The sequence below is a fragment of the Mytilus edulis genome, chromosome 1 (genome assembly GCF_963676685.1).
Source record: "Mytilus edulis chromosome 1, xbMytEdul2.2, whole genome shotgun sequence".
In the NCBI taxonomy this organism is placed as follows: Eukaryota; Metazoa; Mollusca; class Bivalvia; order Mytilida; family Mytilidae; genus Mytilus; species Mytilus edulis.
The window spans coordinates 31,959,613-32,025,560 of record NC_092344.1 but is presented as its reverse complement, the minus strand read 5'-3'; the positions used below and the strand labels follow the sequence as shown (position 1 = coordinate 32,025,560).

At 31.7% G+C, this 65,948-nt stretch overlaps 1 protein-coding gene and 2 long non-coding RNA genes across 4 annotated transcripts; 1 reads left to right on the top strand and 2 right to left on the bottom strand.

Annotated features, from left to right (window-relative positions):
* Positions 1-5,710: 5,710 nt before the first annotated feature.
* LOC139529830 (uncharacterized) lies at positions 5,711-31,608 on the top strand. 2 transcript variants are annotated; one of them, XM_071325744.1, is made up of 10 exons: positions 5,711-5,841; positions 17,335-17,392; positions 18,039-18,185; positions 18,630-18,718; positions 19,578-19,824; positions 24,756-24,913; positions 26,637-26,699; positions 27,029-27,149; positions 28,904-29,029; positions 30,280-31,608. In XM_071325744.1, the coding sequence occupies exons 1-10, from the start codon at positions 5,752-5,754 to the stop codon at positions 31,539-31,541; spliced, it is 2,361 nt and encodes a 786-aa protein (XP_071181845.1). In that variant the 5' UTR covers positions 5,711-5,751; the 3' UTR covers positions 31,542-31,608. The 2 variants fall into 2 exon arrangements, with proteins under 2 accessions (XP_071181845.1, XP_071181854.1); XM_071325753.1 differs by lacking the exon at positions 17,335-17,392 and having other exon boundaries at positions 5,742-5,841.
* A 4,911-nt stretch (positions 31,609-36,519) lies between these two features.
* On the bottom strand, positions 36,520-41,402 carry LOC139529814 (uncharacterized). The gene is made up of 3 exons (XR_011665902.1): positions 41,245-41,402; positions 38,912-39,061; positions 36,520-38,105 (listed from the first exon to the last, which is right to left on the bottom strand). It is a non-coding gene; the product is annotated as an uncharacterized lncRNA (long non-coding RNA).
* Positions 41,403-49,329: 7,927 nt separating this feature from the next.
* LOC139529822 (uncharacterized) lies at positions 49,330-51,523 on the bottom strand. The gene is made up of 3 exons (XR_011665904.1): positions 51,426-51,523; positions 50,469-50,621; positions 49,330-49,543 (listed from the first exon to the last, which is right to left on the bottom strand). It is a non-coding gene; the product is annotated as an uncharacterized lncRNA (long non-coding RNA).
* Between the last annotated feature and the right edge of the window lie 14,425 nt (positions 51,524-65,948).

Sequence of the window (65,948 nt, the reverse complement as noted above, 5' to 3'; positions counted from 1 at the left end):
CACAAACTCGTGATAGCGTGCGTAAAATTTTTCGAAGGAAATAAATGCGACTTCCTGATAGTATAAGGTACTAAATCGCAAAGTAATGTCATCTTTTTACGTTAAATAGTTTTTCAAATAAGAATTTTAAAGTGGGTCAATGATCTGTTTGATTTAATATTTATTTATATAAATAGAGTCTTGTAAATGTTGTGGTTTGTAATTTTGAGGTCACGCTATAGGTGCATGCACTTTTATTTTTTTTAATTATGTCACGGAATTTTAGTTTTTCTGTAATTGGGAGTTTGTTATAACTTTTAGAAAATAAAATCGGAATTTAGAAGGTAACCTTTCTACCCACACATTTTTTTTAATTAACAAGTTAATAATCGCCCCGTTTAAACAAGGAACAATTAGAAAAGAATCAACTTTTCACTGAAATTTTATAGTTAAAAGGAACACGGCACATTTTCAAATTGATTAATATTCATTTATGTATAAAAATTTCTATAGACATAAATAGAGTCTTGAAATAGCGAACATTTCTAAACCTGTCCAAAATAGTTCAGTTTAGTTCAATTTCTTATAAGTTCCTCCATTAATTGTGGAGTACTAGCCATAGGGTATAATTGTATCAACTATACACCTTTAATAAAACATAAGGAAAAGTTAATTATTTACAGATGACTGAATTTAAGCAATAATAATTACTAAATAATTAATATTATATGTAATTCATAGGATTGTCATCATAAAATTTTAAAAATAATATTCAAAATGTGCTGAGGTGTAAGAAAAGGTTAAATACATGTAAGAACTGAATATATTTACAAATAAGAATTTAGAATTTTTAAGTGGTCTTAATTTAAACTATTTGATAATTGTAAGTTACAAGTGCTATTTGTACATTATAATGTAAAATGAAAAGGTTATTTTATAAGACTTATGAAAAAGGGTTGGGGTTTAGAAAAAATTAACATAGTATATCATAATACATATTGAGTTTTCCTTCACAGTTTAAAAGTACCTATTTTGGTATCTGTCATTATTCTGTAAAGGTGCTTGATATCTTTTTTGATACCATTTATTGTAATCCTTTTTGTGCGCATGTCATCTCATAACACATATTAATTCTAGGCAGAGTTTCAATGTTTTCATACACAGTTGAGTAACAGTTTATATCCTTGATAGTACAGTTCATTATGAGATGCAGTAAATTCTCTTGTATGATCTTCTTGTATGTTGAGGTATCAATTTCATCCACGATTCGATTTTTGAGCAATATTTAGATCTTATTTGCTCCAATTCTTTGCAGTGAAGGATACAATGTTCTAGATCTTCATATCGGGTTTACTTTCGGATCGAACTTAGCTCTTTTGGCTTGGAAAATGTACGTTTGAGTACTTGTTCTTGATTTACTTCTCCTGCCTTTACATCTTTACTATTGTTTTTACGCTTTTCCATATATTGTACCATTCTTTCCAGTACCAGTTTACATTTCAATTCTTTTGACCCGTACGACCAACTTTACAGTTTCACTGGATTTATTGAAATCTGTTTTATTACATGACCATTTTCTAATATGTATGAGGATATTCCATATGCATGTTTGCAGCTGTCCTAAGTCAGAAATCTGTTGTTCAGTAGTTGTCGTTTGTTGATGTGGTTCATAAGTGTTGCTCGTTTCTCATTTTTTATATAGATTAGACCGTTGGTTTTCCAGTTTGAATGTTTAACTCTAGTCATATTTGGGCCCCTTTATAGCTTGCAGTTTGGTGTGAATCAAAGCTCCATGGTGAAGACTGTACTTTGATCTATAATGGTTTACTTTTACAATTTTGACTTGGATGAAGAGTTGTCTCATTGGCACTTATACCACATCTTCTCATATCTATAAGCACTTACTTCGTAAGCAATATTTCACAATAGACGTGTAAGATAGTAATTCACAAAAACAATCAATAAATTATTAATTATCAAAACGAAATAGATAATGGTGGTTCCTATTTTGATCTATTCCTCGGAAATATGGGGGTTTGAAAATAAAAATAATACATAAAAATTACATCTAGAGTTTTGTAGTAAGCGCATTTTGGGAGTGCGATCATCTACACCAAATTTTATGGTGTATTGGGAACTGCAGATCAAGTTAAAATGGTATGTTTTTGGCACAAGCTAGCAACAAATGATAAAAAAACTATCGGGTAAATTGTATAAGTTACTTTGGTACATGCATGAGCATGAAGGTTATAATTTCAAGTGGTTTAACTGTGTAAACTCTGTTTTTAATGACTGTGGCTTTTGTGAACTATATAATATTCTGGAGCAAGTTGATTTTAATTATGTTAAAATTAATGTAAGGAAGCGTCTCCAGGACCAGTTTATTCAAAAAGGGTTCTCTGATATAAACAACTCATCAAGGGGGGGGGGATTTATTTACACTTAAAGAAGAGTTTTGCTTAGAACCATATCTGTTAATATTAAGGCGGGGTGATAGAGTAAATATATGTAAATTAAGGATATGTAATACAAAGTTTCCCATCGAAACAGGAAGATGTAGAAATGTACCACGAAATGAGGAACTTGTCCTCTTTGTAAAGCTGGTCTTGGGGATATATACCACTATATTATGTAAATGTACCAATTGTGAAGTTAATGATTTAAGGGGGAAGTTTATACCTCCATATTATTCAAAATATCCAAATGAAAAAAAAAGTACTTGGCATGCTTAAATATTGTGATATTAAAGTGCTGTCGAAGCTGTCAATTTTTATTCAAAAGGTAGAAAAGATGCTTGTCTAATTTAAAACTGTAATAAACACAGACTTATTTCTGAAGATGTATAATTCAAAAATGTATACTGTTTGTATTATGATCTATGTTGTAATTAATATTGTGTATTATGTGCTCCTGTTACGCAGTCTTCTGCGGCTGAGTTTTCTTTAATAAACTATATACATATAAACAAATTGCAGGGAAATAATATATAGTGTTATATAAGCGTTTTAATATGATGACATACATTAAGGATACATTTTGTAGAAGCAAAATTAAACCTTTTCTATAATGTGATGCTAGATTACAAAAAGGAAAACAATGGAACATTTAGAACTCACAAATCAAAAAGAAACTAACAAATCCATGTCAAGATCGGAAAAATAAAGGCAATAGTGGTTATACTGCTGTTCGAAAAAAAAACCGACAAAAAGGCGGAAAAAATCTACTTAACGTTCAATATAAAACTAGACTCGCAGAAATGTATAAGTACCCTGCCACGTACACTCTGTGTTTTTTGTTGTTGTTGTATTCATCTGATGAGTTAATTAAGCCTTTTATAACTGATTTTCATAGTGTGTTCTTCTGTTGTACTGTTACACCACTGTCGCAGGTTAGGGAGATAGTTTGACTTCAGCAAACTTGTTTAACCCTGCAATATTGTGTATGTGCCTGTCTCAAGTCGGGAGCCTGTAATTCAGCGGTTTACCTTTGTGGCTGTGTAACATTTTTACTATTCGTTAATTTTTTGTATAAAAATGCGGTCGTTAGTTTTTTCTTTTGAATCGTTTAACAATCGTCGTTTCGAGACCTTTTAAAGCTGATGATATGCGTTGTGGGCTTTGTTCTTTTTAAAGGCCCTACGGTGACCTATAGTTGTAAATATCTGTGTCATTTGGTCTCTTGTGGAGTGTTGTTTCATTGGCAGTCATACAACAACTTTCTATTTATAAAAGTAACAAACAAAAAAACAACAACCAAAAAGATGTGACCACATGTGCTAAGGAGGGTTTAAACGCCGAAATAAATTCAATAGATATTGGAAGTTGTGTTGTGAGTGCCAATGAGACAACTCTCCATCCAAATAACAATTATAAAAAAGTAAACCATTATAGGTCAATGTACGGCCTTCAACACGGAGCCTTGGCTCACACCGAATAACAAGCTAGTTAACAAATATTTTATAAAAGCTGTAAAGGTATTAATTAAGAGATAAAGACTACAGTTCCATTCGTAAACACCAATATATTTTATGAGAGATTCAGATTAACAAGAAATCGCTAATACATGTTAAATATAATCAAATACACGATGATTAGAATATGTTTTCGTGAATGATGCATAAATCCGTTTCATAGATTGATTGGTTGATTATTGACTTTTGGGCTATTCCATGGGCGCCAGTTTTTATTGGTGGAGGAAACCAGAGTGGCCCGATAACCATCGATCTTCGATAGGAAAACTAAAAACCCTAGTCAATTAAGGTTGGAGTCGAGTGCCCCCACACGAGCGGGGTTCAAACTCGCAACCTCGGTGTTGACTGGTTAGTGATTTCAGTAGAACTACTCAGACCACTGTGGCCATCGATGCTCCCCGTTTCAAAGAAGAATATTTATTTTGGTTGAACTTCTCTCAAAACCCCTTTCACTGCCTTTCAGGAACTGATTTTCAGTGTAACCACATGTACTAAATGTCAGTGGACAAGAGTTTTTACTAGAGTTTTGTCAGATACAAGCAAAATCTGTTTTGCCATTTTTTACTATCCTAGATGTAGTGTTATGAAAGACCGAAAAAATAATTATGGACAAGTACAGTGTACACACATATATTGAAAATAACTTAAAGTGCTTACAATGAATGAATCTAGTGATAAAATTAAAGTTGCAGAGCAAGGCAAATAGTATTGAACAATAATTTCACCATGGATACCATGATTAAAAGGTTGTACGATAGCTATATATATTGTCAGTTTATTTTCAGTCTATGAGTTTGAATGTCCCATTGATATATTTTGCTTATCTACGTAGTCAGAAAGTTCTGAATTTATTACCTCAGAACTGTTGTTTTATATTACTATCATATATACAAATTTGCTGGTTAAATATTTTGCAAATATTGTATGCATATTCAGGATTAGAGCTTATTGAACAATAATTACTCAAATGAAGGTTTTGCAAAGTCGGTTGACCGGGATGGAGAGCAAAACATAAAATTTAATAGGACACAAAGCCACATACGAAATCCTTAAAGTGTTGTTACAGTGTTAATCGGTTGTTTTTGTACAAAACCGTACAAAACTCATATTTAATGTCCGTATTTCGATTAGACGAACATAGATATCTATACATCCCCGAATTGCATGATGCATGTCAACTCATAATAAGTACGGGTACAACAGTTCTATACTCCTATCACACAATTTTAATATGGGGACGAAGTCCCCAATTACGGTAGAAAAATCAATAATAATAAAAAAAAAAAAATCGGGAAAATTTCCCGAAGTTTTCATTCTACTAATGAACTCAAAATCGTTAACTTTTTTTCAGATCTAGTTCCTGTTCCGGTTTTCCCCGCATTTGCGCAGAAATCTGTCTTGTTTGCATGAGACTTTGAAAAGAAAATTATATGTATCAGTCTAGCAAAATATAAGATTGGAACTCAATACAATTTCATTTTTAATAATTGTTTGATTCCTGATGGAAGCGTTTCTTTTGTTTACATTGAATATGACGTCATAACTTAAACAACGTCACAGCTAAATCCCTAACCACAGAACCGAAATCGGGAACGTTACGGTATTTCCGTTTCCTTTATTAACATGTTTGAGGTAAAAAAAAAAAATACATACAGACTTCGTCCCCATTCACAGGTTATGCCTGCCTCATATTAATCATGATTGATCAAACATATAATTATCAAGGAAATAATTGCACTAATAGGGAAATAATTTAGGGTATAAATACAAAATGGAAACCCCCAGAATGGCTATCATTCGACATGTACATCTGTCAGGAACTCTTCATAGTGATAATGTGGACTGCTTCTGTCATTTGCATTCCGTCTGATCTGCCAATTTGCAAAGTTAAAGTAAGATTTTTTAATTTTGTTTAAATCATTTTATCTTTAAATCATGATTTAAATTTTATCAATTTTCACCTGTGCCGGTGTAAAATTGTTTGTTTACAATTGAACCTGGTAGTTATACAGGTGCATTGCAGAGTGAGACCAATATTAGTTTAAAGTGTAAATAGAAATTTTAATCTGCTATGTATACGTGTGCATGTGCGCCAAGGTATTTGTGTTGTTCATCATAGCTTGGTAGAGCTGGGGACATAGTTACATGTATCATTATGTCCGTTTGTCCAACTGTAATGTTATTCAAACTCCTTCTATCTAGTGAATGATATACTATTGAACTTTCATAAAATCTTCAGTACCCAATAATCTATAGATTGCTATTTTGATTTTCTGAGGATTATTTGGTTTTCCAAAGTAAAAACCCGGACTTATCTGTATGAATTGTAGGTGGCGTGCACTTTTGACATGTGGTCTGTGTTATAGTACTTGAACTGGACTTTAATCACAGTAAACTATTGACAACATTGTATATTATTCTTCTGCATGGTGTAACAATCAAGATAATTCTTTTTGTAGAACTTCTAGATGTTGGACTTACAACTTTAGATTGTATCCTTGTTATTTTCCTTCTCATTTCACATTTCACACGCATGTTTTTTGACAATTCATGACAAAATAAATTTATTTGATTTACTGAAATCTTGGGATCTCCTTCAAATTATTGTACATAATTTAGTACTTCGAAGATGATGTTTATATTCCTTTTAATAGATTTTGCTCAAAATCCTAGGCACTTATTTTGCCAAATAAAACGCTGCACACTACAAAGCAAGTGAACTGATGTCTTATTCTTGTAAATTATAATAATGTATGAGGCACAAAAGTTGAGCGAGGGTATAAAATGAAATTTAGGGTAAATGTCAATAAAACAGCAACCTATCGACACCAACATTTATAGGATTTATAATTGTTCACCCATGCTGATGCTATAGACTATCGGCCGCTAAGGTTTACGCGTACAAATAATCTATTATACGATTTTCAATATTGTTGACAACTTGATACGTGAAGTCTATTTATAAAATGAATACAATCTATATGGTTTTCCCCACCGGTTAAAATTTATCTCCCAAACATTTAGACAAGGTCATCATTATGCGAAATTATAGACGCTAACTTTTCAGTTACGATGAGTGTTACTATTATCTTCTTAAAAGCCTCTTTTATCAAAAAGTCGTTTAAAAGATATAGTTAACACTAAAGATCTTATCGGTCTCTATTTTGCATCGTAAAATTTCTATAAAAAAAATTGTAAAACGATGAGATATTTCCTTAAACTCCAATATTTGTTTTTATTAATCAAATTAATCATCCATTTAGCAAGCACAGACACTATTTTAGTTATATCAGTTTGTGCTATTCTAACGATGACACAGAAAGGGAATTATTCTCAAAATTTGCTAAAGCAATCAGTGCTTGAATGCAATAATATAACGACTGGAAACTGATTTAAGAAAAACATTCACATCACAGAGAAACGAGGTAAACATAAGTCTGGATGAAAATGTTAAAGTCCCTGGAAGTGGCGCTTTACCTGAAACAAACGAAACATGTTCAAATATAATACAATTTAATACAAAATGCCAAATACGATAAATTATTATACATCAAAACCCATTATTTTGTAAGCTTTCGATATACATGTATTGCTACAAATAAAGTTTTGGTTGTATTTATTTCTAAATGTTTTTTAATGACTTTAAAAGGTATGGGGGTACTTACAATTCTTTGCATGTTTATTCTGAACATTGAAACGAGTTAAATCTTATAATCTGCATTAATTTTTGCCTGTCCCAAGATTAGGAGCATGATATTCAGTCGTTGTCATTTGATGCTGTTCAACATATTAGATTTTAGTTTATTCTTTTGAACATAAATCAGGCCTTTGGTTTTTCGCGTTTGAATTGTTTTACATTTGTTATTTTGGGGCCTTTTACATCTTGCAATGTGTTATGGGTCTTGTTTCTTTGTTGACGGCCGTATGGTGATTTTTCGTTGGTAAACCTCTAAGTAATTGGCTCTTTGATTAAGGGTTGCCACATTGCCAATCATATCACATCTTCTGGATATGTCATTCTTTTTTTTAGTTTACACGACTTTTGTCTTTATGAGCAATATCCTTTATACTTTAGCTACATGAAAAACGATTCAAGTGTCAAAATGCAGAATTGTTAAAGGTAAATGATTGAAGCATTACTTGTCTCATTAAAAAACAGAAAGCGCATAATTTAATGGAAAATATAACCCAACCTTATATACATAGCAAGCTACCAAATGATAAATATAAAACAATTCAAACGAGAAAACAAGCGGTCTGATATAGGTTTTAGTTCATCTAATTAACGAATGACTCGATCCAATTTATAAAGATAACATGCACTAGTTGACTAAAAATAAATTGCGCATAAACTCTATTTTCGGTTTCGGTAAATATAATAACATTTTGATTTGAAAATATTCGCGTCTGATCACATTCTAAAAGCAATTTATTTAATATTGTGTTCTAACTTTGGTGTTTTCCCTGTGTGTGTCTGTAATACCAATTTTCTCTTTCCGTGTCTGGGAATTTACTTGACAATTTTTGAAATTTTTGTATTATTTATCAAAAGATATCACTAGAATGTAATTTTTATTTGCTTTTCACATTTGATAAAAACTAGACATCGAATGCTGTCTCTAATATCACTAACAGATTCCAAGAATGTATTTACGAAACTGGAAAATACCAAAAAAACAAAAATAATTCTACGCTTTATTTATTGCATGCAAAGTCATAGAACCATTTAACCGTCAAGGAATGCACCTTTAAACACTAGTGATTGTATTACTTTAATAGTTGTCATAAGCCAACAATGAAGATTGTTTTGTTAAAAATATTTTTTATACGATAATAACCGGAAAAGTAATAGCAATTATACGATCATAAACCACAAAATCCTACAGTTAACACGAATGTAAGTTTCAGCATATTTAATTAACCGTTTGGACTTATTTTTCAATGAAATTGTTCCAATGAAAGTTCAACGCGTAAGGACAACATTAACAATGATGGTAGCAGAGGAATGCATTGTCAACACCTCAACATCACCAATAAAAGAAAATTAAGTGTAATAATATAAAGTGCACAACTTTTACAAACGTAGAAAATGCATAACTGTTTGTTCAGTCTGTGTCATTTGCTATTCATAAAAGACCGTTGTTGAATTTAAAGATCATAGCGATAGACAGATTAAATGACTTGCTCATTATCTTAAATGTCAAAAGTACATATATAAGTGAGCTAGATTAACATGAATTCAAATATAGGAATCTTGGTATGACACCTTTAATTCAAAAAGATGCATGAGTAGAACGAAGATTCACCATTATATACAACATTTGCACTTTAATTCGTTAGCGACCAAATATCTGAAAACAGCAACTAAGTTTGGCAACAGATCTTTAATCTGACTAAAGGTGGTATATTCTTAACTACAAACGAAGATTTCAGTTCTAAAGACACTTATTGCATCTTTCGAAGATTAATAAAATATTTTGTCTGCTTTTATAGTTTAGTCTATGTTTCTTGATTCAATTTATTGAATGTCGAGTTTTGTTTGACTAACATAATTTACTATTGTTACCATGTCATTATTAAAATACGAGCCAGTTAAATTCACACAGGAAAGTTCCATTGTTGTACAGCATACAGCATACACCCTTATTACAGTAATTGTGTTTGTTTGACTCGATCACATGTCTTCATTCTGTAGTATCGAAGTATTATGTTAATTTCTGGATGGATCCCTTCGCCTTTTCCGAAGTGGCAGACATTAAAACCAGTAAACCGCATCGGACGCACAAAAATATTAATTTCCTTTGCTTATTCATATATATTCGCTATGTGATTTCTTAATGTTGCAGAATACACACATTTGGTGTTAAAAAAAATACAGACGCATTTACAAAAGAACATGTGCACTATATACTAAATATGATATATATTCCATAAATCCACAAATTGTTTTCTTGGCTTGCGCATTAACTCTGTTGGCTTTCGGTTAGCAAAATAACACATTGATTTTAAAATAAATTATTCTTGTTTTACTGATACTAGCGTCTGATCACAATCAATTAAGTCCAATACTAGTTTTACACCAATATTGTGCGAGTTTTCCCTTTACATGTGTTTGTTTTACCTTTTTTTCTTTTTTCCGCCTATGGAAATTTACTTGACAATTTTGGGAACATTTCTTTGAATGATTTATTAAAAGTTCCATACTTGTGTTTCATAATTGATAACAGCTGCACATCATATCCTGTCGTTATATCACTTAAAGATTCCAAGAATTTATTTACGAAACTGGAAATACAAAAAAATATGTTTTACGCTCTATTTATTGATACATCTAACCGTCAAGGAACGACCTCCAAACACTAGTGCTTGTATAACTTAAATAATTGTCAATAAGTGTAATGCCAAAATTTGAGATTGTTTTGTTAAAAACATTTTTATACGATAATGACCGGTAAACGAAACAACATTTATACTATCACTAAACAAAAAAAAAATGCTACAAATGACACGAATGTACGTTTCATAATTCATAAATAACCGTTTTGACATATAATGTGGTATATTCTTAGCTACAAACGAAGACTTCAGTTCTAAAGACACTGATTGTCTTCCTCAAAGATTCATTATATATTTAAGCCGGTTTCTATAGTTGAGTCGACGTGTCTTGATTTACATTGCTTATCATATTACATCTTCTGGATATGTCATTTCTTTCTTTTTTAAGTTTACACAAATTTTTGTCTTTATGAGCAATATCCTTTAGAATTTAGTAACGAAAAACGATTTCGGTGTCATAATGCAGAATTGTAAATAAAGGCATCTGTAGTATACCGCTGTTCGAAATTCATAAATCGATTGAGAAAGAAAATAAATCCTGGTTACACACTAAAACTGAGGGAAACACATCAAATATAAGCGGTAAATGGTAGAAGCAATATTCGTCTCATTATTATGACAGAAAGCAGATAATTTAATGCAAAATAGAACCGAACTTTATACTGCACAGCAAGCGACGAATATAGAGACAACTCATACGAGAAAATAAATGGTCTGATGAAGGTTTCAGTTTGTCTAATTACATGTAACGAATGACTCGATCAAAAGTATGAAGATAACAGGCATTAATGGACTAAATAAAATAAAGTCTGTTTGCTCATTTTTTTGTGCACCAAGTCGTATTTAATTTTAAAGTATTTATGTGTATTTTTTTTAATATTAGAACTTGCGTCTGATCACAATCAATAAGTCTAATACTGGGTTTATACGAAAACTGTACTCTTACGTTGATGTTTTTCTTCTACATGTGTTTGTATTACCTATTTTCTTTTCCGGGTCTGGGAATTTATTTGACAGTTTCTGAAAGATTTCTATGTCTAGTCTGATTCATAAAAATGTGACCACAATTCCATATTTGCGTTTCATATTTGATTACATTTAGATATCAATTGCTGTCCTTAATATCACGTACAGTTTCGAAGAATGTATTTACGAAACAGGAAATGACATGGTCCTTAATGTATAAGGAATTTTCATTTAAACTATTTAAAACTAGTGCTTGTATTACTTTAATATGTGTCAACTAGTTCAAATAGGAAAAAAAGAGAGATTGTTTTGTTTAAAGCATGTTATTTTGGATAATGACGCTTATTGAATTTATATTCGAATTCTGTTTGACTAACATACTTTACTAGAAGATACCATTACATTATTAAAATACGAGCCATCTGAATTAAAGCATAAAAGTAGCATTTGAATATGATATCACGTTTCCATGTTGTACAGCTTACATCCCTTTTACAGTAATTGTGGTTGTTAAACTCGTTCACATGTCTTAACTCTGTTCCCTTCGCCTTTTCAGAATTGACAGACATTTAAACCAGCAAATCGCATCGGATATACAAAATTACTAATTTCCTTTGATTATTCGCTCTATATTTTTTTGTATTGTTACAGAATACATACTCAATAAGTCCAATACTAGTTGTATACCAATATTATGTTCTTATTTTGATGTTTTCCCTACATGTGTTTGTATAACCCTATTTTCTTTTTCCGTTTGTGGGAATTAACTTGACAGTTTTGGAAAGACTTTTTTGAATGGTTTATTATTAGATCTATAATTGTGTTTCATATTTGATCAATTGTTTTACGCTCGATAGATTGCGGTGGAAACATTCAACCTTCAAGGAATGCACCTTTAAACAATTTAAAACTAGAGCTTGTATTACTTTAAATTTGTTAATTAGTTCAAATAGCTATAAAGAGATATTGTAAATGTACATTTTGTATACGGTAATAACCGGTAAAAGGAACAACATTAAATTTTATACAATCATAAATGAAAACATGATACAGCTAATACGAATGTAAGTTTCATGTGAACACAATTCTTATTAATGTTTAACGCCTAATGACAGTATTAGCGGCAATGGTAGCAGGGGAATGGTCAAAATCTCAACATCATCAATATAAGAAAATAAAGTGTATTAATATCAAGAGCACAATTTTTACAAACGTTAAAAATGCATAACTGTATGTGCAGTCTGTGTCAAATTTGTTATCAGAGAAAACCGTTGTTTGATTTAAAGATAAAAGCGATAGACAGACTTAATGTCTTGCTCATTATTTTGAAAGTCAAAAGTACAAATATAAGTGAGCTAGATTGCCATAAATCCAAATATAGACATCTTGGTATGAAACTAATTTTTCAAAACGATACATGAGTAGCACGAAGATTCACCATTAAATACAACATTTGTACTTTTATTTGTTAGCGACCAAACATCTGAAAGTTGCAACTAAGTTTTGCAACAGATCTTAGATATGACGTAAGGCGATCTATTCTTAGCTACACACAAAGACGTCAGTTCTAAAGACACTTATTGCATCTCTCGAAGATTCATTATATATTTTGCCTGCTTCTATAGTTTAGTCGACGTTTCTTGGTTCATATTCATTCAATCTCGAGTTTTGTTTGCTTTATTAGATGAAAATATGACATTATTACAATATGAGGCAGAGCGAGATAAATTCCACCAGAAAAGAAACATAAATCCATCTTAGATACCAGGATTCAAATTTCATATTTGCGTCAGATGCTCGTTTCGTCTACAAAAGACTCATTAGTGAGGCTAAAATAAAAAAAAATGTTAAAAAGACCAAATAAAGCACGAAGTTGAAGAGCATTTAGGATCAACAAGTCCCAAATTATTTTTTCAAATACAACTAAGGTATTCCTGAGGTAGGAAAGCCTTAGTATGATTTCAAAAATTTAAAAGTTTATAAACAGTTTATTTATAAATATGAACATATCAATGATAACTTACGTCAACACAGAAGTGTTGATTAATAGTATGGTGATACCCTCGTGGAAATAAAACTCCACCAGCAGTGGTATCGACCCAGTATTTGTAAATAAACTCATCATAAATACTAGAATTGAAGTTTTATGTTTGCGTCAGACGCGCGTTTCGTCTACAAAAGACTCGTTAGTGACGCTTGAATAACACAATGTCAAAAAGACCAAATAAAGTACGAAGTTGAAGATCATTCATGACCAAATATTCCTAAAAGTTTGCCAAATACAGCTAAGTTAATCTATCCTCTGCGGTAAAAAAAAACCCAACCTGAGTATTAATTCAAAATCTCAAATTTTCGTAAACAGTTCATTTATAATTATGAACATATCAATGATAACTCTGATGCTGACTACTGGGCTGGTGAAACACACGGTAGTTAAAACTCCACCTGCAGTGGCATCAACCCAGCGGTTATACATAAACTCAAAAACATAGATTCCACCATTTGAATATAATATCATGTTCCAAATGTAATACATAATGCAACACAGTTACGGTGATTGCGTTTGTTTGTTTAACTTGGCCACAGGTCTTCATTTTGTTGATACTGGAACACACTCGTGATATTGCGGGTCCGTGACTGAATTAAAGTATATAACTATGCGTAAGCCTTGCTTTAGTATTGGTATTGTCATCTGATAAAGTCATGCCGACTATAAGATGCACAGTTTTCTCTGCTTTCTGTTTGTATCCCATGACGGCTGACAAAAAAGACCTCGTTATTTTAGTAATATAGATCAGTATTATGTTTATTTCTTGTTGAATCTCTCCACTTTTTAAGAATTGAAAGACCTTCAGCGCAGTACACCGCTTCGGATGTGCATAAGTACGGATTTTCTCTGCTTATTTCACTATGGGGTTTTTCTTTTTCGTACAGATTACATACCTTTAGTGTTCAAAATAAGACACAGATGTAATTTAACAAAAGAACATGTGCACTAAATCTACTTCCTAATATGATATTTAATAAAAAAACAAAAAACATGTTTTCTCGGTAAGGAAGAGGAAAGGCTGAAATATTCTTTTAAAAGTATAATTATAGTAAACAGAAGTGAAACAGAAACATGTGGTCAGTATATGTTCCTTAATTACAAGCAACACGTGTTTAATAATAAGAAGTGTCGTGATAACTATAATTACTCTATCAAACATTTTTTGAATTCTATTTCCGTATTATTTTCATCATTCATTTACAGTTATTGACTTTTATTTCATTAAATACCTCTTTGCGGTTTGACTTTATTTCCCCTTATTATATCATACGACTTTGTTCTCATGAAACTAGAGATTATCAAAAAACTTGAATCTTTTATTAAATGTATTTATAGCTAATATGCTATATAATTATTTAGATTTTGATTATTAAAAGTAATTAAATATACTAAATCAACAAACGATACAATTTTTTAATGCTTTTCCCTATATTTCAATTCTTTATTTTCCCCTTTGAAATGCAGTGCCTTCTTTTGTCATCCTTTTCGCAAAATATTTCCTTAACTTTTCAATATGGTCAGGTTCTTTTAATGATATGCATTTGCTTTGTAAATGAGTGTTTTTATTTGATACTGTAACAGTTTTTCCTAAACATTGAATATTATAATAAATTGGAGTTCAAGCTTTTGTATCGTTTCTTTTGTTGACTAGTATATGTTTGCTTTTTGTCATGTACCCTTTGGTAACATAGGTCCTAAAAGTTTTGAAATATTTATATATTTGTTGATTTTTTTTCTGGTTTGATCGTGCCTGATATCGATTTGAACTTCATTTTAAGCCTGTATATATAAGTACTTTTACTTTCTGATTATTATTTCATGTATAATCCTTACCTTTTCTTAAACCACAGACTGCGATAAGGTAGGGTTGGGGTTAGAATATCAATGTCACTGGCCGTCTCAAGTCAAGAATGTTGTCTGGTTTGTTTCGTTATTATTAATCTGGTTGTATATCAAAATAAGAAGATGTTGCATGATTGCAAATGATACAACTATCCACAGGAGACCAAATGACACAGACATTTTAAAACAACTATAGGTCACCGTTTGGTGCTTTTAGTTGCTTATTCGTTGACGTTTATTAAAGATCTATTTTAAATCATATAATACATTTACCTTAAGATATTCCAAGGAAATAATAATATGCCAATTGTCTATAAATTGCACTTTAAACAGTTGCGTTAGGGCTACAACTTTATTAAGCATGTCTACTACAAAGATGCGCATGTGGATAAAATATCGTTTGACAAGGCCTTGTCTCATCCTTAATTTGGCTTACTGTACTAAAACATACTAATTATATCAATCTATTATTGACATAATTTAAAACAAAATGATGACTTTGCATATTTTTTCAATTGAAAGATTTACATAACGGCAATGATTCTTCTTTGAAAATAATGGTATGAACTTAAAACCAAACGTTTACTGAACTACATTTGATTATACTTAAATGGGTTTTGGTTTCGTATGCCCGCTAACGGCAAATAGTTCATTCATGCTGTTCAGAAAGAGAACAAATATCCATGGACACAAATGAAAATAAAACGGAAAATGAGACAGATAATTTGACTATTACTGGAAAATAATAGCATAGTGGGTAGGGTTTGAAATCTAACCATACAACTGCTTACTTAAGAAACTCACTAAAAGAAGAAGACATGTGTTTTGAATATCAGAGTTACCCTTATAGTTAAAATAACAATAAGCTTATCTGGAAAGTAAAATGTGCTTCCTGTCTACTAAACAGTCCAGCATCAAAGGTCGTTTTTAAAGTTTGATTTGAGAAACTGTCGTAGACTTGGAAATACACTACGACTAATTGTTATCATTGGTAAGACAGCAAGTTATAATAGGGTTCTCCGTGAAATAAACAAAACTAAATTAGACTCAATCTACTTGAAGTCGTAATTACTTGGACCGTACTTTCCTTTTATAAATTTCATACAATCACTTGAGGGAAAAAACCTGCGAATTTTATACCTAAAATGATAAAATGATAGGAATCCATACAAATGAACATAAATCAATTTTATTTTTATTTAAGATCTTCGAAGAATACATCAATAATTGTGTTATTTTTATCTTTAATCTGAAAGGATCAAAAATATAAGTACACATTTTAAGAATGTAGTCGATGCTATTTTTGTATATTTTTTATGCAATAAAACAGAGAAAAGAAAAGCCGTTCCTCATTCCTGTTGTAATAAATATATGAAAAACTCTACATACGGAATATGTTTAGTTTTTCACACAAACATCTTGACATTGATATGCAAATTATTCGATAGGCGATTGTCTTTTGAATTGTTTTGTTATAAACCGCAAATAAACAGATGTCTAAACTGATTTGGTTTGATTGTATACGAGCTTATCGTCCAGCTGCTTATAGTTCATGATAATTCAAGACGATATTGCAATATATAAGGGAAGTAACCTTTTCAAATCAGATACTTGTGATTACATGGGAAACTATTTAAAATCACTTCCCTTGAAAACATTACTTTTTCAGGATGATTTCCTTGTGTATTTGATAGTTCATTGTCCCTTTAATGGGTTTCTTTAAATATATTTGTATGGATTCATATGGATAACAAGAAATAGGGAGCCTTTGGCAAAATACGTACAAAATTTATTTTGGGAATAATTTTCAATGTTTAGAAACCAGTGATAAAAGGAGGTATAATTTATAGCTATGCCAAGCAACTGTTATGATAAAAATGTTGCACCTTAAATTGTTTTTGACCCAATGCAAAATACCTTAGAAAATCTTCTCGAGAATTAATTCACGAAATGACTTCAAACATAATCAAAATTTCATATAAGGCTTTGCTTGCCATCTGCATTCTTTATTTTGTTTTTTTTAAGCAAATTAACTTTTTTTAATGGATAACTAAGATTAAGTTTAGTTATAAAGGTCCTATGAAATGAAAAACAAATATATTTGCTTTCATTGACAACGAGCATTTCAGAATGAGACGCATGTTCATGTTAGAATTCAAGTTTAGGATTTCTCTTGCATTATATATTTTAGGTACTAAAGACTGGTGACAATGCTACTGACGAATGCAAGTGCACAGCAATACATACGAGTAAGACTTATTGTATTGATCTTCTAAAAACTGAAAAAAAAGTATGCTGCTTTTTTCAAATTTCAAATCTGAAATGTTCATTGTCAATGAAAAAAATATATTTGTTTTTCATTTCATATGACTTAATGATACTTTGTCTTAGTCATCAATTCGTATAGGTTAATACGTTTTTGAAAAAAAATCTATAATTGTCCACTGAAGCTAAACTGCAGGTATGATTTACCATAATTCCATCATATGTGAATATAAAAAGTAGATGTGGTATAATTGCTAATGAGACAACCACAAGAGATCAAAATGACACAGAAATTAACAATTTATAGGCCACCGTACAGCCTTCCACAATGGGCAAACTCATACCACATATTCAGCTATAGGAAAGGTCCCTAATGACGAATGCAAATCAGTTCAAACAAAAAGTAACGACCTAATTTATGTACAAAAAATTAACGAAAAACAAATATGTAACACGGGACCACACGGTTATTGATGAATAAATAAATTGATAAATATTTGATTGGTTTAGACTATTTCACTTGACATCGAACCTTAAAAGTATATACATTCTAAAAGTCTTTCACCTTAAAATAGTATTAAAATTAAATGTTTAACTTTTATATACTTTGAAAAATGTTTTTTTTTACAGATTGTTCAAATCGTACAATTATCAAGTACTTGGAGTTTTTGCCAGATAACTTAAATCCACCTAAAGTGAGTTACGTAAAAATAATGAACCACTCAATTACTTCGAGAACTGTAAATCTATCTGTTAGCTGGCGGTACCTAAAACCAGGTAAATATGTTTTTCCAAAAGAATTTCTGCTCTATTCATTACTTTTCTTTCTGCAAAGATACCATTTAATTTCCATTTTTGGCTTTTTGAAGTGTTAACATTAAGAAATCAAAGTTCATTACTATTTTTTCGGAAATGTACAAGGGTTTTAAAGGTGTTTTTTTTATGCATTTCAAAAGTGTAATATATTTTTTCGGCCTGGTGTATTGCAAGAACAGGCATTCTACTGTTTATTTTCACTATTTCTGAAATATCTGCTGGTCAATATGCCAGTATTCAAACAGTTGAAGATCATAAATTAGTATATTAACGACAATAAACAAGTTAGAAAAAAGGAGTTTTAAATAATTGATATCATTTTTCTTTATTAATGCAACTTAAAACAACTTATAATGATTTGTTAGACGAATTGATAACTGATTTTTACATATTCTTTCGTTTAAGCTGATCAACATATCAGACAAAAAGGATTTCTTCTGAAAATAGAAACATGGGAACCATTAATATCAAGATATGTAGTGGTGAAAAGCAGGGTTTGTTTTTATTTACATTTTTTCTGAGAAATACTTCCGACACGTTATTTGTGTCTTATTTATTAGTTCGTATGACGCGAAGAGCCATTGTGAGCTTTTCCAATCACTTAGTGATTGTCGTTGTCGTTGTTCGTTAACTTTTTCTCCTCTGACACCAGTGGTCCAATCGAACCCAACTTGGCTACGATCATCATTTGGGTATTTTGGTTGATAAGGCTTTCCAAATTCTGTATGTTATCATGAAAACACCAGTATAGATAGGTTAAAGGGAAAAAGGGATGGAAAAACATTTCCATAATGTTGAGATCGATCCTCTTTTCATTGCCCTCAGTGGCCGATTTTTTTTGATCTTTTGAAAACTATAGTAGATAGACAATTCAATTTAAAAACATGATCAGCAAGAAAAAGTCCACTTATAAGTAAACATGACTGACACCGTCTGCTACTACTTATTCACGATGATTTTAAAGATTTTTTTGACTATTATTTTGAAAACTATTATAGTATATCTAGAAAGACACTTTAAATAGCAAAATGCAAAAATGATAAATAAGATAAGATCTACAAATAAGTCAACATGGCCGAAATCGTCCAGCCTTCATTTTGGAGTTTTTACTTTTATATTCAAATTATAAAAGTCTGAAATAAACATTTTTCGATGCATGAACTCGTTAATATGTGTCGACATTTCGTGTGTATTTCAGTCTATATGCAATCTAATAACCAATCGAGATAGCCTCTAATGACTGTCTATTACTGCAGATAAATCTCTACTCTGTCAATTCCATGCAGACCCTCAGTTTATAAACTTACATTAAATAATTAAATGTGTTTTAGTTACATGTTTCCTTTTTTACAGAGAAAAAGAAGTAAGCTCAACTACCAACTGTCAAATATAAATCTTCCGGAAGCTACTAACGCATCGTTCGTGGAAGTCACAGTATGGAGTTTGGTACGTTACAAAAACCGGAACTATCGAAGACAGGAAAAATCTTCCAATGTTGATAAGTGTCGATGGTATTCGGAAAAATACGAAAACTATGGAAAGTCAGCGGAATTCGAAAGGTCAAAACGAACGATTCAGAGAACAATCACCACACCAAGAGGTACTAACAAATAATAATGGACTAGTTTATTTACTTTCATTAGAATATGTGTTGCTATATATGTACATGTATATGGAAAAGATAAGAGCTACACTAATCATGGCAATTTTGAACATTACGGTACCTCATCAAATCAAAATCACTAATAAGAGATCAAAATTAGCATACATTACAACTTAAATAACGTAGAGCTACACATAACCAGTGATGTTTTCAATAGCCTGAACTCGGTCGACTCATCAGAAATAATGTTGTGTCATTGGGTTACTGTCGTAAAGTCCACATATTTCACTCATACACATTTAAAAAATAAAAATTGATATTGTATTATCTTTTTATTTTACCAACTTATATTAATTTATTTACTTCTTGGCGTTATTGTCAAAATAAATCATTAGAATTTCCAAAGTTATGGAGGTAATTGATTGATGCTAGATATGATATATAAAAATAAGAAAATGGGGAATGATTGGCGTTTGACCATTGCATTCTAGTTTGTTGATTCATACGACATTCTCGGGCTTGTATTTCCTAATATGATTTCATTGATAGAGAGCTGCTGCTCACTAGGAAGCTTTTAAACCAAGAGTTCCAAATAGTAAAGTTCAAATCACCCCTTCGTAAATTTAACGGACGCCATCACGAGGTGGTTGACCGTTATTGAATAACCGCTTCATAAATGATATCGGATATGTTCCTTACGTCGTAACTACAATCGCCTTCCTTTATCATTTATGTGACCTACCGAATTATACTATTTACCGGATTTTTAATAACATGAGCAGAACGACGGGTGCCACATGTTAAGCAGGATCTGCTAACCCTTCCGGAGCACCTGAAATCACCTCAAGGTTGTTGGTGAGGTTCGCGTTGCTTGGTCTTTAGTTTTCTATGTTGTGTCTTGTGTACTATTATTAATCAGTTTGTGTCTTTTTTAATTGTAGCCATGGCGTTGTCAGTGTATTTTCGATCTATCAGTTTGACTGTTCCTCTGGTTTCTTTCGCCCCTCTTTTGATGTATTCTTTTTAGGTATTCATCACATTCGCACGAAACTTTATTCATTACCCCTTTCAAAACTTCATTCTTTGTTCAATTTATGTTTGGAATCCACTGTTACAAACCCTCATTCAAACCAATACAAACTTGAAGCTATAATTTCGGATATTGCAAGTCACAGACTTTTCAAGCCAGTTCGCATTGGAAAAGATGAAAAAGAGAAAAGATTTTTTCTTAATCTTTCCTTTGCCAACAAAGGTCTCGATGGCGTCAACCTAGGCAATATCCTTCATCATAAATTAGTGCAATCGAAAATACCTCCTTATTTCAAAGACCAGTCTGTACCAATAATTTCTTATACCTATACCAAACCTATTGCAACTAAAATTTTCAATTACAAACGCGTTTTGCAGGATCTCGATATTGACGACTTCAAGTCTAAACCTCCTGATTGCACTTGTGCTAGTTCCAAATTCACATATAATCCTGCTGGCCACGTTATTACCGGTGACCTTAACATTGTTAATAACACTTCTCTACGAAATGTGTTATCGAAAGGTCCCAAATATCGTGAGCCTAAATCCATCAATTGGAAATACAACTTTAAAATTTTGATGGATTCAGTCGAGGATTATGCCAGGCAATGGGCTAAGCGCGAGAAGGAAGACGTAGACACTCTTTCCGAATGGATTAAAGCAGTGAGGTCGTTGATACAAATCAGAATTAAGAAACTGAATGGGTCCATCAATGCCCATGCTACGTCAATCTTTAAAGACCCAAATGTTGCAAAACACCTATCCGACCTCCATGACAAATATGTTGTTGTCCCCGCAGATAAAGCCCCAAATAACATCGTTTTTGTGTGTAAAAGTCACTACATTAACTGCTTGATAAACGAATTAGGTATTGACAATTCACTTGGAAACTCAACATATACCCTCACGACACTTACCAAACAGGAAATCCTGGATAATCATAGGTCTGTTCTATGTTCCTTTGGAATTTCAACAAAAGATGAAGAACTGGATCTTCCATCACTGTATTGGATACCTAAACTACATAAGTGTCCTTACAAACAACGGTATATTGCTGGGTCTTCCAAGTGCTCCACGAAACCTCTTTCTAAATTATTAACATCTATTTTATCAGCAATCAAAGACGGGCTTCAAAGTTATTGTGAAACTGCCTATTCTAGAGGTGGCGTGAATCAGATGTGGATACTTAAAAATTCAAAAGATGTTTTAGAGTACATAAAATCTAACTCTCTTTCATCTTGTAACAGTATTAAAACATTTGACTTTTCTACTCTGTACACAAGTATTCCACATTCCAAACTAAAAGACAAATTGAAAGAGTTGGTATTACTTTGCTTCATAAAAAAGAATGGCCAACGTAGATACAAGTATCTTGTCTTAGGGAGGGATAAATCCTACTTTGTAAAGAATCACTCTGATTCAAACAAAAAATTCTCTGAAACTGATATTATCAAGATGCTTGATTTCTTGATTGACAACATATTTGTAACGTTCGGAGGACGTGTTTTTCAACAGACTGTCGGCATTCCAATGGGAACAAACTGTGCCCCTCTACTCGCCGACTTGTTTCTTTATTATTATGAGGCTGACTTCATGCAGGAACTTTTTAGGAAGAAAGATAAGAAGTTAGCAATATCCTTTAACTCTACTTTCTGCTATATAGATGATGTTCTTTCACTAAACAATTCAAAATTTGGTGACTATGTGGAACGCATCTATCCAATCGAACTAGAGATAAAGGATACTACAGATACAGTTAAGTCGGCTTCATATCTTGACTTACATCTAGAAATTGACAATGAGGGTCGGTTGAAAACAAAACTTTACGACAAAAGAGATGATTTCAGCTTTCCAATTGTGAACTTTCCATTTCTAAGTAGCAACATTCCAGCAGCACCTGCATACGGGGTATATATCTCCCAATTGATACGATATTCCCGTGCTTGCATTTCCTATCATGATTTTCTTGATAGAGGTTTGCTGCTCACAAGGAAGCTATTAAACCAAGAGTTCCAAATAGTGAAGTTGAAATCATCCCTTCGTAAATTTTACGGACGCCATCACGAGTTGGTTGACCGTTATGGAATAACCGTTTCACAAATGATATCGGATATGTTCCTTACGTCGTAACTACAATCCCCTTCCCTTTCATGAATATGACCTACCGAATTAGACTATTTACCGGATTTGTAATCACATAAGCAATACGACGGGTGCCACATGTGGAGCAGGATCTGCTTACCCTTCCGGAGCACCTGAGATCACCCCTAGTTTTTGGTGGGGTTCGTGTTGTTTATTCTTTAGTTTTCTATGTTGTGTCGTGTGTACTATTGTTTTTCTGTTTGTCTTTTTCATTTTTAGCCATGGCGTTGTCAGTTTGTTTTAGATTTATGAGTTTGACTGTCCCTTTGGTATCTTTCGTCCCTCTTTGATGAGTAAATACACGATTTATTTCCATAAATAAATATAACATATAACAAAACGAGGATAACGGTCACTATAAATGTATAACTCATCATGTTACGTGCAATTTCACTTATTTCTTTTAAAAATCTTGTTGGGGCCTCGGTAACCGGGTAGTCTTAGTAGTCGTTCTTTCGTTTCACTAGCCAGACAATAATGGTTTCGTCATTTCGAATCTTGCACGGAGCATGTTAACTCGACTCCAATCTTAATTCACTAGGATTGTAAGTTTTTCTACCGAAGGTCAGTGGTTTCTTTCGACTTCCTCCACAAATGAAAACTGAATGACTAAAACAGAACAATAGTTTTGAAAGTGACGTTAAATACCAAGCAATCAATCAATAATATTGAACGGTTGTAGAATATATACATCTGACAATATAAAATAGTACTATGTGTATTTATATTCTACAATTTCATACACATAACAAAAAAAGTAAACAGAAATCCTACCTTTTATTTCCTTTTAGGTGAACCTTTAAGTGGTCCGTCACCATGCTGCATATTACATATCCAAATTCAAACATGTTTTGCAGGTGTAGATTAGACACAGTGCATTATTTTAAACCAAAAAAAAACTTATTACGATATTCACAAAGACATCAGAGGTTCCTGGTATGGGACAGACATATACACATGCACTTTATTAGCACATTTAATAACCATTCTTTATTAGAACACTTAATTAGCACACTTTACTGGAAAACTTTTAATGGCACGCAGTTTGTATTCACACTTTACTCGAACACTTTAATGGCACGCAGTTTGTATTCACACTTTACTCGAACACTTTAATGCCACACAGTTTGTATTCACACTTTACTCGAACACTTTAATGGCACGCAGTTTGTATTCACACTTTACTCGAACACTTTAATGCCACACAGTTTGTATTCACACTTTACTCGAACACTTAAATGGCACGCAGTTTGTATTCACACTTTACTCGAACACTTTAATTGCACGCAGTTTGTATTCACACTTTACTCGAACACTTTAATGGCACACAGTTTGTATTCACACTTTACTCGAACACTTTAATGCCACGCAGTTTGTATTCACACTTTACTCGAACACTTTAATGGCACGCAGTTTGTATTCACACTTTACTCGAACACTTTAATGGCACGCAGTTTGTATTCACACTTTACTCGAACACTTTAATGGCACACAGTTTGTATTCACACTTTACTCGAACACTTTAATGCCACGCAGTTTGTATTCACACTTTACTCGAACACTTTAATGGCAGGCAGTTTGTATTCACACTTTACTCGAACACTTTAATGCCACGCAGTTTGTATTCACACTTTACTCGAACACTTTAAAGGCACACAGTTTATTAGTATACTTTATAAGCACACCTTATTGGTCAACTTTATTAGCACGCTTTATTTACACACGAAATTTTAAACATATTCAAACTCTCTTAACAGGGCTGCCAGACAGCTGTAAATGTTTGAAAAATGATTTATCAGTAAATTTGACCTCCACAAGCATTGTAGTACGATCCTCTAATATATGCCCTGAAGATACATCAATACGTATTGATAGCATATTTTTATCGGAAATGCCAAAGAATAGCACAAAACAGGTAATATCTTATGCATCTAGTTGAAATAGATATTGAAGACAATTGTATGACTTAAGGGCGATTAAGACGGGGAACAAGCATACTCAACTACAGGAAATACAATCAGCGAAAACTATGACAAATGAATAAAGGCTGCCATGGTTTAAGCTTTTTCTTGAATATTTTAGTTGAACATATTCAAAGGCACTTTACCTCCTACTTAGATGACAGTATGTTCTGGCGTAAACACAAAATTTCAATCCTGGTATCTATATTATGAGTTCATTTGCAAACCACTGGGTCGGTGCCACTGCTGGTGGAGTTTTTATTCTTCGAGGGTATCACCAGGTCAGGAGTCAGCACTTGTGAGTTGACATGACCTATCACTAATATGGTCATAATTTTAAACTAATTGTTTGAATTTTCGATATACTAAAGCTCTTCTACCTCAGGAAAAGATAACCTTAGCTATATTTTTAGTCCCCCATGCTCTTCAACTTCGTACTTTATTTGGCCCTTTTTTAACTTTTGTTTTATTCTAGCGTCACTGATGAGTCTTTTGTAGAAGAAGCGCGCGTAAAGCGTCACTGATGAGTCTTTTGGCGTAAACACAAAATTTCAATCCTGGTATCTATGATAAGTTTTTTTCTAATTATGAGCTCATAATCAAAGAAACTTCATGTTTTAATTTAGTAACTATATCAGGATTTAACAGTTTCAGATTTTTTTTATAATTGTATATTAAATCTTAATAATATGTGAAATTATGGTTGTTTTTTTTTTTTGGTGACGTCGTTGGCAGCCATGTAAGACGGCTATTATTATATGCTCAATACTTCTACCGGTTTATCAATGTTTGGTAGCAATTGATCGTCCTTTATAATATTTTCAGTCAGATTTTCTATTTGTTGTTACAATGGCATCTTTATTGCATTGTCCCTTTAATTCTGAAGGTATTATATTCCAAATTTGGTATTCATCAATATTTTGATTGCAATACTTTTTTTCAGATTTTTTTTTCATTGATGTGTTTCTGTCTTTCTTTCCTGGTTAGAAACGGTTCAGTTAAATGCCAGGAAGGTATTTCTTATCAGCATCCTCATTACACAATGTATATTAACTAAAACTCTGTCTTCAAAGATTGATAGGATTTTTGCAAAAACATGAGAATAAAACGTATTTATATAATTAATTCATAAATTGTTGGTAATTTTAGAGTGAATAATGCTAAATTATGCAAAGATGATATCATAATTCAGATACTTATTTTGATATCTATCCATCCAAAAAATGAAGTATGTTCAAGGAAACCCATCCGTTTTGAGTCATGTCAATTGCATTATTGTTCTAGATAGAACAATGCTGTAGATTAAGGGTTCAATAATTATAAACAGTTCAAGTATTGTGTCGTTGAACTGTTGAAACAGTAATGCAACATACATGTATTAATGTCTAAATGTTTCTATTCTGCAATAATTCTCCCCGTTGTCCAGCAGTTTTTATTGCGGACTTTTTTTTTCATTTTGTGTTGTGTTTAGAAATGCAGTCGCCTCGTTATTGCTCATGTTACAAAAAAAGGCAAATAATAATGTTTGCATTTAGCTATTTACTGGGCCTCTGTAACTTCTTCGTCTATTCATTCAATGAATATAGGTTTTTCAATTCATAATATAACGCTAACAATTTGGCAGAGATTTTATCTGATTGACTATCATTTTTGTTTATTAAATTATTCTTTTTTCAGTATGATAAAGACAATTGCTACTTTAACTTCACTAAAATACCTGCAGGTATTTATACTCTAAAGGTAAGTCTAACTTTATTTCAACTAAAAGCAATTTTCAATTATGTAAAGATTTCAATTTCAATTTAACATATCCTTTATACATAACTAATGTTCTACCATAATAAAACTTACAGGAAGCAAACAATTTTCTAATATGAAAATAATGTGCATATTTTAAACCAATTTAACGAAAAGTTGAAAAGTTTTTATTGAATTCAAACAAATGAACAAAGGAAACTTAGCAATGCAATAAATTCAAATGCGGAAATAATCAAATCGACAAAATGACTCATTTCATTATCTTTATTCTGACAATATTTTCCCTTTTCTATTTTTTTCCTTCCTTGTAGATAATGTTTCATTGTCCAGAGTATAGCGACGAACCACCAACTTGTGTTAAAAGTAAACATATCAACAAAACGAACAGATTGTCTCCTCAGGCTTTATCATTTCATCAGAAAATTACCATTGGTACTTATTTTGGATAATTAAACTGTGTACAAAACTTTGATTTTTTGAAATACTAAGACTTTTCTGCTCCAAGAATAGATATCCTTAGATGTATTTGGCAAAACTTTAAGGAATATTTGGACCTCAAAGCTTTTCAACCTCGTACCTTATTTGGCTGTTTTAACTTTCTTTTTTATTCGAGCTTCACTGATGAATCTTTAGTAGACAAAACGCGTCTGGCACAAATACAAAATTTTAATCCTTGTATCTATGATGAGTTTATATTCGAGCGTATATGAAAATATGTATTTAAAAAAAGCACGGAATTTTATAAATATTTTGTTATAAAAAATTAATACCATATAGCTATAGATTCTGATAATCCGGATACTATTAATTGTTTGTCACTTAGCAGAACTATTTTTGACGATAGTCCTGATAGATGAGTACATATATATGTTGCAAACATAACAAAAGTATAAAAAGAAATATACTTGTGTAATTTAATGGCCGACCTATGTTAAAAAGTTGGTCTACAAAGAAGGAACAAGGAAGGTAATCCTTGTATTTGGTTATGAAAATGCACTATTAAGATGTTCTCATTTCAAATATATTTTCGAAATTATTTCTAGATAAAAAAATATATGAATTCATATTGAAAATATTTTTATAACTTGTTCATGTATTTTAATTCGGAATAATTATCTAAAAAGAGACATCAACGTGAAGGAATTAGTGTTTGAAGTAATTTTAATGTGGTTTCGCTTTATTTGATCAATCAGGAAACTATCAAACCTTCCATTAATAACAAAAACGTGTAACAAATGCAGTTGAACTCTCTGATTTATTTTATACAAAAACGGTCAAGTTACAGTAAATGGGCTATGTCACAGATGTCAGTAAAATTTGGCATACAACTCTGCCTCGATGAACTTCAATTGAATATTGAAAAAATAATGCATTGATTTCATTTGTTATTTGAAATATTACTAATTGAATTCTTACAAAACGGGTGTACATTTGTAAAGAAAGCAAATAAAATCGGCGAAAAAACTTAAAAATTTGTCTGAAAATCAATAAATTTCGGATTCCACTCCACAGATCTTTTTTTTTAAAACTATATGTTTCTGATACATAGATTTCCGAAATAATGATGCAAAATACATATAGGGCAACCGACTTCGTTTTTACGGTACACTTCATTCAAAGTTGTGTTCTTTGTGAAAAAGTGCCAAAAAAACGTCGAAAAAATCGTTTCGTCAACGCGTTTTTGGCCATTAAACGTTGATTTTTGACGATTTTCACTACCAACCAGGTAACAAATTGTTTATTAGACAACAAACGAAGGAGGTGATCATATGATAATTTATATCAATAAAACAGAAATTTATGTGTCAGCAGCATATAGTTTTTTAAGACAAATCTGTGAAGTACAATTAGAGATTTGATGATTTTAAGACGAATTTTTGAAGGTGTTTCGCCGATTTTATGTGCTTTCTATACAAATATATGTACCCTTAAAAAAGAAATCAATCAGCCATATTTCAGAAAATGAAAAAGATTTATGCATTATTTTTTTAAATTTTTAGTTGTAGTCCAACGAGCCAAGGTTGTATGCCAAATTTTAGCAAAATCTGTGACATTGCCCACTTACTGTTCCGTGATTTAACACAATTGATGAAAATATTAAAAAATGCAGCATGGCATTCTTATAACTTTATGAGAATCATTGAAAAATTGAAGTTGAAGATGCAAAATGTATTATACTTTTACAGATGACAGAATAAGATGGTTGCAGTACACTATAGGAATTATAACTGCAACGTTTGTTATGTTTGTTCTAGTAGTAGTTTTCATATTATGGCACCGGAAGAGAAAACATAGTCATAATATACATCATGGTAAATTTTATTTTCTGTAATAAGATGCATGCAGTAGTTGTTCTTACATGCCTTAAAACCCTTATGGAAAATCATCATTTCAGTTATTTTGCAATTTCATATATATATATGTAGTAAATGTATAATATCTTAATAGTTTTATAATCTGGCATTCATTTTACAAAACATTTTCAACTGAAATTGATTGTAAAATTTGAAAAAAGCAGTATGCTTTAACGAGCAATTTTAATCTGTTGTTGAAATTCAAAAAATATAAATCTACAGAGCATAACTATTTATAACAACAGCTTCAACAAATACAAATAATTTGCATACTATAAAATGTTTCAATTTACTAGTACTAGTTTTGTTCTTTTAGCATGTACTATTTTTTTAATAAGTTTGTAAAAATCAGTTTAAATGGCTATGAAAGATGCAGATATAGTCAGAAGCAGATGCAAACGTTTTCTGGCATTTAGATAAGGAACACGTATTTTCTCATAGATATTTCGGCCAAAATTACAAATCTGATAAGTCAACATAACGGTTTTTAAGTTGACTTTTATTTTCCCTGAGCTATTATATTTGTAACAAAAATGATAAGATGCAATTAAATGTAATCAAACCAGGTACGAAAAGATAACACTTGAAATCTTGTGTGGATCTTTAAATATTTGGCTGTCATTAGTAAGTTAACTGTTAATTAGAAGATTCAATATTGCAAGTAGATACAATTCATTTTAGAAGACGTTCTTTTTCCTTTATAAGCTTAAATTAGCACAAATGTGTGAAACTATATAGTGACCGATTTCGAGTAAAGGCCATCTTATTATTAATATCAGATGTAACTTTCAGGTCAAAACATAGCAATACATTTGGCCATGCCCAAACATTTATTCTTTTGTCAGTTATATTTTTCGAATTTAAGCAGTATAGAACCAAGACATAAAACTAAGGAAATATAGCCCCAATAAATATGTAGAACATCATTGTTAGAACCTTCATAGTTATCATCGGTGACATATCAAGGAAACATTTACTTGAACCATCAACAAATTTCTGTTTGTTTTATTTTTTTCATTCTTTAAAGGTGTGAGTTTGTGTAATGGTTTGAAGAGAAAAATTCGCAGCGAAATGTTTCCCAAACTCGTGTTGAAACGATAAAATACTTAGTAATAGAAATTTGAAATACTCATGGTCTCCTTTGAATCTTTCTAAATCTGTAAATGTAAAAAAATTAATCACCACTTAGTATACTTTTTTTCTTTCAGATGATACGGAGAATGCACAGCATGAACCTTTAATTAATAACCAGGTACTACTCATATCATTTGCAAAGTCTTCGGGTGTAGCTACAACAGTTTCTCGGTTTGAAGAGATGATAAATATAACATTTGGAATCAAAACAACAAATACGACCAACCTTTTCAATCAGCTATTATATGAGGAAAGCTTAAGCAAAACGCCTGAAACTATCGAAAGTAACTTAATTGAATTGATTGGAAATTTTAATCACGTGATATTTGTGGCTACAAAAGATTTATGTGAAACGTATCATGTCAAAGCAAACTTATGTGACACTCAAAATTCCATATCTAGAAATAATGAAGAATTACTACACTTCAAACTAGCCAAAATAATCAAAGATCTACAGGCAAAACCTCATCCTTCTATTTGGTGCCACTTTGTTGCATTTGATAAAACACAAAATAGTTACTGTGAAAACATTTTTTCCTACATGAGTCCACCGGAAGGACATGGCAGGAAATATAGATTGGTAAGAAGTGATCACGTAAAGGATTTGAGGAATCTTATAAAAAATTTACCTTCTTCCAAAAGTAATGAAGAATTATTAATAGAAATAACACAGTTTAGCAGGAAAATATTAGTTGAAACTCTTCAACCTAGGAATAATGCAATAGCTATTCCAAATATACCACCAATGCCAGGCCCGTCCTCTCAATTTCACCCAGTTAGAGATGACTCTGATCCTAGCTTAACAGAACCAAAATCTGGAACTGCTCATTCAACTGATGTTAAAGAAAGTCAAGGTGCTACGTGTGGAGAAGTTGAGACACCCGCACCGTATCCAAGATCAATGGAACAAACCGATGTCAAAATTGTTGATGAAGTAGATTCTTCGACAAAAACTAAAACAGTGGAGTCAAATAAACATGATACTGTTGTTAAAACACTGGTTGAGACCGATACATATGTGAAAAGTGTCGTTAAAGAGTATGACCAATACCCCGACACAGTCCTTAAAACACCACAGGGGACGAGTACTACGACTACAACAGTAAATGAGGAGACCAATCAAAAAACAATAGCTAGCACTGTGAGTTCAAATCAGTGTAGTAACTGCACATATCCGAATGTTCATCTAGAACATGCAGTACAATTACCTGTACAATCCAACCAAGCGGTCGAAATCCCTACCTGTTCTTATAACGAAGACAATGATCAAGATACAAGCCAAGAATTACAAGGATTGTCTTACATCAAAACTAGCTCTGACATTAAGGATAATTAGAAAGGAAGTTAGAAAAAACATATTACTAGCACGATACGTAGAGCATTTGATTAAAAGGACAAGGATATGTTTTTAGCTTTTATAATTGTAATGATCGACCGTAAATAGTGAATTTCCCTCCTGTATGGTCACTATACCTTGAAAATGATATCCGTAAAATTGAACATCTTCAACATAGGGCTACACAAAACGTTGAATCAGTTAAAACAAAGAATTATGAGGAACTACCGTAACATTGAACATACTCAACATAGGGCGACACAAAATGTTGAATCAGTTAAAACAAAGAATTATGAGGAACTACCGTAAAATTGAACATACTCAACATAGGGCTACACAAAATGTTGAATCAGTTAAAACAAAGAATTATGAGGAACTATTTGTATTCCTATCCTCGTAAATAGACCAGATATATATGCATATGATAATGTTACAATTTTACTAAGCATTGTATAAGTAATATAAAATGACTGAATATGCTAGCGTTTTAGTACTAAAGGTCACCAATATAAGACATGTTATACAAAACAACGCATTTAAAATACCTTTTTTCATTGCGAGTATATGAAAATGAAACAGTTAATTGGAAAATATTCTAACAGAACATCTTATTAATATGTCATCAACGCGGCGAAAATTGGAACCGATAGAAATGTATCCCTACATAAGTGCAGGAAGTTTTCTAATAAAATATATAATTGATTAGTTATTCAATGCTAAATACTATATTTTTTATATATGTCGTCTTCATAAGAAATTATCCCTACATAATTGAAAGAAGTATTTTCATCTTGAAAAAGTTCTTTCATTTCACTTTAAGGTAGACTAGTGACGGTGTATCACCCAATAACCCACATGTCAGTGAGTGTTTACATTTCACTGAACTTGAGATTAAGGATACTACTGAAATAATAATGTCAGCTTCATATTTTGATCTTCATAACTTTCTGATTGTCAACTACCCATTTCACAGCAGTAACATACATTCGGCTCTCGATTTTATGGCGTTTGCATGTCTGAGTAAACACGCTCATGTATGGTCACACTATACGGGTTTTATTTTATGCTAATTTTCACTGGAGTGTACTCCTTACACATAAGAGAGGGACGACAGATACCAGAGGGACAGTCAAACTCATAAATCGAAAATAAACTGACAACGCCATGGCTAAAAATGAAAAGACAAACAGACAAACAATAGTACACATGACACAACATAGAAAACTAAAGAATAACGAACACGAACACCACAAAAAACTAGGAGTGATCACAGGTGCTCCGAAAGGGTAGGCAGATCCTGCTCCACATGTGGCACCCATAAACTGCTTCAATAGTGTTACGAGGAAGAACGACTGAAATTAACAATAAATAAGTTCTTCGGTCACGAATCATAAGGGATAGGCTAATTACAAAGTATTATGCTTTACTTAATTATACTTGATCAGAAACATAAATACAGTACGATATTAAGTTTTAATATACTGTACGTGCTATCAATTCAAAAAAATGTGTTTGTTGGGGTCATTGTCGGATTACTATGAACTGCTATAACTTTGATGTTGGCGTCTTTTTCTGATTTATTTGACTTTGTTTTGGAATTTTTAAGTCGGTTGTGTCTGATAAATTCGAGAATGCAAATGGGTAATGTGCCAAAGAGACAACAACCCAATCAAAGCAGTAGCCGAAGTCTTTAACACAGCGAGAAAATTCCTCAGCGGAGGTGGGCCTCAACTGGCCATAAACTAGAACATGTACTATCTCACTGAAAATGAACGTCATACTGAACTTCAAAACATATAAATGAACTAAAATTAAAAAAAAAATGAACTAAAATTAAAAGAAAAAACATTTAAGATAAACAAAAGCCAGAGGCTCCTAACTTCGGACATGCGCAAAGATGCGGAGGGCATAAACATGCTTTGTGAGATCTCAACCATCCTTCTATACATATAGCCAATGCAGATGTAAAACAAATAGTTATCAAAGGTACCAGGATTATAATTTAGTACGCCAGACGCGCGTTTCGTCTTCATAAGACTCATCAGTGACGCTCATATCAAAATATTTATAAAGCCAAACAAGTACAAAGTTGAAGGGCATTGAGGATCCAAAATTCCAAAAAGTTGTGCCAAATACGGCTAAGGTAATCTATGCCTGGGATAAGAAATCCTTAGTTTTTTCGAAAAATTCAAACTTTTGTAAACAGTTTTATAAAAATTACCACATTATTGATATTCATGTCAACACCGAATTCGAAGTGTTGACTACTGGGCTGGTGATACCCTCGGGGACGAAACGTCCATCAGCAGTAGCATCGACCCAGTGATGTAAATAGTTATCAAAGGTACCAGGATTATAATTTAGTACGTCAGACGCGCGTTTCGTCTACATAAGACTCAACAGTGACGCTCATATCAAAATATTTATAAAGCCAAACAAGTTCAAAGTTGAAGAGCATTGAGGATCCAAAATTCCAAAAAGTTTTTTTCGAAAAATTCAAATTTTTGTAAACAGTAAATTTATAAAAATTACCACATTATTGATATTCATGTCAACACCGAAGTGTTGACTACTGGGCTGGTGATGCCCTCGGCGACGAAAAGTCCACCAGCAGTGGCACCGACCCAGTTGGTATATCAAAGGTACAAGGATTATAATTTAGTACGCCAGACGCGCGTTTCGTCTACATAAGACTCATCAGTGACGCTCATATATAAATATTTATAAAGCCAAACAGGTACAAAGTTGAAGCAAACACAAAGCAATACGCACAGTAAAACGCAGTTTAAAAGCAGTTTAAGCCCAATGTCAGATTAGGTAACAAAAGAAACTAAGCTAAATATTAATGATATACAAAAAAGCAATGGACTACTAGCAGTTACTGACATACCAGCTCCAGACCTCAATTTAACTGATTAAAAGATTATAATGTATGTTCAAACAATTTTGGGGGCTGAATCCCAATTATTATCAAATTTACCTATTATGTCTGATTGGGTTGCTCGCCCTTTGACAATATAAAGGATCCATATACAACGGTCTAACAAGTGGGAGGTTTGGCTAGCTATAAATCCAGGGTTCCCGCAACATTTTCTTCGGAAAATGGCTGTAGGAAGTCAGAAGTTTATATTGTTTCCAGTTTTTGCGTTGGTTGATTGATTTAGTCCCACGTTTAATTTTGTCAGGTTTTATGGACTTCAGTCATTTAAAAATTACTTTTGCGATCGGATTTTTTGTAGATATATTTTTTAAGTTATTAGATTATAAGATACTCGGTACCAGTATATTCTACCGATTGTCTCCTATTCACGTGAATTTTAAAAAGAGACTCTAACAATTTCGACGCACCTCGTCGAGCTCCTTTTAAAGTTCATGTGAATCCTTCGTTGTTTGTTCCTCCTTAATTTGTATCTTGAACATAGGTAAAGATAAAGAGCATACACCATTTGGCTAATAGGTATGAATGAAATATTTGATTTAAGTGATTTTAGCTTTTGTGCGAATATCTCATCATTTTAAGACAACAGTGTGACATAAGTCTAAAGTTATTGAGAGAGAGAGAGGTAGGGATTACTATGTTTCATCAAAATGCAGCAAACAGTAACATTATTATTAATATCAGAGTAACAAGTTCCTAATGCTATTCAAGGATAGATGGTACAAACAAAATATTTTTTGGTTTATGTCAAATACCACAATTTAATAGATAGCATTAAAATATACGATTGTGGTGTCAAAATAATTATTAATCAGTATGTGATCGATGTTTATAAACGTTCGAGCTCAGGGCTGCTCGCAATATTTTTAAGTTGATTTTTTTCTAGTCCACGTTTTTCCTAAGATACTCTGCGTTAATCCCAATATTTTTTGTGTTGATCTATGCTGCCTCAAATTTTTTTTTTCGAGTTGAACTGATCTGCTCTCACATTATTTGAGCTACTCACCACTTAATACACATTTTTTTCAATATAAAACATGCTAATTTCGGCTGTCAGGGGATATGAGGTGTAAAGGATACCAATTACCTACATAATTTTTTTCCATTTTCTGTGATTGTAACGGAAATAACTGTGTTTTCCCAGACGATAGAAAGTGATAATGACGCGTTATAGTAATTGTTCTTGAAATAAAAAATGACGTCATCAATCATGTGTTAATGACATATCCGTGCATTAAATAGTAGTCGTCGTTATGATACGAAAAAATAAACCAAAATTAAAAGAAAATTTTAAACCATTATTTGGTATTATCACAAGAGACCTGATTGATAACTATTTACACCACTGGGTCGATGCCGCTGTTGGTGCACGTTTCTTCCCTGATGGTATCATCCACCCAGTAGTCAGAACTTCGGTGTTGACATGATATCAATTATGTGGTAGTTTTTATAAATTTCCTGTTTTAAAAAAAACTTTGAATCTTTGAGAAAAACTAAGGATTTTCTTATCCCAGGCATATATTACCTTAGCAGTATTTGGCATAACTTTTTGGAATAATTTTGGATCCTCAATGCTCTTCAACTTTGTACTTGTTTGGCTTTATAACTATTTTGATATGAGCGTCACTGATGAGTCTTATGTAGACGAAACGCTCATCTGATGTACTAAATTATAATTTTGGATCCTCAATGCTCTTCAACTTTGTACTTGTTTGGCTTTATAACTATTTTGATATGAGCGTCACTGATGAGTCTTATGTAGACGAAACGCTCATCTGATGTACTAAATTATAATCCTGGTATCTTTGATAACTATTAAAAGTCATTTCAGGATACAATGTCAACAATCTTCTTGAATAAGAGGATATGAAGCGTGACTTTCTATCATCATGATCATGAATTTGCATACGTACAAAAAACATGATGACATGTTGGCTTCCATAACTCTCCAAGTAATGTGGCTTGTCATGTATGCACAGAACTCCTTTTTGTACATTGATGGGTGGATAGATATATATATAAAAAAAAAAAATACCAAGCAAAAAAATAATATTTTATTTGATTTACAAACACAATAATTAAAACAACACACACTTCTCAGGTAATGTATAAAATGGTAAATTGTCAAAGATAATAAAAATGTGTATACTGTAAAGAAAAATAGATTTGTGTAATAATTTATAAAAATTTAACAGAATGTATTTACTCAACTGGGTATGAAATAATTTAGTCTATAAATCCTGATAAATAAAAAGTACTTATACAATAGGAAGATTGTATGATAGAGAATATGATGGAAACAAATAAAAATATATTAAAACTAATTAATACTCCCTCCGTTATAATATTAAATATGTATTCATTGACAATGGTTTCCGCGGGGAAAAAACGAAGCACATATAAAATCTGAATTATAATACAAAAATAATATAAAATATTGAATAAAATTAAATTCTAAAGAAAAAAAAATTATATAAGGTTTTGCATTTAAATATATATTTTAGTTAAGAGATCACTAAAACGGTTTCATGGTATATTGTTTATTAACATTTCTGATTAGTCTGTTTAGTTCCGGTCTAATAACTGCATGCCGTAGACTTGATCACTTGGAGCAATGCCGTCACTTGCATATTTGTGACCAATTTATATAAGCGAGAACATAACAAGGTAGCTGAATAACTTGGATTAAAAATGGTAATCGAAGTATAATTATAGTAATGTGTTAATATGCGTTGCATTTCAAAAGGAAATAAAAATATTGCTTACTGGAAGAAAGTGGAAAATTTAAGTATTTGTTACAAAAAACAATAACAGTAATTAAATGTTATTAAAATAAATTAATATTTACGCTAATAAAAAGTTACGCAATTTTTTGGATGGTTTGCACATCATTTTTTGATGTCTTACTCTGCAGCGATAGTCCTTTGACCTAGGCAATTGGTTGTATTTTATTTTTGTTTCGTGTTTCTCGAGAAACTTTTTACACCATGAATTCCCAACTTCGTTCAATGCTTCATATTTCAATCTCCAGTGGTTTTACGATTAGCAAATAGTATATTTAAATTTGTATTACAAGACGGCCGAACTGTACTTTACACTTAAATATAAAAAAATATAAATATTGGTCACTAGCTTTTTGCCAAAAAAAAACATAAATAAATCAGCCTTAGAACCAGTTAGAATAAAATTAAACTTAATTGAATTTAAAGTTGTATTCATATTTTCAAGAGGGGTTAGGAACTATTTGAAAAACCAATGCAATGTCTATCATATCAAACAATTGGTCAGTTCTAAAAATATATATCAAAATGAGTTCTTCTGTGGTGATAAATAAAACTGTTTTGTAGACATAAATGGTCAACTTATTTGAAAAATAAAAAGCATGAAGACGCTTGCAATGATAACAAAAAACTCTAACGATTTTGTTGGTGCCATTTGGTTCCTATCCGATGTCTGTGTCATCTGTACTGGTTTAAGAGCTTGTTTGCATCGGAGAAGATTGATGTTTTGTTTGTAACATGTTATCAAATCCTTATTACAAAAGTCTGTTCCACATTGGCATATGGAGCCACTCTCTTTTTTTTCACATCCAGTTATTTTGTTTTGCAGACACTGTCTTAAATGTGCTAAAATAAAGATATAAAAGGGGACTTTGAGATATAACGATAAAAAAAACAGGGTATAAAATTACGGTGAGAGATATTATTAAAAAAAAACAGATTTTTTTTTTAAGATAATACGTTGCCAAAAAGGAAAATATATTTAAATCGTATAACCTCATCAAACTAAAGTTTAATCAAATATAATACAATACTCGTACCCCTGTTTACTTCTTGTTTTGATATGGCTAAAGTACTGACGTTTTTCCCTTTCTCTTTATTCCCTTATCTAGTAGTTTTCAGTTTCTGCAATGTTTTTAGTCCTTATTTTTTTTTATTTGTTATGTGAAATGATACATTGTGTTACCCAAAGAGATGAGATTGAAAGGTTTAACAATAGGAATTCTCAAGGTTAAAACCTACCTTCATTTATAAGTAAGACATTTTTACAATGCCGGACTCGACCCGAGTCAAATGTTTCGTAGAAAAATCTAATGGTCAATTAGAGGTGCATATCTTTTTGAGAACTTAAAAATCAAAAGTAATAAATCACAAAATAATGATATCCGGGTAAAATTCAACACAGGAAGTCCTTAAGACAAAACCTGAATGTTTTGTTAGCTTTTGAATGTGTTTCAATTCCGAGATTAAATTATCAGTTAGTCAGTTTTGGAAATGAAAGTTAACATTGAGCAATAAAAACATTACTGAATTCTCGTTAAGAACATTTAAATGGAATGAAAACCGTATACTCATTTATTGGCTACTTCAATCATTTCAATTTAACTTTCATAACGGCAACATGACGTAATACTCGAGAAGAATAAACTAACCTTCCACATTTCCACCTGTGAGTGTACCCACATAACAATTTCCATTACAGTCTTCAGTGTGTTGTGCATTTTCCTTTGTAAAGTTTCCTTCGCGACCACAAAATCCTGGGTGGTCTTCGGAGTTGCAGACATAGCATTTAGTGCCGTATACTTAAATACAGAAAAAAAACATAAGCAATGATATAAAACATGTTTGTATAGCAATATTTAGGTAACTTGACAAGCGACTGTTTTGGTGAATTTACGTTGAATTTGATATCTTGTGTTCCGAAGGGGCTAAAATAAAACATATGGTTTCTTTCATGGTAGTTGAGGTTTGAAATGACACCAAATATAGATGCAAATAAAATATAGCAATAGATATTATTTTTATGTTTATGCAAAATAGAGCTTGGACACTGTACAGTATTGTTAATGTTTCAGTATTGGTATCTGTATTTTCATCTTAATTGCACAATATTTAAAAAAAAACTGTGATATTGTTTATTACAGTTTACAACAAGTATATGCATTTTTGAAATGATTCCATGGTTGGAATAGCTGATTAGTCAAGTATACAAGGTTTTTTTGTGAACGATTGTGCTTTCACAATGGAAAATGCACCGACAAATATATTACATGTAAAATCAATGGAGTTACTTTAAAAGAGCATGCAAACAAACAGAAGATAACTAGTTGCATTTAATAACATGTGATATCTAGTTCAAGTTTGCAAGTTCATTAAAACTGACTGAAATAAGAACGTAAATTGGGAAAAATCTAATCGAACTATAGTTATAATGTATTCTCACAGTACTTGATATAGATTTTTACAAATTTCATTACTAAAATAACGATTCCTGAACACGGAGAATAGTACCATGATATAGAAGCTTCTTAGTGATACATAAAGGTGAAGGCACTTGCAAATTTTGGAAAGGAATATTATGGCTTCCATTAAATTACAAGTAAATAATCTTGTCTTATTGCATGGCCTCAGTTGTTTAAAATATTTTTGGCTCGCTTTGTTCGCCCAGTTTACAAAGGTGTGCAATAGTTACAGATATATTGTAATGCTATTATATGCTCATGTACAATACAGACACATATATTATTGTATTTCAATATCTACAAGAAGTTTTCAGGTAATATATGGCTTCTATAATGCCAATGTCGGATGTGTACTGCTTGATACTTTAGTCTTTTAGTTAAGTACTCTTATTTCGGTAGTTTCTCTATTGTATTTGTGTTAGTTATTTTGTGTTGCCTCATATAGATCTTTTGACATAAGCTTATTGCAACTGATTTTTACAGTTTGTTCTTATGTTGTGATGTAACACCAATTTCCCAGGATGTTAGGGGAGGGTTTAGAGATCACACATACATTTAAATTGGCCACATTCTGTATGTGCAGGTGCAAAGTCTGTATATCAGTAGTTGTCGTTGGTTCATATCTGTCATATTTGTTTTTCGTTAGTTGTTATCTAATTAATATAGCAGTGATATTTCTAGTTAAAATTGTTTTGCATTTTTTCATACCTTTTATAAACGAATATACGGTATGTTTTTTTCTCATTGTTGTAGGCCGTTATAATCGCTTATAACATGTAATTGCTTGCATCCGCTTCAATTGAAATCCGATGGATTGATGTCTCATTTGCAATCATACCCTACATCCTTAATTTTGTGCTGTAAACGGACATTCGTCGAAAAAAAACTTAAAGAAGGGCAAATATAGTACGAAGTAGTAGAGCATTGCGAATCCAACAATCCAAAAGTTTTTGCTAATATGATCTTTTTCAGGTGTAGAAAATCCTTAGCTTTTCGAAAATTTCAAAGGTTTGTATACACTCAGATAATTTAAAATGATGACCACATCAAAATAATTCATAGTTAAATCACTTTTATTTTGATTCTTGTGGTTTGCGATTCTTTCTGAACAAACCTTCTGTTCTTATTGATAATATATAAGCCTGCCGCCTTTTAGAATGGTAATAAAATTTCTGATCTCATCAAAGTGACAGGCACCGTTCAGAAATAATTGATCGTCCTGTTACTATACATATATATATATATATATATATGTGTGTGTACTGATTGTGTTTTAATGTTTCAAGGCGAACGTTTCAAATGCTGTATGCGTGTGCTTTAACCATTTTTGTTTAGTGCATGTTAAATTGTCTTTTCTATTCGTTTGGTTTAAGAATAGACGAGTCTTTTTCCATAAATCTGGGTAGTTGATAAACTGATATTATAGTCTAACCATTTGAATAAATATCTAGATAACGTTACAAAATTTTACAACAATTAGCAAAATTACATGTAGATGCAAGACAACATTTATTTTTTCTTACCTTGATAAACATTGATCAAACAAATCAAGAGAATTGTGATATCCATTTGTTTAATTAAGTTCACATTCCTAAATAATAAACAAAACAATGTATAAGAGGCGTCTTACTTAACTTTGTCAGGTCACGTGATAACTAGTGACTAAAAGAGAAATACTTGTATCCGAATCTACTTCAGTTGTAATTTTATTATATATTATAGTATACAAATTGTGTGGATTGACAATTATACAATATACATATTAATATCTTACTACACAGGGGGAAGTTGAAAGTTATATAAGTTCAGTGTATTTTACGGAGAATTGGCAGGTCATATCCTTGACAGTTAAAAAACAGTGCCATTTCTTTTAAATTGACATTAACCTCAGCAATATTAAAATTAAGAGTGTTTAAAATGTCCCTGTTTCGAGTTATATCGTATGCATAAACTCATTTAATCGTGCACCGACATAATGTAATTGTATCAGGAATGATCTTTCGAAGAGCTTAACGTGCATTTTGCTTCAATTGGAAATAATAACCATGAAAATTATAATAACGACCTACCTTATTTAAAAGATAATCACATTATTTATAACAGCGAAGAAGGGATTCTCTCATTGTGTTACATGTGTATCAATATGTGTAAATCAATCTAATAGTATATTAGGGAAATTTCAAACATTTTTACAGTGTCACGGTCCTAGCTTTTATCAAAAGCTGTTTCTGTTTTGCAATGCTTTCTTTCGCGTACCTAAATTTTCACCCCAAATGTTTTTTATTCGAGAGCCACTGGTGAATATATATAGACGAAACACTCACCTAGCAAAACATAAACGTAGATTCTTTTGTAAGATTGTAGAGCTACTGAGTCCATGCCACTGCTTGTATATTTTAATTAAGTTCTTTGTCAAATGCAATGATTAACAAAACATTTCTTGTCTTGCAATTAGTTTGAGGTTAATCTTAATATTGACGTTGGTCTTCGAGCTTGTCACAATCTAAGCATACAGTCAGTCTTATGTGTTTGTGTGATATATCATTGACATTTTAGTACATTTTCTGCTCATAAAATTTTAAATTATTAGAAAATGGCTTAAATGTTATGAATTTTGTGTTTTCGAAGCTTTTGAATAAAAAGAGCAACAGTAAAAGTCATAAATCTATTGCGAGAAAACAAATCCGGGTCACAAACCAAAACCGAGAGAGAAGCATATCAACCAGAAAAGGAAACAACGGAACAACAGAAACACTGAAGTGCAACAAACACAAAACCGAAGTGCAACAAACACAAACATAGAAACGAACTATTTGATAACAACTCCATTGAACTTGGCCTTCCAAGTGTTTTGATTCGATCAACAATTATGAGTCTGATATAGTCTAACCATGCGTCTGACGTACCAAATTATAGCCAATAATCTATGATTTCTTTTATTATATAATAAAATTGAATGCCTCAAGTTAAATCATTTCCCGTAATAAACAATTTTAAAGTCAATTGTTTTATTCCATTTGTCCAATAGAGACAATAAAAAGTAAAATCACAAAAATACTGAACTCCGAGGAAAATTCAAAACGGGAAATCCCTAATCACATGGCAAAACAAAAACTGAAGCACATCAAACGAATGGATAACAACTGTCCTATTCCTGACTTGGTAAAGGCATTTTTTATGTAGAAAATGGTGTATTGAACCTGGTTTTTAGCTAGCTAAACCTCTCACATTTGAAAATGCCTGTACCAAAACAGGAATATGACAGTTGTTGTCCATTCGTTTTTGATGTATTTTGTCATTTGTTTTTGCCATGTAATTAGGGACTTTCCGATTTGATTTTCCCCTCAGTTCAGTAGTTTTGTGATTTTACTTTTGTTCTGTATGACAGTCGCATCAAATTCCATTATTATAATATTGAGAACGATGCGTGAACAAAACAAACAGACATAATATGTAAACATGTCAAATATACAGCGGTCAACATTGTGTTATAATCTTAATCACTAACAAAAGTTAACAAATATGTAACAAAGAAGCACAAAGTAGCAATAAGACGCTGTTAGCGTAAACTATATATTCATCATAAAATTAAATATATTTTATACAATATAATTTTACAATATGGAAATTAGGACTTGGAAACTAGCAGTAAGTGCTTGTATTAATCTGTCTCTTTAAACGTACTGTGGATTCATTAATTTTCGTGGGTACCAATTTTCGTGGATTGTAGAAATCTTGCCTTTTCGTGGATATCTGATTTCATGGTTTTGCCACAGTCTGCTTACAACCTAATAGAAAATCTGTAGTTCGTTGAACATTTAAATTCGTGGTTCACTTGTACCCAAGAAAACCACGAAAATTGGTATCCAACGAATAATAATGAATCCACGGTAGTTATAAGTGTCTTGCAAAGTTTGATAACCATATTTTAAAAAGAAATGAATCAGTATGGATTTAAATGACACGATTTTATGGTGTTAAATGTTAAAGAGGTTGGATATGAAACTAAAATGAATGACAAATTTTTCATCTTTTTCCCTTGATATTCGTAAAAGTTCAACTTCTATGTCCCATCACATGTATATAGTGTATATATGTTTGTTTGATATGGCATTGTGTCTGTTTCCTTTGTACATGGTTGTTGCTTACAACAAAGATATTTATCAATACGGATTCCTTATGGCAAAATTGAATTCATCTGTTTTTGAAAATTTAACTGGTACAGTCTTGAATTGTTTATCTATATGGTATAACTGTCTCCGAAAACAATAAATGTCTTCATTTTCTCAATTATGACAAATGCTCACACGCTCCAAACAATGCACCAACAGATTTGAACATACCATGAAAACGTTAGTGATGGACTGGATAAAGAAAGGCAACAGTAGTATACCGCTGTTCGAAACTCATAAATCGATAGAAAAAAACAAATCCACGTTACAAACTAAAACTGAGGGAAACGCATTAAATATAAGAGGAGAACTACGACACAACATTAAAATGTAACACACACAGAAACGAACTAAGCATAAGACCCGAATTTCTTCTTTGTTTTTAGTGGTCGTTTATCTTTCTCTGTATATATTTTGTTTCTTTCTGTGTTGTACTTTTGTGGATGATTCTATTTTTTTTTAAATTGTTTGGACGTTTTATTTTCCTCATTTGGTTTTTATTGCTTTTGTTTGTCTTTTCCATCGTTTGTTTTTAGACCAGTAGTCACTTTTGTCTCAACATTGATTATTATTGTTATGGTCATACTATTTAATTGACTGATTATAAAATTCATTTTACATTACTAAGGATTTTCTACCTCTACAATTGATTTCCTGAGCTGTATTTGATAAAATCCTCGGAATTTTGGGTTTTCACTTCTTTTCAACCTCGTACTTATTGTTGGCGTTTTAGCTTTATTTATTCATGCGTCACTGAATAGTTATTTCGATCGTTTTCTTTTACAAGAACCCTTATAATAGTGTACATTCTTTTATATGCATCAATTAAATGTATATTATCAAGCGATTAGATCATACTCACCCCTTCTCATCCAATGAACAGTCAGTTTTTCCCCTCTAATTTTCATAGTACATGGTTTTCCATGCAATATGAAATGCTATACATGACTGACTCTGCATTGTCAGTTAATTATGAAAGTTAACTCTTAATAACTGCACTAATAAAGTTACAAATTTTCATACATTTTCTAATGGTACACATATGTATAGAATAAAAAAAAATTGGGGTAAGGATATGGTTAAAATAGAATTAATATTCAATTTAATTATCTGACATTTGAGGGGTTTTTTTTTCTTTTAAGTAAACCATACCAGACTGCTGATATATAAAGCTAGGATTTTTTAAGCATTTAATGTTGAATGGTCTGAATTTAAATATTTATTCAGAATCATTTTTATTTACAAAAAAAAAATCAAATTCCAAAAAGGGGATTTATATACCATTGTGTTGCTTTTTAAAACAAAAAATCTCAAGACATATATAAGTATTAAAATTTACCTGAAGCAGAAAAAAACAATTTATCCATTCGGTCCTAACAAACTATATGTCAGTTCTATTTCATTCCATCCATTGAAATGATGATTACCTATGTAAGTGAACTCTTATTTAGGTTTGAATATTACAATGGGAAAGGATAATTTTGTAAGGTCACTCGAAAGTGTGAATATGTTCTAAATTGGTCAGACAATACTTCGCCTTTGGCTTAAATTTTCATGAAACATGACCAAGTATTGTCTAACCTATATTTAATTGAGTGATTTGTGAAAGTTTTCTAACTTAAATGGAAAGTTTTTCTTATCTTTTTATAGGTTAGAAAATACTTGGTCATGTTTTATGAAACATGACCAAGTATTGTCTGACCAATTTAGAACATATTCTCACATTCGAGTGACCTTACAAAATTATCCTTTCCCATTGTAATATTCAAACCTTAATAGGAGTTCACTTTTTATAATAAACTAAATGTAAAATATAGGTTTAAATCATCATTTCAATGGATGGAATGAAAAAGCTCGGACATAGTTTGTGAGGACCGAATTGTGAATAAATTGTTTTTCTGCTGCTTCAGGTAAAATTTGATATTTATATATCTTGAGATTTTTTTTATTTTAAAAAGCAACACAATGTAATATAAATCCCCTTTTTGGAAATTTTACTTTTTTTATAAATATAAAACTCTCTGTATAAATATTTAAATTCAGACCATTCAACATTAAATGCTTACTTTTTATTGATAAATTTACATGTATTGTACTTCTCCGTGAACTATAATGCTTTGCTTTATATAGTAGCAGTCTGACTTGTTTGTTTGAAAGAAAAAAAATCCCTCAAATGTCAGGTATATAAATCAAATATGTATTATTTTACCTACATTCCTACCCAATTTTTTTTTGTTTATTCTATATATGTGTACCTTTAGAAAATGTATGAAAATTTCCTAAATTCAAAATGTTTTGATTTAATCTTTGCTCTTTCATCTTTAATCAGTAGGCTCTTTTCCCATGGAAAATGCCTCAGGGGATTGTTCACTTTGTTAGTGCAGTTATTAAGAGTTCACTTTCATAATTAACTGACAATGAAAAGTCATTCATGTATAGCATTTCATAGTGCATGGAAAAACACAATTTCCATATTTGTCCTATCAGAATCGAAATAAATAATGACAGAAAGACAAACAGAATATTTTATCATAGTGTCACATACCAATACAGAACAAAATCGTAAATCATAATATAAGTATATTAATACAAATAAAAATTTAAATCGAAGTTAAAATATCGGTATCCTGCCATAATTGACTTATGAGACACTTTTGCTTAACAACTTATTATAACATTCATTTACAAATGAATAATTAAACTTTTACAATAAAAGAACACAATATTTTCTGCGATTAAACATAAAATATAAAGATTTTGCTAAAAAGGGTTGTATACAGTCATGTGACATCAGAAAAATAAATTTGTCATCATGATTAAAATCGTAAAAATTTGGGTTAATTGCACTTGCTTTCAAAAATAGACCATATCGCAGATCTGAATAAAATTCACAATGCATTGAGACATGTTTTTCGTCTTCTATCGCTCATGGTAAAATATTTGTCATAAAAGTGCCAGCCCGTGCTGAAATACCGATATGTTCAAGCCCCCATCAATTATCTCTTGATTGATGAAACAACCACATCAAAACTTTTATATTTGAAAAACAATTGATACCTTAGCTTTATTTGGCAAAACTTTTAGAAATATTTGGTCCTATACCCTTCAACTTCGTACATTTAACTTTATTATTAGAGCGTTAATGGTGAGTGTTTTGTAAACGAAACGCGCGTCTGGCGCAAATAAAAAAAATCAATCCTGGTATCTATGATGAGTTTATTTGAATAATTTTGTTAGGGGTATCCCTCTATTTCTCTATGACAGAAGCGCACATGAATGTTAAAGCTGGGTAATAACGGAATATCTTTTCTCATAAATGTACAAATAATTAGGCTACTGTTTAATAAGAACATTTAAGCTCTATTTCATAATTATAAGTATTAAATATCACTCGCTTTTTAAAGTGCCACTCAAGTATAGATTACATGCATCAATATCAAAGGAATAAGTGTGACTAGTCACATGCAAGTAGCAAAGTCCATTCTTCTTAATAATAAAACATGACTTATATAAACCCTTTTAATAAGAAACTGTTTTTTAATTCAGAACATGTAAACAAATACAATGTGTTTGTATCTTTTGTAATTTTTCCCGATTCCAGTATACTTGTAGTGCAAATCTGCATAATAGTTGACTAAAATGAAATTGAACCAAATATTCTTTTTCAGGAAAATTTTGATGTTTTCTGATGTCTGATTTGAATTGTAGCTTATTATAAAGTACGAATTTTTTCCGTTGTTACAGGCCATACGGCCACCATTAGTTCTTCATTTGTACTTAACCTTGTCAGACAACTAATTCCTCTTTTCCGATAATTTGTTTACAAAAGGGGTTTGCTTAACAAGTCAACGTGAATTGCTACAAATATATATATTAATAGCTGCATATGAAGTCATTTGTTATTAATGTGGTAAGTTAAAATTTTGTAGTCGCCTTTATCAGACAATAGAAGTTTCCGTTTGTACTTAATAGTTATCAAAGGTACCAGGATTATAATTTTGTACGCCAGACGCGCGTTTCGTCTACATAAGACTCATCAGTGACGCTCATATCAAAATATTTATAAAGCCAATAACATTAACATAACCTTTTATAATGTATCATAAATTTATAATAGATACCAGGATTAATAATCTGTACACTAGTTGCGCATTTTGTTTGGAAAAGACACACCAGTGACGATCGAATCCAAAAACAAATTAAGAAAAGGCCAATCATTTCAATTTGATAGATATTCGTTAATCTTTAAACAAAAACATGATTTAGTTTGGACTGCTCCAATAGAGAAAAAAAGTTAATGTGTTTTGCCATTTGTTTATAGGGACTTTCCGTTTTGAATTTTCGTCGGAGTTTAACTTGTAATGACTCTGGCTGCTGTGTTTGATAAAATTGGACGAACCAACCAAAGCGACCTGGAATTTCTCTCTCGCTGAATCGATATATGACTTTTGAACAGCAGAGTGCTACTGTTGTCTAATTTTGTAAAATGGCAAATGTACTTTCACCCAGAAACAAAAAACAAAAACAATTTTTTGTCTTACAAAGTATGAAGGAATAGAGCTCATAAATAGTTTATGCAAAAATCATCAAAATAGAAATTTACCCGACTTGTATGGTTATTGACACTGTATTCGAATTTTAGACGATTGTGTTAAGTGGTAATCGAATTGTCGTCTTGACACTGTGTTCAAATTTGAGACGATTGTGTTAAGTGGTAATCTAATTGTCGTCTTGACACTGTGTTAAAATTTTAGACGATTGTGTTAAATGGTAATCGAATTGTCGTCTTGACAATGTGTTCAAATTTTAGACGATTGTGTTAAGTTGTAATCGAATTGTCGTCTTGACACTGTGTTCCAATTTTAGAGGATTGTGTTAAGTGGTAATCGAATTGTTGTCTTGACACTGTGTTCAAATTTAAGACGATTGTGTTAAATGGTTATCGAATTGTCTTCTTGACACTGTGTTCAAATTTTAAACGATAGTGTTAAGGGGTAATCGAATTGTCGTCTTGACACTGTGTTCAAATTTTAAACGATTGTTTTAAGTGGTAATGGAATTGTCGTCTTGACACTGTGTTCAAATTTTAGACGATTGTGTTAAATTGTATTCGAATTGTCGTCTTCACACTGTATTCAAATTTTAGACGATTGTGTTAAGTGGTATTTGAATTATCGTCTTCACACTGTATTCAAATTTTAGACGATTGTGTTGAGGGGTAATCGAATTGTCGTCTTGACACTGTATTCAAATTTGAAACGATTGTGTTAAGTGGTAATCTATTTGTCGTCTTGACACTGTGTTCAAATTTTAGACGATTGTTTGAAGTGGTAATCGAATGTCGTCTTGACACTGTATTCAAATTTTAAACGATTGTGTTAAGTGGTAATCGAATTGTCGTATGGAAACAAAACAATACAAAAAACAATTAATTAAACGATACGTATATTAATAGAAAAACAAATATAGTATAATACAAAATATTTTTGTTTAGTTTGTCAGAATATCGGAAATAGTTCTTGTGAACAGTTACTCTGTTGATGACACATACGTATGTTTTGGTTACAATAATCAGTTGAACACTGACAAATAAATCCGCTTTCTTTTTTATCACATCCAGTAAGTTCGTTGCTGCACTTTCGAAGATGAGCTGAAAAATAAAACAATACAAATTGAGCAAATTGTAAAATAACTTGGAAGGTTTAATTAAAATTAAGAATGGAAATGGGGAATGTGACAAAGAGACAACAACCCGACCATAGAAAAAACAACAGCAGAAGGTCACTAATAGGTATTCAATGTAGCGAGACATTGCCGCACCCGGAGGCGTCCTTCAGCTGGCCCCTAAACAAAGATATACTAGTTCAGTGATAATGAACGCCATACTAATTTCCGATTAATTGTTATCATTTTGACAATTCTGGAAGCGAATAGACAAGAAAACCGGGAAAAAAATATATTCACGGTAAATCTCTAAATATGATAAACATAAGTATGGAATATAAATGTTAGACTCAGAATGACGCCGCAGTCTCTAATTGACGTCAGTTTTTCAAATTAACGTAGTATCAAAATTCACGTTCTCAAATTAGTGTCCATTATTTGTATACTCTAAAAGACGAATAATCTGATGTCATGTATTCCCAAAAACGATTTTTTATTTAAAAAAATGATACCATAACTATAAAGCTGCTTATTCAAAATAACATTCAGTCAAGGTTATTAATAATAATAAGTTTAATGTTTGGCCCGACTTTTGCATTCGTCATGTGCTGTTTTTGTAACGTCCTGTGGGAAATAATTCATGCATACTCGAGGCAATTGATTGAATAGTTGGGTTTAACAAGGATGAAGGTGAAATCAGTTTGACTACTACTATAATACGAGTATATCAGGTACATGTAGGTGAGAAAACAATTAACTTTGACCAATCAAAAAGGGTTCATTATACTTTGGATTAACACCAACAAATTCGAATTCATTGTCAACATTTTATACAAAAGTTCACCGTTGTGACCCATCTGTATATGATTTCCTAGAAAACAAACATGTAATATAGTCAGCAGGATGCTAACCTTCGTTTGTCTTATCAGCCATCACTCCTACAAAACAGCTGCCTTTACAATCTTGAATGTGTTGTATTATCGGTTTTGTCTTCATATCAATACGGTCTGCACATCCTTCCGGAAATTCGTCAGAATTACATACATAACATAAAGTTGCATAACCTAAAAAAGATGTTTTATGGTTAATATCATGGTTACGTTTTCGTGCATTTGTTTAAAATTTACTTATTCCTACCTGAAGTATTATGTGAGTCAATCAAAATAATAGGAATCGTGAATTAATTATTTCAAAATTAACAAAGGTTTTTCTACTTTTGAGTTTTAAATTTAAAAAACGATGCTGAAAAGTAATAAAATTGCTTGTCTGAACTTAAATAGAAAATTTGTAATAAATTGGTTTAATAAAAACAGAAAACTGAAAACCCTAGAAAACAGAGACCAAAGTTAATTTTGATAATGATTAAGGGGCAAATAAATCATCTTTTTAGAACATTATTAAACTGTTCCTTAATTTGATGGTTTAGAAGCTTTAACCATTCTGGATTAAAATTACTTCAACTGGAACGCTCAAACCCCTACAGAATGTCAATTGAATTAAAAAGGATGCATTTTTTCAATACAGCATCTCTGGTCTAATTTTAAAAATATAAACAAGAAAAGAGGAAAACAACTTTTAATTGCAATATGATCAACAAATATGAACTATATGAAATATATAATTATTTATGACAAGAATGAAAATAGACTCCCGATAGGATGATACAGACGAGGCTTTGACGTATACCCCCTCATTTACTACTGGAAGCAGTATCAAAATGGAATATAGATATAACGATTGCTGTACACACAATACAATTAGAAACCAAACTCGAAAGCGATATTTCAAGAAGACAAAACTATAACAGAAATATAAACTTTAAAATAACCAGTATGTAGACGCACATGTTGCAAATCTATCTTGCTTACCTTTGGAAACATAAAGGAGACAAAAGAAAATAGTCAGTTTGTCCATTTTTAATAGTTTTATTATTCATTATTTAACAATAACTGTAAACAAATATAACAAAAGTGAGGAAACGACTCGTATCCGTGTCTACTTCATTTAAATAATAATTATGTAAATATTTAGTTCGCCTTGACATAATCACATGTGGCATATACCGAGAACTCCTTCAAAAATATGGGTGTTTCAACATTTTGTAACTGAAAAAAATTGCCTACCCCCATTTCCATACACAATTATCAGATAAAACCTTATGTGGGGAGTTTGTTTGAAGTGTCAATGCTTGTTTTTAATTGTTTATTACTGTGCGAGTACTTTTATTTGTTGGGTACAGCTTTTGTTTATTAATTTTATAAATTTACTGTTTGCAAAAGTATAAATTATTCTAAATGATAAGGATGTTCTGGTAACTAACAGAAAACCCTGGCCGTTTTTGGCACAACTTTTTTTTATCTTTTAGTCCTCGATGCTGTTCGACTTTGTGCTTGTTTCGGCTTTCAAACTTTTGTATCTGGGCATCACTAGTAGATCTTGTGTGGATAAAATGCACCTCTGGCGTATTAAAATTTTCAACTTGTTGCCTTTTGTTGGCTGTGGTTCGTGTGTTTCTTTGTCAATTGTATTCTTCAATTTATTTATATTGTAGTCCTGTAGTGTTGAGTTGTCATTTTAATGTTATATTTCACATGGCTTTAAAAGGGGAGGTTTGGCATGCCACAAAACCAGGTGTTTGTTTGGCTTTTTAACTATTTTGATCTGAACGTCACTGATGAGTCTTATATAGACGAAACGCGCGTCTAGCGTATACAATTATAATCCTGGTACTTTTGATAACTCTCAACCCGCCATTTTTTTCATTAAAAATGTCCTGTACCAAGTCAGGAATATGGCCATTGTTATATTATAGTTCGTTTCTGTATGTGTTACATTTTAACGTTGCGTCGTTTGTTTTCTCTTATTTTTGAGTGTAAATTCACATTGCGATAAGACGTGTCACGGTACTTGTCTATCCCAAATTCATGTATTTGGTTATGATGTTATATTTGTTATTCTCGTGGAATTTTGTCTGTTGCTTGGTCCGTTTCTGTGTGTGTTACATTGTAGTGTTGTGTCGTTGTTCTCCTTTTATATTTAATGCGTTTCCCTCAGTTTTAGTTTGTTACCCCGATTTTGTTTTTTGTCCATGGATTTATGAGTTTGAACATCGGTATACTACTGTTGCCTTTATGTATTAATTTTCGCGATTTTTGTGTGATAGTTTCTAACGTAATGTATTATGTTTTACATATTAAAAAGAAGATGTGGTATGATTGAAAATGAGACAACTGTCCACAAGAGATTAAAATGACACAGAAATTAACAACTATAGATCATCGTACGTCCTTCAACAAGGAGCAAAGCCCATACCACATAGTCAGCTATAAAAGGCCCCGAAATAACAATGTAAAACAAGTCAAACGAGAAAACTAATGGCCTTATTTATAAAAAAAGTAAACGAAAAAGTTTTGTTATATAATTTGGTAAAAACTGTTAGCACCAAATGATAAGCAAAAGAATTAAATTACAATGAGAATTAAATCATTGAACGATTTCTACAAGAAAAATAGGCTCAAGATACCAAAGATATACTCAAACGGATTATTCAAATACAAACTGACAATGCCATGACAAAAAAAAATTAACAATGCCATGACAAAAAATAATTAACAATGCCATGACAAAAAATAATTAACAATGCCATGACAAAAAATAATTAACAATGCCATGACAAATATAAACGACGAAAAGACAAACAACAGTATTTTAATTTGGAAATACATGGTTTATTTATTAGTTGAAGTTCAATATCATGATAAAATTCTGGTTATTTTCTATGTTAAGCAGTACAACTGATTCTCGACAATTACTACCAATGAAACGTCTACGATTAGCTATTTCTTTTATTCCTGTTCAATTAAGGATGTACACCTCTGAGGAGCTTTAAATGCCTAGAATTAAACTTTTTTTCTAAACCTGATTTTTTGGGGTTTATATGACTTTAAAAAAAATTAATGGAGAAAACATCATACGGTGGGCACTTCTTTGTTTGCTACAGCCATGTTGAAAGAATCCCATTTCAATAATTTTCCAATTTTCCATTAATTTTTACCTATTTTTGGGGTTATAATCATAATAAAATCACAGTATCAAAATTAAACTTTTTTCATACTTTTATTAAAGATGAAGTGGATTATTCAGAATAAATTGAACTTCAAAAACTATAGGAAGGTGATATAAAAAGTTTTATAAAATGTTGTTGCATTTTACTGTCAAATTGACCATGCTTTCAGCATATTATATCAACTTCTTTTTTATGATTGATTGAAAAATACCTATTTTAAAAATTTCGAAAGAAGAACAAAAGAAATTATAGTTTTGTTAAAATCATTTCTTTTACATGTCACAAATTTTCTAAACATTTTAGTTGATGACACTGATCGGATCGTTTATAGAAATTGAAAATGGTTTTACCCAAAAACTGCTGATAGTAAAAAATAATTCATATAGTTCAGTTTAATAATAATAATTTTAAATTCATTGATATTTTCCACTTGTATCACATGTTTGGAAATGATTCCAGAACGAGATTTCAACGAGAATCAAACATCAGAACAATATATTTCTAAAAGAAAGTATTTAATTGATAAAAATGTAGATGTATTTATTAATGCTTTTCTGCTTCTCTTCTTATTGAAACATACGTAATATTAATAAAATATATAATTGAGGTGTTACACTGATTACATTTATATTTTAATATATTATTTCAAATTATATAAAGATATTATGCATTTTATTTTATTTCATGTCACTGATGTGTCATATATGTACAATTTATAAGTATAGTATCTATGGCAAACAAGTGCATTTTCTATTGTTCCCTTATAGACGTGCCTCGCAAGAGCTTCCGTAAAATAAATTATCTTGCACAAACCAGAATGATAATTATTATTTTGACCAACAAAATGCGGGAAATAATTGTGTTTAAAAGTGAAAATGAATTAACGCTCGAAAAAGATAAGCCGTCATATGAACAGGTAAACATCAGAGACGGATTTAGAGAGGGGCGCCTGGTCCCTTTTGGACTAGCATGTATTGTTAATGCATATACCGTTGCTTTTTACATGTATCACTCCAAATCTTTCCTAGTTTTGGGTCCCACCACCTCTTTTCACAATCCTTGATTAGCATCTAAGCATCAATATTCAAATAGCGATAATTCCTCCCAAAAATAAAATGGTCGTCCCCTAACTTAACTTGAATAATTAGTATCTAATGTAAACACTCAAACTCAACAAGCTAAATGACCGACATTGTCCAAGATGGAAATTCATCAAATCCAACTATTTTTTTGATAAAATTTAGAGTACAGGTATAGTTTTGTAATAATTTTTATCTGTATCAAAATGAAAAAGAGTGCTAAGTAACCAAAGAGACATACAAAAAGCTTTGGTAACATAACAGCTTTCGAGACAGCTACACAAACAGAGAATACATTCACCACAATTTTGTCTTGGTTTATGCTTCGTTTTGTGGTACTTTCATGATTCTAATTAGTTTTTTAACTGCAAAGTGACGGTTTGTTGAATAGAGGCAAGTATTTTTATCTTTGCAACATGCCACAAAGGTTGCTGAAAGAGTTGCTGCGTGGGTTATTTAACGCGCACAGATCGTTATACTATCAAAAAAGGCAACATAATTAGAGTCCGTATTCCAACCGGACGTGGCTATGTAATTATTCATCCCGTCCAACAAAAGGACATCCCGCTGTAGGAAGGAATTTTTTACCGGACAGGAACCTTGAAAGGAAACTATATTTAATTACTTCAATTCAGCCTTGATGTTTTGTTGTAAATAAATAGTCTGAGAAATGTTTAGGGCGCGCCGAAAACTTTCGAACTACATGAAAAAAACATTAATAATGTATATCAAACTCACTCCGTCATAGCTTTATTTGCATTTTTATATTTAATTGGTATAAGCGAAGCATTATATGCATACATCAGACAAAGAATAATTCTACCCCTTACAAAACATCTTTAATCTTCCAAACCATGTATCCATGACATGAGCAATCAATAATTTATATCTTAACCTGTAACCTAGATAAGTAGATCTCCGGAACTTCAAACATCAACAATAAAGGATAAGTTCACAAGTACGACATAGGCTAAAATGACCTGGATTTAATATGACAATAACAAACCTTTGACCATGTCATATCCTTGATCTGATGTAAATATAGTAGCTGATACTTCAATTGAAGTCTTATCAACCATGACAATGTTTCCGTTAGTACTTCAGTCCCCCACTCAACCTCCGTTACAATTACAAAGGGAGAAAGTACTTTTTGCGACTGTATTTATAAGAAAATGTGTCTTTTTACTGTATCGTACATTGACACTTTCTTTTAAAAACGACAGTAACATCATTTGATAGGAGTATGTTATACATGTCAAAGATAAGAACGGTTTCGCGGGTACTAATTACATTTTTCGAATTATTTAGTAATAAGAATGTTTTTGCTTGTACCTTTGTACAAGTAAAGATATAGAAAATAGATTTTTTTTCAATAGATTTTTTCAAATATCCGACTAAAAAATCAAATCAAATACTTAATTGAGAAAGACAATATGAAAGATGAATGGTTGCTGGTGGGATAGTGTAAGTTCATAAACAACTATTTATAGATCGACAAGCATAAATTCAAAAAAGTATTGTACGATAGAAGCGAGTCTATAGAAACAATTGTCAAATTTTTAAAACTTTGGAAAGAAAAAACTGTTAGTGTTTCAATTAAAAATTGAACGCTTCTTTTTGTAACTTCATTTGGATGTAAAAGCATTGACCGAAGTACATTTTGTACGAAGCGCGGAAGCGCTTCATTCTGAAAATGTGCGCATGGTTAACGCTTTTACAACCCTATGAAGTTACAAAAAGAAGCATTCAATACTTATAATTATATTGTTTTTAGCTATGATCATGAAAACACGATTTTTATCAAGTTTTTATTTGATTTACCGTTGCACTTTATTGTGGGACCTCGTGTCATCATGAATGATAAATTTTATTGTGTAATGAAGTTGCTTAAGGAATAACGCGAGATTGCAGTTAGGCAATCAGAACAACGTATTATTATGAAACATTCATCTAATGTAATTTTATGATAATAACATTTCTGAACAGTATAACAGAAAATGTCCGTATCAACGAAAATTCGGCTTTTTATTTTCGCATGATAGGAGCCAAATATACAAAACTCATGGTTTAAACTGCCATGCGTGAGTTTCGTTTACAAGAGACTCCCAAGTAGAACTCCTATCGAGCAGAGCTTTATAACCAAAATTGAGAATGAACATACATATTTCTTATCAAAGGTTATGAAAAATGTTAGGTTGTGACGAAGAACACGGATTTCCACAAACAAATATACCGAAGATTATATAATCAAAATGTTGGATTTTTTTATCGTCTTCATATTTGTTTATTTGGATATATGAAATCAGATAGTCGGTGTTTAACTTGGTACTTATTGTGCAACACTACTGGTTAACTGATGTTTTTCATCACATCAAGCAAAATGCTTACAGGACCTTCTCAGTGACGAATAGAAAAAATCAGTCGATAGTTGACTTTTAAAGATACAACTGTTTGAAGATTGTCTGCTTTGTGATAGTTTTTTCTTAATTGACACAGATGGACGATTTGAAACTAGAAGCTATGATTTCAAGTTTGCAATAGTCAACTTCCCATTTCTCAGTAATAACAAACTCTCAGTCTGTGCTCATTCATATGGCGTTTGAATATGACAGCTAGTAATTTATACTCGCGTTTTCACCTTATATAGACAGGATTGTGCTCCTTCTGCACAACCAGCTACAGGAGAGTTATGAGGGGGAGTGAATGAAATTATTACTGCACCAGTTTTACGGTCACCAAGGCAAATTGATTGATCGATACGATGCTTCAGTGTCTAAACTCACTAGTTGTGTCATTCGCGGTCAAGATATAAAGATACAAGTATAGTCTTCCAATTTGTAATTTTACCAATCATGTTTTTATATAACCTAGTGAAATGTTGATTCGCATTGCGGTAGAGCATATTTATCAGGACACGGTTATCCGCTCTTTTGGGGATTTCATACTACTTCCTGAGCTATTGTTTGTTAGATTGATTTATCTCTGCCTAGTCGATGTACGTGATATGAACATCGGTAAACTACTGTCGTCTTAATTCATTCTACATGTTTAAGAGTAAAAATCATTATTAATTAATTTTACTCTTAAACATTAATGTTATTCTTTAAATCGTCTGAAAAGCCTGATCAGATAATAATTCGGTCCTGAACTAAGTCATGAATATGTTAGTTGTTATCAAATAGTTCGTTTCTATGTATGTTTGCGTTTTTTTTTATGCACTTCAGTGTTTCTGTTGTTCCTTTGTTTTCCTCTAATATTTGATTTGTTTCCCTGGGTTTTAGTTTTTTTAATCCGGGTTTGATTTCTCTCAATCGATTACCGACTTTTGAACAACGGTATACTACTGTTGCTTTTATTTATGGTCTTAATTGACTGCAAGCAAAATGACTACACAGTTCTTAATTTACCACAATGTATAAATCTGAAAATATACTGAAAGACTAAACAAGTCTTAAAGATTGATTGTTCAGTCTTTTGATATAAAAATAATGAGAATGATTCAGATCAGTATTGGTTTACTAGTAAGGGATCATCGGTACATGTGACTGCTGTGGTAAAGGTCGGAGTGAATTATCAAAAACCTGTTTTGTCGCACTGGTTAATTCCCTCTTACAATTGTTATAATTCGGATTTGTGTTATAGAGGTCTTCTGACACCAATGAACAAAATCTAGGTTTGACCTTATTGAAGAAGAATCCATGTCTAATACGTCCATTGAATTGTTTGAAACACAAGGGTTTGTCTGCATTTTGGGAATTTTCAGTTTATAAGACCGTTTATGTTGATAAATTTTGTGTAAATTGTCCGTTGCAATGGTAATATAGACAAGTTCCATTCGATAATGGGGATGACACCGTATGACTTCTCTTTCCCAAATAAAATGACTAATTGCACACACATTACTGTTTTGTTTATTTTTTTATCTATTTTAGAAAATGAAATTATTGTCGGAGAAAAATAATACTACCTTTTCCCCTGTAATTCTACTACAATCATTATACATGTAACTTAAAGAAAGACAACTGCGATCTTCCTTGTGTAAAAGTTAAAGCCTTTTACGTCACTTCTTTAATATTATGTTAATAGTTGTATGTCGATTTTAACATAACTATTGTAATTTAACTTTCGTGTTTTTTTCTAATATGTTGATATAAGTAAACAATATTAATCAAAATGAAAAGTCTTTATTATTTTACAAACTTCATCTTCTTCTAAAAGTAAAATTATTAGAATGAAAACTGGGAATGTGTCAATGAGACAACCACTCGACTGAAGCGCAGAAAGCAGTAAAAGGCCACAAATTGGTCTTCAATACGGCGACCAGTCCTATATCAATGTATGAGTAACTAACCAGAAAAACATTGAAACTAAAGTAGCACAGTTAAACAAATTAGAATGGAAACGGGGAATATGTCAAACTAGTACATCATGGGAAAGGCTATGGATTTACTACTAATTTACATATATTTAGCATTGAATCAACACAAGGGTACATAATCCTTAAGTCCTGACAAAATTGATTGAACACTATTGTCTTATTTCGTTCCGGTCAGTTTTTATTGGTGTAGGAAGCCGGAGCGCACCACCGACCTTCGTTGGGAAAACTGACAATCCTAGTTTATAAAGATTTAAGTCGAGTGCACCTCCCTCATGCGTGATTTGAACTCACAACCTCAGTGTTGACTGTAGTTCGCCTACTTAGACCACTCGGAAATAATATGCTTTTATTCTTAGTCAGTGCAAGAACGCATTAACGCGTTTATTTTTTCAATTTTAGAACAATATTTACGCTCGTTGAAAGTAGCCGTCACCAAGTGCATACAGGGAATGTAAATAATTGAAAACGATAATGTCTCACTTGATATGATTACGAGACACTTCCATGTGTATAGATTACCTCAAGGGTTGGCTATGTTAAACAAAAATATGGTAACCTTCTCTTGTCTTGGCAGTAAAACCGTTCTTACTGTAGAGCCTTTTCTTTTGTGGGATGTATAAATACGCAACTACGTCCGGTCGGAAAATGGACGTTAAATTCGATGCCCCGAGTTGTTTTCCATTTGTTCGCTGATTGGTCAAGGCTAACGTTTGTTTTTGACAATTTTTATAGACTTACTTCCTTTCAATTTGACTTGGAGTACGGTATTTATGTTATACTTTTTTGGAGCAGAGAATGTTGCGCTCTCTGCCTATTAAAGACAGTTGTTCAACACATTTCTTAAGGTAAAGGTTGACGGTTAAAAAATGATATGTTTTAGCAACTAAACAATATACTGGTCACCCCTCCTGAACGTTCAAAAATAATATCCACTAGACGTTAATAATATAGGGTTATTGCATGAATATTGGGGAATATTGTCCCGAGTAGAATTTTATATTGCACGAGCTTGCGAGTGCAATATATGTTCTACGAGGGACAATATTCCCAAATATTCATGCAATAACCCTTTTATTGTATAGCAATATAATATTTGAGAGTAAAAATTGGTTTAAACTAAGATTTTGTCGTTGATGACGTCATGAATTTTGAAGATTTATTGCACTAGTGCAATATTAGAATTTATTGCACGCTAACTTTTGGTTACGTTCTGTGGGAAATAGTATATTGCTATGCAATAATATATTTAATTAAACTCAAAACATTAAAGAGTATGGAAAAGCCTTGGTCTGACAAGCGAAAAACGTCGATAAGACGCACATCAGTAAATAAAAGTTCAAACCATAACCAGGATGGAGTACCACAAACCCCACATAAAACGTCTGTGGTGTAAGAATGATGCGTTAATAAAATCCCATTTGGTGGTGAATGAGTAGTATAAACGGCCGCGAAGGTTACAAATATGATGTTAATTGTCTTCTAAATGTTGAAATTATAATTCTTATAATTTTAAATCAAAAGTTACCCACATCTAAAAATAAAGTTACGGACAGTCTTCTTAGTTTCGATCAAAAAGTTACGGACATCTTATGCATATTTTAAAGTTGACCTTGCGCTTTAGTGAACTCTATATTAACAAATTTATGGTAAGTGTTAGTCATTTCTTTATTCAATAATCCTATAAATATTTACATTCTGCATGAAAAACGTCGCAAAAGGTACATTTTGTATGAATTAAATATCAACGAGTTTAGAGTCCGCCATCTTGGGCTGTGGGTAACTTAGTTACCACAGCCGTTTAAGCACAGTGTTAAGGAAGCAAGAATCAATTAATGAATGTACGGTAAAGTAGGGAATTTTTTTTATTGTTGTCGTGTCTGCTAACAGTGGCATAGCGAGGTCATTTTTACGTGTACGCCCGAAACTCGGCGAGGGGTCTGAGGAGCCCAAGCGGGTCCAGGTCAAAGTACCTGGTGGTAGTGGGTTCGAATGGGCGAAGCCCCCGAAAGCTATCGATTTATTTAGGAATAATACCATTCCTGTCATTCAAAACTCATCAATAGTAACAGACCTTAGAATTGAATGGTGTATTTTTTTTATGTTGAATGTAACTTTGGAATCTAAGGTCATTGGTTTTATAAAAAAAAACGTCCTAACCAATAACTTTGAGATAAGTTTTAAAGAAGCCGTTGGCCGGTAAAGCATTTAATCGAAAAATAAAATCGTAAGTAAGCATGGAAAAATTAGTTTTCAGACATGTGTAGGTACAATATCAAACTCGTAAAGAGTTCTGTGGAACCCTGGGTCCTGCCTTGGAGTTCTTCTCGCAAATAAGTTTATCCATTTATCAGTTCTTTACAGGATTTAAATAAAATAATTAAACACTTTCTTTAAATATGCTTTGAAGTTTCTTGATCTGAAATATTAACGTCTGCCCAAGTTTCATGACAATCTCTGAAGGTTTATAACTTAATTATGTGAAACGAAATCCGAGACTGTCTGTTAATTGGGTAAAGATGAGTTCGTCTGTCAAAAAAATGAATGAACAACGTTATTTTCAAAATGTTGCTATATACATTAAGATAAAAGAAAGCTTCTTCCATAGATTAAAAACATTCGATGAAGTTTTGACAAAATAATTTGATGTGTAACAAACTTTATTTTCAAAATCTTACTACTTTAAAACAGCAAAATGAAATTCCTTTAAATCCGTAGAATACAGAAAATTAAACATTTAATTTCATCATTATGATCTGGATACTCATTGGAATATACACTTTCTGTCCAACTTCCGTAAAATTTCACGAAGGTTTGACAAAGTTATTGATATTCAAAAAAACTATAACCTCACACACAACCTAAATATTGACGCCGCCGTCGAAATTGAGGAAAGCTAAACATGATAAATCACAGGCTCGACAAACCACATATCGAATCTCACCAGTAAATGCATTGCTTTGAACACATGAAAAGTACCCATACTTTACAGTAGATTCCGACTTTTACAGGATATGAACAAATATATGAGTTGCTTCGGATAGAAATCGACCTTGTGCAAATGAATATCAATACATCTGCTAACATATTTTGGGTTGAAAATAATCTCTATGCCAATTCTGTAACTGTTTTGTAAATTTAGTTATATAAGAACCCTGCAACACAGACCAAAGTTCATCTATTACTGTATGTTCCAAACTTAGTAATCATCTTATACACGAACACGTTCGAATGTCGATTTCTACCCGAAGCAGCTCATTTGACATGATTCTCGGTTGAAAAAAAAATTTCGTCTCTCTTATTCGAAATTCATTGAAGAAAGAAGTAAAAGGCAGATGTGCATTTTACCAGTTATTTATAATTATTTTTAGATTATAATTTATTTTATCAAAATTCAAGTGTACGCCCGGGTGTTTTGACGTAAACGTAGCTACGCGCCTGGCTAATTGACTTAAATCATACTAAAGTTATTGAATGATAATAAACTAAAAACATTATGACAAATCTTCCGTTAACATGATAAATACATTACTTAATTAATGTTACTTTTTGTAGAAAATGACAGGATTACCTTTATAGTTTAGGTCATCTTTAATAAAAGCTCTTCAAATATTTGAATGTCACAAGGTTAACGAAAAATTCTCAACTCCACAATTTTTAAAATTTAATTAATTCTATTGGTTTTGGAATCGAACCAAATACAAACAAATAAAAAATTACTATAAATTTTTGATGAATTAGTTTTGAACTAGCAATAGAAATAAGCAACAGATCACTGTATTTTTACTGGCGTTTTCAGAATTATGGTTGCAGAAACAGCCTAGGAAATTGGCTGTATTGGCAATTTCATTTACTGTAACGGCTCGACAGCTACAGATTTTTGCAAGTGGAACCTTCCTATAAGTTTTATAAAGCTGCTGTCTCACATAATTAATTGTTTATGAAAACCAGTACCAAAACACTATTGTTTGGTATTCAAATTTCGTGATAATCGCTTGGGATGTCTAAATACGCAGTCACGTCCAGTTGCATGCAGATATTTTGCCATGTTTTACTTTTGCAACAACTCACAATTAACAGAATTTAAACTGAATCATTTTATGTCGAAAAAGACGAATTCAAATGTCCCTGTTCGACTATGATAGAAGTCATTCCATTCAAACTTATTTAGCTAAATGTAATACATATTGATTTGTAATGTGCAAAATCAAAAAATGTTATTCAAAATTTAAACCAAACGTTTATTAAATCGGTCTTTCGACTTTGCTAAAGTTTATGCCGATTCTAGTGTCAAATAGTTAATGTCAATACGTTTGATCTAGTAGAGATAACATATGTTCTCTTTTCCTCATATCAGTCTAGTTGCTTCGCATCACGGTGCGGAGCTATTAGTTTCAGTCGATATACACGCCATCTTAAAATAATAACTGATCACATGATATATTCTTATTGGTTGCATTATGATGGGGCTGCGATACCGCAACATCTTTTGGCTTAAACGAGATAAAGAATTACAGACTTTTTCCGTTACAGGATAAGACATCAAATGCCGGTAGATTAACTATGTGAATTTCAGTTCCGATCAACTGTCATTAGATTAAGTTCGTTTTATTATGCATATATTGTACACTGAAATTCCAACTTTATTGAATTATTAATTACTAATATGTGTTTGTTTGCTTTGTTTATCTGCAATATACACGATTAGTTTTGCTAAACAATGTTCCTATACAATGTTTACAAAAATGCATTATCTGAATTTTTTAACTTCTGACAATCAAAAAAATGTAGGTACACCTCCAGAGTTGTGTCTATTTGTAAATGTTTTAATTTTCAACAAGTAATTTAAAAAATTTAAAAAACATAGGTGTATAACGCACACTCTTTAAATAAATCCATTTTATATCAATCAATATCTAAAAATACCGCATTCCCAATACTAAATCAACAACCACATGTTTACATATTTCCTTACAGTAGGATAAAGCGAAGCAGTACATAGCTTTTTTGAAAGCTAAAACTTGTTGTTACACCAAGGGTCGATACTGTTTGCTTTATTTCGCCTTTTGAAAAGAAATTCAACTCACATTCCGGGACACTTTCCTCTGAGCAATAGCATATTTAGATTCCAATTGGCACACTTTCTTTCTTGCCATTTCTCTCTCTGAAAATATCATTTTCCCACTATAAATCTGCCTTCTTCGTGTATGATCTGTTTGGGCGTTTCATTTCAGTGGACATTTCTAACCCTTTCATTACTATCGTTGTGTCCATGGCATAGTGAAATTTGTTCGTCTTTTGTTGATAAATTGCCTTGATGCTATATTTCCTCAGTTCTTCTTACTTGTCACGATACTGAGACGTTGTATAACCCAAGCGTGCATGTAAGACGACACATTCTGGAAAATAGCCTTTTCGAATATCTCCTAGGTTAAGGATTAGAATTAGACTATTTACCGGATTTGTTATCACATAAGCAACACGACGGGTGCCGCATGTGGAGCAGGATCTGCTTACCCTTCCGGAGCACCTGAGATCACCCCTAGTTTTTTTGGTGGGGTTCGTGTTGTTTATTCTTTAGTTTTCTATGTTGTGTCGTGTGTGCTGTTGTTTGTTTGTCTTTTTCATTTTTAGCCATGGCGTTGTCAGTTTGTTTTAGATTTATGAGTTTGACTGTCCCTTTGGTATCTTTCGTCCCTCTTTTAAGGAGGTAGGTGAGCCATGTTTTACATAAACCAAATACCAACTATTGAGTCTTGTCACGACAGAAGAATTGAAAAAAGACAAAAATGTCCACTAAATTTTTCAAAAGTGTAACTGTCCTATCATGAGTATTGGTAACGGGAAGATTACGCAAGATCTTTTAACATTGTCTCCGATAAGCGAGGTCGGGTCTCTTTCCCCTTTTCCATTTTTTTGGTTTTCAAATATAAAAGCTTACACCGTATTCATTAATTCTGTAACTAAGGAAGCAAAATAGTCAGTTTTTACCTCTTCAGCTGTGGATTAGCCATCATTTCCCATCGTTTCTTCTATAATGTTTCTGGACAAAATAACAAAAATCCACAAAGTAAGATGTGATTATCTAGAATTATATTCTTTGGTTCTGTTTCGATAAGGAGTGTGTTTTATACTGACCATTTTTAAAGGTTTCATACTTCCTTCTTTTTTTCCAACAATAAATAGTTCTGGGATGCTCCGGTTGGTGGTAAAAATTCCATATTTTCAAATCACCTTGATTACCTTATTGTTCTTTGTACTAGAGACAAGCATATTTAGCGATGAAGTTGTTCAGTCCTAAACATAACTGTATACATTTCTTGTGGAAGGAACTTTTAGTTCGTACGTGTTTTATCAACGGTTATGTTTCTTACTTTGTAAAGTTTGTTTATTTGATAAAACAGCAGATGCTTCCTGGAAATTTAATAGTTTTCGCTGTATTTTATGATTGCTAATGTCGTTTGATGAAGTTGAAATTAAGTTTTATCTTCGTCAACTACCACGAAGGGTATTACAACGTAACTAGAAATGGGACTGACTTTTGTTTCGTTCCTTGATATCTACACCCTAAATTTAGATAGCTTGTTTTTTTTCTGATAAAAATCGGTTGAGGATTATCAGCTCTTCTCTAAAACAAAAGAATGCTTCCTGAATATTACTCCTGATATTGATTGAAAAGTTACTGATTTTGGTGCAAGTTCGTATGATTCGCCAAACCAAAGTGCTCTGTCGCCAACTTTAAAGATGTTTATCTAACATATACCGTTGTGATTTTTTTCAAGTTCATCAACTGATTTCTGTTGTCCGTCCGTTCTTGTAATGTTATGTTGTTCAATAATATTTTGTATCTTACGCAGGTCTCCATTTTATT

Excerpts from the sequence above, each read along its gene's own strand:
- LOC139529830 (XM_071325744.1), top strand. The coding sequence starts at position 5,752 with ATGTACATCTGTCAGGAACTCTTCATAGTGATAATGTGGACTGCTTCT. Across the intron at positions 18,719-19,577 it reads ATGTAGTGGTGAAAAGCAGG|AGAAAAAGAAGTAAGCTCAA; the intron begins GTTTGTTTTTAT and ends CCTTTTTTACAG. Across the intron at positions 29,030-30,279 it reads TAGTCATAATATACATCATG|ATGATACGGAGAATGCACAG; the intron begins GTAAATTTTATT and ends TTTTTCTTTCAG.